Source organism: Athene noctua, chromosome Z (assembly GCF_965140245.1).
Source record: "Athene noctua chromosome Z, bAthNoc1.hap1.1, whole genome shotgun sequence".
NCBI lineage: Eukaryota > Metazoa > Chordata > Aves > Strigiformes > Strigidae > Athene > Athene noctua.
The window spans coordinates 13,156,310-13,228,398 of NC_134077.1; the positions used below are offsets into that span (position 1 = coordinate 13,156,310).

The 72,089-nt window shown below is 41.6% G+C and overlaps 2 protein-coding genes across 5 annotated transcripts in view; one reads left to right on the forward strand and one right to left on the reverse strand.

The window, feature by feature from the left end:
- Positions 1–2,734: 2,734 nt before the first annotated feature.
- NPR3 (natriuretic peptide receptor 3) lies at positions 2,735–52,839 on the reverse strand. 4 transcript variants are annotated; one of them, XM_074931863.1, is made up of 9 exons: positions 52,481–52,839; positions 51,930–52,444; positions 47,089–47,211; positions 41,513–41,679; positions 23,137–23,272; positions 19,730–19,824; positions 16,419–16,554; positions 14,800–14,887; positions 4,127–11,895 (listed from the first exon to the last, which is right to left on the reverse strand). In XM_074931863.1, exons 1-9 carry the CDS (start codon positions 52,636–52,638, stop codon positions 11,784–11,786), a joined length of 1,530 nt encoding a protein of 509 aa, XP_074787964.1. In that variant the 5' UTR covers positions 52,639–52,839; the 3' UTR covers positions 4,127–11,783. The 4 variants fall into 4 exon arrangements, with proteins under 4 accessions (XP_074787965.1, XP_074787964.1, XP_074787963.1 ...); XM_074931864.1 differs by lacking the exon at positions 4,127–11,895 and adding an exon at positions 2,735–2,806 and having other exon boundaries at positions 51,930–52,839; XM_074931862.1 differs by having other exon boundaries at positions 14,800–14,884; positions 51,930–52,839.
- Positions 52,840–70,347: 17,508 nt separating this feature from the next.
- The window catches only part of TARS1 (threonyl-tRNA synthetase 1), a 20,759-nt gene continuing 19,017 nt past the window's right edge, over positions 70,348–72,089 (forward strand). Inside the window, exons 1-3 of the mRNA XM_074932112.1 lie at positions 70,348–70,407; positions 70,823–70,903; positions 71,786–71,976. Of these exons, the coding sequence (XP_074788213.1) occupies positions 70,387–70,407; positions 70,823–70,903; positions 71,786–71,976 (293 nt within the window). The 5' untranslated portion in view covers positions 70,348–70,386. The remainder of the gene's footprint in view (positions 70,408–70,822; positions 70,904–71,785; positions 71,977–72,089) is intronic.

Genomic DNA, 72,089 nt, shown 5'->3' on the forward strand with positions numbered 1-72,089 from the left:
ACTGTCTCAAGCTGTGTGCAGGCTGCTTTCAGTTCTGGCGTTGTACTGCAGCTTGTCACTAAAGGCATCCTGGCATGTACATAAAAGGGATTTGGAGGTGGAAATGACCACCAGTTAAATCACCTCATACTCCCTCCAGTCAGTGCAGGATTGTTCCTGCAGCACACTCCCAAGGGCTTGGGGTTTTAATGCTTTGAGCAACAGAAATTCCACCTCCACCCCTTTGGGAGGGGTGCCTGAGAGCTAATAGATCACACTCTTATGCAATTTTTCCTGATACATAGCCTACATTTTCCTTTGTTTGATGCCTTTACTCTGTTATTCCTATTTATAACTAGTGCTGGGTGAATCCCAGGTGGTTCTGAGGTTTATTTCTGTTTAAGAAGGCATGCAAAAAGGCAGAAACTAGTCCGCATTCTTTAAACGTTTTGGTGCTTTCCTGACAGGCTCCATTATTTCTTCCCTAAAACTGCCCAGGACCCAGTAGAAAGCCTCATTTCTCTCTATCCTAGGAGGGTAGGAGGTTGGATACTGGCCAGTCCTCTGCTCTGGTAAATCTCTTCTGAGAGCAGAGACTAAAGCCCTGATCAACTCAATCTATAATACGCCTCTTTCTAGTCATTCCCTAGTCATTTTCTAGTCATTCTGGCATCCCTTTCCTTGTTGTGAAGAAGTCTTGCATGAAAGGGTTCAGTCAGGGCTTCCTCTGGACCCTCCATCCTGCACATGGAGACAAGTACTGCAGAGGGGTCACACCATACTCTCACGCTTTAAGATTGCCCAAACAATAGTTCAACATAATCGTTACTGGCAATCCTTTTCAGCAGGGGCATATTATACATGTGTGCAAGTTCAATGTCAGGCAGTGTTGTCAGGACTTTCCCACTATCTGAAATTCTTCATCATGAGAACAGCTTTCTCCTTCTTCAGATGTCAAAGACGTTAGTCCAGTGCTTGAATCAGGCATCTAATTTGGCCAGGACACATAAATCACACTCAGAGGGCCTGTTCCTACTGCTGTCTTTTTAATAAATACTGGTTACCAGGGCTGTAACAAGCCTCAGATAATTTCTTCTGTTCGGTTTGAAGAGGGATTTAAATCCAAAAGCCATGTTGCTGTCAGAATGTCCCCTGTGCTGTAGTGTATATAGTCTGTCTTCTCACTCTTTCCCTTTGAAAGCTAAGTAACAATAAAAAAAATTGTTCTGCTGCAGCAAGAGAAATAAGAAGTGAGAAATGCCTGTTGTAGTCTGGTAGTGTAGGCATTTAGATTACGGGAAAATTATTTTTAAATGTCTTTACTTGAGGCATTTTTTTATATAACAGTAAATTAATTCAGCAAGACACTGGTTCACAAACAGCATTCATGTTTAGATTATTCTCTTAAAAGGCAGAAAAACTGCAGTTCTACCCCTGATCCAAATTCAGGGCATTGTTTTTGCCTCAGTCACGCCACTACTAGTCTAACACTAGGCAAGACGTAGGAGGAAGAGGCACAAGCACAGCCTCTCCTGTGTGTTTCATATAGTTTAAGCTTGCTATTAGCCTGCTAGATCCTAAAAGGGAGACAGAAGGAGAAATAACCAGTTGCGAAGCTTGTTGGCTCATAGAGACAGCACCATAGTAGTTGGTCTTTGGTGGTTATTCACATAGTGAATACTAGGAATACAGCAGGCTGGGGAAACTGTCTGCTTTGGTACTGGAAAAATATAGGTGAGAGAACAATAGGGTCATAGACATGAGCTTCCTAGGTCCCCCGTCCTGGACAAAAATAAATCCATGGTTACAATTTTTGCCATCACCTAATTTCTAAGCTATACATACATGTATCTAAAATTTGAAAGCAAGGGTTTATTGTATTAATTGAATGGCAGTGTCAAGAAGTAACAGACATTGATAATAAACCACTGCACTGCCAGAACAAATAGCTGGATAATTTCTTATAGAAAGGGAAATGGGATTTTTTTTTTTTTTTCCAAGGCAGAGAACTGAACACCATCGAACCAACCCCAAGATGACTCAGGAAAATTTACTAAGAGTAGCAAATGTACACAGGGAGACCCTTTCTGGCATTACAGACTGTAAATTATGGTTATTCCTAGGAGGCAACAAAAGAGGATCTGTCAGTTGTACAATTACTTATTGGCAGTGTTCTTTCAACATAAGAAAACATTGGCTGAGGTTCAAGACCAGGATTTGGCTCAAATGCCATCATAATTTTTCAGAAATGAGATGAATGTCCCTCAAGAATTAGTTTCCTAAGAAAGTCACAAAAATTAGTCCAGCTAGGTTACAGGATATTGAATGATACCCAAAAGTGGCTACCACTGAAGATCAATTGCTGTAAGTAATTTCACCAAATGAAATTTCTACCCATCAGACTGGCTGATACTCTGACAAAAAGATACCAAACACATTTGAACTGTTTCATAAATATGGATGTATGTACACCTGTGCACAATTCATCACATGTATCTCAAGCACTCATTTTGAAGGATAAGCTATTAAAAGTGGAAAAAAAAAAATCTAGTGACAGCTGAGGGAAGTCCTGCCACTGTGAAGGTAATAACATGTTGGATATTGACTAACAGCCTGAGGGTCATACACAGAACATAAATTCAATCAATAACTTCTCACACCATATTCCCAAGTCTGAGTGAAAACTTTATTTTATTGAAGCTGATGAGATTTCTTCCATTGCTGTCAAATGAAGGCAAGATGTCAAAAGCTTCTCCTGCTGTCTTTCTTGATGATGCATCCCTACAATACAGCAGCGGTAACGCATGTATCATTTCTGATCTCAGTTCTAGAAAAGTTAGAATATTAGTAAGTATTAGTAAACTAATCTTTAGTTTATCCTGAATAGAATCTTAATTGCTAGAAGAGACTGGAGATGAGTCATGTAAAATGTGCACTTTTCAGAAGATCACGAAACAGTTATGAGGAACACAAAACACTACTTGCCCAATTTCTTCTACAATGCTTTATATAGAAACACTGGAAAACTGCTAGGCAGTTCAAGGTAATTCCTGTTTGCAATGGGATGAAGACATAAGAGCATGACCATCAAGCAAAATCAAGAGAAATATTAAGTTCTATCTGTACAACATTCACATAATCAGAAGTGTATCTCTGAGGATGCAAATTTAAAATAATTCTAACATATATTGGGAATATCTTCTACAATTTTGGAAAATTAATCTCTTTGTAACTTTAACCAGCTGTTCGAACTAGTAATATTAATTTCCTTGTTGGCAATATTGAGTTAATTAGATTTAGTGACATATTTAGTGATTTACCAGTGAAAGGCATTGCAGCTAGGAAAGTATTTCAATCTTCTCCAAACTGAATGGGCCTCTCCAAGCCTTTATTTTTACTCTTTGCTTTTTTTCCTTCCTGGGCTGCAGAAAGATTTTAGGTCCACAGTTAACCCAGAGGATGTTTTCATCTCTCTATCAAGTCTCCAGTGAATCCTTGGTAATTGTAGTTTTGGTATGAGTGTGATCAGATACTTCTTCCTCACACTCATTTCCAAGTTATTTTAGATTATAAAGGCCTGGCATACTCTCAAGCACAAATCTTACATTTGGCAACATTGCTACAGCAGACACACGCACACAGAAAGCAGAAGGCTAGACAAAATAGGGTAATTTGAAGACTGTATTTAATAGCCCGGGAAAGAAACAGAATTAAATTCCCCCAATTTGATAAGATCGCTGCAAACAAGTAAACTTGTAGCTTAGCAAAATGTGTAAGTTTTGCCTCTCTGCAGGCTATAAAAATTAATGTTTACTAGTTAAAGTTTCAGTGTATTTAAAAATTTCGTTCCTATTTAATTGCATTTCTGGGGGACTGAGAATAAATAGAAAAATACCCAAAGTTTGTTTATACTGATTAAAAACTTTTCCAGACCTTAAAATACCAGGGAGAATTTTCTTCCCAAAGAAGGTTACATTGATTCCTGATTTAATCAGCTGCTAATCATCATTAAAATCAGGGATTTATATGGTGTCTCAGGCCCAGAATAACCCTCCTGTTATTAACTCCCTAACATCTGGTAGTACCCTCTATATGAAACAGACTAAGAATGTAGTAAACAGGTGACAAAAGACACCACAGAAACAGGTGGTAACATATTCCTATGTCTTTAATGGAAACATTTTGTTACAATTTAGGTTATGTGATATTCTTGCATTTTTAAAATGTGTGAAAGAAAATGCACAGAATAAAAAGTTGAAGGACACCAATGAATGTAGATACCTTAAATGACCAAGTTGTAAAAGAAATAAAATACATTACACAAATAAACAAAGGTTATATCCACAGTCATGAATACACACTCTCCTCTACACAAAAACAACAATAAATAAAATCACATTATATGCAGATAGTTCTACTTACATCAGTACAATATACTGTGCAGCTTTCAATTTGTTTTCTACTAGACTGGTACTAGGTTTCTTTGTTGTCCGGTATTTTTACATTAATAATGAACAGTATCATCAAAAAAAGGGGACAAAGTCAACATCCACAGTGTCTATCCTGAGTCCTCTTATTTTTCTGATAATTACAATTCATGCACAAGAAACAGCAAATTCTACCCATTGCCTTAATCCTGCCACTCTACCCAAGTCTTCTTAGCACTTTTAGACCTGCACAGTAAACACAACGTTGTTGCTAGGTAAATACCTAAACTAAGTGCATGGTACACCCTGAGCAGGTCCTACACACCACTTAAATCTTGTTTAAATTTTAGGTAAGAGGGTATGTGAGATTTAAAAAGTGAATAAGCTTTCTGCCCAGTCTTTCAGAAAGGAGATTATGAACAATAAAAAGAGTGTACTGTGCAGAAAAAGCTTGATCCCATCCTCCATACAGTCAATAGTATCATCATGGGAGTATAATCAATCCCTGAGCATTTCCTCTCTTCTCTCTCTCTAACTCAACTACACAGGTACTTTCCCGATATTATCAACAGGTATCTTCACCCCTTGCATCCTATACTGCAGAAGTCATCACAACATCTGCCACAAAGCTACATCAGGGAGATACTAAGTGTGGGAGGAAACATTTATCATCTCACATGGCACCAAGATAAACGACCACTGATTAGTAACTGTGATATTGGCTTTTCAGCGGGGCCTTGTTCCTCTCTGCATATGCAGTTCACAGAGAAGGAGAAGTTCAGATCATCACCAACTATGAACTAACACAGTTGTGCTCATTAGGTCTGCTGATGGTTTAGTATAACATTAGCAAAACTGTTCACGGTTTAGTGGGGAGAATTCTGTGTTCCCTGTGCATACCAGCTGAGACTAGAAAGAAACCATTAAAACAAGGTATTTTTTTTTAAATACCCTTTTTGGTACATTTTCTTTGCTTGCTCGAGTGTCCTCTAAAAACATTCACATGACAAACACCAAGCAACAGTTCACACAGAGTGGATTTTAACCTTTCAAAGACGTAATACCTAATGAATCCACGTAAGATTTCTGAAGTACTATAGCTAACAGACAAACTTTAACAGTGTCAGGTTACTTAGAATATTTTGCCTTTGATGCAGAATATTAACTTAGTGGTTAGTGAGAGATTTTGAATGAATTCTAAGCATCTCCTTTTGAAAGCTAGTTTTCTATGCTGTAAATTTGGTGTATGTCAGTTAGGAGTCATTCTGAAAGGTAAATTCGGGAAGAAGTTAATAGCATAATAAAACGGTCTATGCAATGATACACTGGACATAATTAAACACTAGCCCAAGAAAGCCTCAAAGTCATGGAAGCATTATCTTCTTGATCGAAACCAGTAGTAACCTCAGAAAAAAACCAACATTAACCTTTATCCTTTCTTTCTCTAAGGGTGAGATATAAAGGGAGACCTGCATTTATGTCAAACTCAAGGCTTCACTGGGGCAAACCACAGTGCTTAGGCTTCCTGTCATTCTCTAGAAGAGAAAAGACACTATCAAAGTCTGCTGCACAGCTTGCTGACCCCTGTAGACAGCCAGGTCTGAGGTCTCTCACAAACAGCTATTTGTTTTAATTTCAACAGTCATTTTCCATCAGTCTCAGAGCTCTGATGTTAAAAGGTATATGAGAATGGAAAAAATACAGGCCTCGAGCAATCTGAATTCATTTCTGCCTCTAAGCAGGGATATGCATAGTGCAAACACTTCCATTCTTCCACTTGAAAGGTTTCACATACACACAAATCTTTTTGTGCTTTCAACAGCAAGAAAGAAAGGGGGGAAGGAGAGGAGACACACACAACTCATCTGAAGGTGAAATTTTTTCCAGCATGTCCTTAAAAATATATTCCAAAAGTAACTTTGTATTTCTTTGTTTCTAAAAAGGGCTAAAACTGTCTCTTACAAAACATGCACTTCGCTGAAATTTGTCCCTTTATCACTCACTGTTGGGAGACAAGTTACTAGGGCCTGTTGCTGACCAAGAGAAAAGGTAATGTACCATTACAAACTCCTATTTCTGTTCCCATATGCCCTGCTTTGGGGATGGTGGTCACTAGATTTAATTTAATTTTACAGCAACAACAATCAGGGTAAAATAAAGATTGACATCACCTGACATCATCTCACCATGCTTGGACTAGCGCATTTCCTGTGAGCCTAGTGGCACCCAGTAACCGGTTAAGCTTTAATGGGACTGCTTCTATAACCCCAATTTATGTTGTCAGCCCTGGGTGTTTTTAAAAGGAAAGTATGCCAGCTGCAAAATTCACATTAACCTTCAGAGAGTTTTTGGTCAATCTGATTTTTCAACTTTGCTTGGTCAAAAGACAGGCAACATCAAGACAAGTCTGGGTCTAGAACTCTGATAACAGCTGGTGTGGCCATAGACCAACACAAGGTGTGCTGGCAGCTCAGCAGCATGGTGGCAATGAACAATGGCTGAAATTATGTAAAAGCCACCTCTCAGTGGAGCGGGAGCATTTCTGACTAAATGATGGAAAATGGCTGTCTCTTTTCAAAGTACTTCTGAAGCTAGAGAAAAGAGCATGAAAAAAAATGGGGAATTCAAGTGTTCACAGAGTAGACTGGGAGAAAATGAGGAAAAACAACCTCAACTGCTTTATTTAAAGAAACAGAACAGCTACATGGCTACTCTAAAGTACAGAGGAGGGTACTGAAGGATGTGGAACTGTCTTGAGCTCCGGAAAAGGTGGACTGAATTGCCAAAGAAATTTATGACCAGGACTATTAGCTTCCTGTCTTTGATGTCTATTCTTGGCTTTCCAGGAGCATTATGGCATTCATGAGGTGAAAATCGTGCTGGAGCCAAGGTCAGTTAAGGCTGATGCAGCCTGTTCTACTGCAAAGCTGAGAAAAATTCACTCTGAACTGCTTCAAGATGCTGAGTTTGAAGCCTGAAAACACTTCATTGAGGGCCTGAGTTTACTGCCACTGAATCAATGAGAGGTTTTTTGCGTCAGCTTAACGACAGTGCGATTGCACCTCCAAGCCAAAAAATAAATCCGAGATCAACCTCAACCAACAATAAAACGCTGTCAGGGAGCGCCTTCTTATTTTGTCCGGCACAAATATTTTCAAAGCATTAGGTACACCTTGATAATTCTCCATTAAAAAAACAAAAAAACCCCTTTCAATAATGAAATATAGCACTTCTTAAAAAACAACTGAAAATAGACACATAAAATTTATTTTTGGAAGTGAATTAATATAACTCTTTAATAAACTGAATTCTGGCCACAATCTTGCAAGGTGCACAGCACTCTCAATCAAAAGTTTTAGCAATGACTGAATATTCTCAGAATTTAGCTGGGTTTGGTCTTCAGTGAAGCACATCACAGAAGGAACTGGTAATTGACTGGTGATGGTGCTACTCACAGACAACTCAGAACACACAAACTGTCCAGAAAAAAAACCTTCAGAACTACCAGTGGCCCAGGACAAAGCATCTAGGCATCTACCTCTGAAGTTGTGGTTCTTAGCATACTAAATCACAGGTATTATTGAAAGTTTTGCTTCATCTTCATCAACATGCAGTGGACATCTATGCATTGAAGATAAGACGGTAGAAGTCAGGTAATTTGTCCATAGTATCGTCAAGGAGAGGACTCTGAGGTGAATCAGCTGTTAAACTGACCAATATTTGGTAATTTTAAAAAAATGTTAAATTTGCAGAATTTGTCAAACTCTGACAAACAAAAAGTGTGATTAGTTCAATTTCAATTTAACAGGCACAACTATAAAATTTAGAAATAAACACTGGCCTATGGGGCCAACCTTTCTCTGATCAAAGCACATGGCAAGATTTCCTTTGGTTCAGCCAGGGCCAGGATCATACCCTTAGGTCCCAAGTGAGCAAAGCACTTAGAAGCTGAAGCTGAGCATATTTTAAGTGTGTTCCAAAGTGCTGAGCTGAGTCAAGGTCCAACTTGTGCTGCTCTGTAATACAGATGTATGTTTGTAATACAGGCAATTTGTTGAAGCCAAAAATGTAGGTTTTGAAAATCTTTTGAGAATCAATTTTTATTATTTTGATTAGACATTCCCTTACAGAGTTTGAAGCCTAAACATTGTGGCATTGAGCTAATGCAGATGAACCAGAAAGGAAAAGTGCATTAGCTGGTAAAGAATCTCTCTGCTGAATAATCTAAACTCAGGCAATTTTTGATCTATGGTCCATAGAAGACCTGGGAGCTATTAGCAAGAGGCCTGTGAAAGGCAGCTAAGAAAAGCAAGTTTTTTTGTGCTATACAGGAATCTACTTATGTGAAATGTCTTAAATGATCTCCATACTTCCATGGGAAAAATGCACATGTAGGTGTGCAACAGTTTAGAAAGATTAAAACCCATGTGCAAGAAAGATTCATCTTTCTTGGGAGGTCCTGGTATGAAGTTGTGGCTAGGCATCCATCAGCATCCCACCAACAGACATCTCATAAAAAAACTTCCTAAGGTCATGATTATAAAGCCTACATAAAACTGGGAATCAGAATTATTGTATTTTTAATTAAAAAGTAATCTTTCATTATACTGTTGCATTTTTTAAAAAATATGTTTAGCTATATTAAGATGGGGTAATAAAAAAGCTGTCATAACAATTTATTGTCCCAGCTAGATCTCCTAGCTCAGATCTTCTGGTCTGACCTTGCATAGCACAGGAAAAATACACTACTGTCTTGGTCCCTAACTAATGACTGCTTGAGTAGTAGTTCACACTGCAAGGCCAAGTCATAACAAATATAATTTTGGAAAAAGTTTATGCTTCAATCATACTCTCTTTTCTCTACATATTTAAAGGTTTTCTTTTCCTTTTTCTGTGGCAAATTAGTCAAATGGATAGAAGAAAGTGAAAACACTGAAATCAGGCATATTTTCAAAACAAGTAGATCAAAACTCCCTTGGAAAGTATCAAAAAACCCCAAACTGTAAGTATGCCTAAAGGCTAGACAAACTCAAATGCCTGAAAAAAATTCCAAAAACTAATCAGGAAGTCTTTTTTTCTCCCCAGCTCTGTAACAGTACAAATGCTACTCTAACCTACATTCTTCTCTGGTGTCCATGAGACAAGGAAGCTACTTCAAAAAACTGTCCACTGACCACAGTGTTACTTTGGCTAAGGCACCTTTGCAGAAATCATACAGGTTCAGAATGGGAAATGGGATGATGAAAATCTACTGTCTGAACAAGAGCTGTTACAGTCAGTCCTAAAGACACCAAATCTACCTGGTCTACATCTACCACCTGTACTGGAGCTGCCCTGACAGCCAGGCAGCCCCGCCCTCTGGCTGCCTGGGACACTGGACAGTGTTTTACAAGGGCAGGTGATGAACCCCTGCATATCCAAAGAGACAAGTAAAACATAAGGAAAAAAAATCCAATTAAATACTCCATGGGGTACTTCCCCATTAATAAATAAAAGGCAGCAGAAAGAAGACAGAGCCAGCTTTCACTCTTCATTCACTTCCAGCTACCCCAAAATGGTTTCTCTGAACTGGTACTCTGGCTTCTCAGGACCTAGAATTTTTGTAGAACATGTGCTTCAATGTCAGTTTTGAGATTAACTTTCAAGTCTGACTATGACTGCTGAGGACAAAGTTCTGCTTATGAAATGAGAATAGGATAAACTAAAAGATTTCAAGCACTAGAACCACAGTCATAGCTGAATTTTCTCTCAGAAAACACTTTCATGGGTCTTCTTCACCACAGTTATAATATGTACTATTCATTTCCATTTGTTGACTAGTAAGTGCAAGCTCTCCTTTGTCTAGTATAAAATAACCTGTCAGTAGATAATTCATCACAGATTCAGTTTTGCTCCTGGTAAAGTAAATGGCCAAAGTCCCAGGGATACTGATGGCAATGGGATTAAAGTCAGCCCTAGAATAGTGTTTTACAGCCCCAATTCCTGAAGGTAGTTCCTTGCGTGTTTAATTGTACACACATGGTTAGTCTCACTGACTAATGTAGGACTATTTAACATGTGAAAAGTTAATTATTTTCACGATTAGGGCCATCATCACATAGACAATTCAATAACTGCATTTATATTGTTTAAACAACTATTTGAATGTTGCATGTGTCTGGAGAAAAAGTGGGGGAAAACGTCTGCTAGTATCCACAAATTCACTTCTCCTCCCCTAAATACTGGTTCTAAAACATATCTACAGCTGTTGACTTTCCCTGCCTGTTACTCCTATCATAAAAAATATGTCTTCAAAACATCCTCTCCCTTTTAATCCTACCAAAGCAAAAATAGATACTTTAATAGAAAAATACAAGATAAAAATATCCTAAAAATAAAATGGTAGCATGGAATGTCATTTTTACACAAAAAAGATCCCCTTTTGAATTGCCTCAGCTATACAAACACTTTCATATTTACAATTCTGGATGTAGTCCTGTGCTCACTGAAGTTAATGGGATTTTGCCATTGACTTCACTGGGAACAGGAGCAGGCTCTACACGGACTGTATTTGCCTCTCTGACAAGTCACGGCAGTGGAGAGAAAAGAGCATGAGAAAACACATGTAAGACTGAGGAATTAAGTCAGTCCTCTCCAGAGGCCTGATTGTCTTCTCCCTCACTATTTCACACCTGTGAAACTCCTCATCCTTCACTGGAGTTTTTCCTAACTCCCAGCACCTAAGAGGGAGAATCAGTGCTTTTGTTTGTGATACTACACAAACAAGGAATGAATGGTTTGTGTGTGTTTCCACCTGCCTGACTTCTCAGTGGAGTTAATTACACCCCAGTGGAGTTAATTACACCCGAGTGCCAGTTCCCTCCCAGAATTAAACTCATTATGGCCAATCTTGTATCCCCTTTAAACAATGGCAATGATTCAGTGATGCAGGATCATACCCCAGATGAACTTTTTTCCCTTTTGACAGCAACCAGCACCTGTGCCTGTGAAACCATATTTGATACCCATGGGTGAGATGCAATTAAGGAAGGAGGCGACAAGAGTTATAAAAAGAAGGGATCAGAATGAGGCAATCCCCATCAACTAAACCCAGATCTGCTGTCCTTAATATATGCTCTAAGAAATACTGTCTTTACATATTAAGTGCATCCTATAACATCAAACTGCATCATTTTCTTTTTTCATGAGATGAAAGGCCATGTGGCATAATGTGATTAGTAAATCATTCCTGAGCTTTTGAAAGAAATTAAGACAAAATTACTGCTTAAAAGAGTGAGTTCTTCAAGAGCCTCTTCTTTTTACACTGATGTCTTTGGTTGTGTCCTTTTTCCTAATTCTTTTTTTTCCTAGGAAGAACGGGATTCTTTTTCTTCTTCTTTATGCGGCAGAAAAATGAGATCTAATGGAGTCTTCACGTAACTGCCGATGTTTCCCCATGTTACACTCCTCCTGTCGAGTTCGCCTCTCAATAGTTATTCTGTATTTCTTTCTGCATGAAAGGAGAGGAACAGAGTGAGAAATCCTTCTCCAGCTACAGGATAACAGGACTTCCCTTATAAAGAATGCCTGTAGGGGACAGCTGGGTGCCAGTTGAAAAATGAAATGTGGCAGAATGTGAAACCCTGGTCAAAGATTAAAGAAGTTTGCCTCAAAACATTTTACCCAGGCCCAAGAATGCCTGTTAATTTCTACACAGCAGTCTCAAAGCACCAAGACACAGACGTTTCCTTCTTTGGAAATTTCTGATCTAAGTGATTAGGAAGTTTTTGTGAAGTGTCATGTGAACTATGTCACATCACTGCTTTATATTGATCAAAGCCAAATTTCTTTGCAGTATATGGGGGGCGGGGGGGCACTTTCTGCAGAGTTCAAACAACAGATCGGACTCTTTATTCAGTTGTGTTTCTCACTGAAACTATATATTAACTAACTAATCCTCCCATCTCCCTCTGAGAAAGCTACTATGTTTGTAATGTCAGAGGAGATAGTATGATGAATTAAGAAGAGGGATGCAGAGGACAGATAAGAAAAATACAGTTGCTCATGCATTAGACAGTTTTTCCTGTGTGTCTTCCTCTAGGGCCTTTTGAAGAATTCTGTTATGTTACTTTATACGTCAAACAAGACCTCTGACTGCCTTTCAGTTGCCCCTTTAGTACCAAATCTCTCCCCCAAAATCATAAGAAGATTCACAAGTATATTTTATGCATTTATGCTTCTACTCAGTTTCAGGACCAATTTTTTCAGAAGGGCATTAGTCCAAACCCCATGTGCATACAGTACCGCTTGTGCAGATGCATGTCAAAAAGCTTTTATGCCAAGGAAAGCTCTACTCCACTTGCATGTGTAGCAGGAGTCAGAGCTAGATGTGTAGCAGTGGAAGAATGATTTTCAAAACACCAACGTTTTAATGTGGGTAACATGGCTCAACAGAAAGTGGGAACCTACAGGTCCTGAAAAGATTCCCTAGACATTTGTGTCTGTCTCTACAACAACTTGAAAAACTTATGTTCTTTACTTCATTTATGTATTTTCAAGTCAGATCCTTTCACAGGTAAGAGCAGGCACAGTAGTAGCTCATGCACAAGGACAATTTCACATTTTAGAAGTGTAGCTCTTTAAGTTTAAATCCTTTCAAAGCTACATAGCAGAACTACTACCCAGATCTTTTAACAGTTTGCATGCACACTAAAAACTGTGTTTGCATGTTTATTTCTGGTAATTAGAGATCCAAATGAGATGTAATCAGAAGGTATATGTACAGTTTGAAAGGTACAGAAGCTGCAGGTACAAATTACTTCTAGGCTCACAATTGCTAGACCTACATTTTCTGAAAATCTGACCCTGTTGTTTCATATGTTTATTCTAATGGTGGAATTAGAAGGTTGTCCCTGCTCCTGCTCTGAGTGAGTGCAATCAGATCTCCAGAGTGGAATTCACCCATGTGTCTTCAGATGTCTCCAACGTCCAGATTCATCTGACAGAGTACCTGCGGCTTCCTTCTGTCAGTGCAGAGAAATGGGCATTTCTAAGAGGGATTCCTCTGATCTGGTTTAGCTTTTACAGGAGGATGACATGAACTGTACCAAAAAATGTTCATTTCTCCCACCTGATCATAAATACAAAGACAAGGTGTTGAGCTCAGGTGTGTACATCTACTTTTACAGACACTCACCTTTGCTCACACAGATTTCCAATCCAAATCTTTGTGCTAGATGACTAAGGGGTTAAGTCCTGTTCCTACAATGATGCTTTGCATAGTTTTCTACCAGCTCAGGATACATCTTTTGCCTCACTTCTTGCCCTCACATAACAATTCCCTTCCAATATTAGCCAAAAAATTTGACTAAAAAACACACCTAAAAATTGTCATCTCAGACTGAGAACGTATAAAAGATGCAAGAACCTCTGATTACATATAACATAAAAACAGACTTGTATTTTTTGCTTTTAAAGACAGTCTTTAATTGGCCCCAGCTAACTTATCTTGTCTCAACCCCAAATAACATATATAAGCACCAAACACAAGCTAGAACAAAATCACTCCACAGAATTTCAGTTGTAAACACCTGATCCTGGTTCTGCAATCTTCTGAAACCCTGTTAAGTGTGCTGGTGAGTTGAAGCAGTTTTTGCTTGTTTCATTTTATTAATATTTTTTTATAAGCAGATATTTTTTTCTGGGTAGAATTTTTTTACTCTTATATGCAGAGGTTAGTTCCATTCTCCTATCTGCCTTTTATCCTCTTATGCTATGGAAGAGAAATTATAGTATATATAAGATGCGGAACGTCTAACTAATTTATTCTGTCAGCATAGGATCAGCTCTCAGGACTTTAGATTTGCTGACTAGCAGTGTAAGAATTATTATACTTAAACAGGAATAAACCACTGATCACCCTGCACTGACCTCAGCTTATTAAGTTAAATGCACAACTTTGAAATTCAAATGTTCTCTTATATCAAAACAGAAATCTCTTTCTAGTTTCCAGTACAATTCCACTCACCACTCAAAAACTAAGCATGGTACCAGGCAAGTGGTATAAAACTCTTGCACAATCACAGCCTGCACAGTTGTGCTGTTGTGCTGGCAAGCAGTACTAAAAAAAGGCTTTCAAGGCCAGGGCACTTCACTAAAGCAACTGTGAATGACTGGAACTCACAGGAATTATTTCCATGAGTAAAGTTACTCAGAGATGTAAGTGGTTTCAGGATAAGGCCCTGAGTCAGTAAAATGATTTGGATATACACAAAAGGACAGTCAAAGTGTGTTCACTGTCTGTGGTGAGAATGTTACCACAGATTATTACTGCAGCTCCCTGTCTCCCATCAAGGATGTCCTGTCAGAAACTGAGAGGTTTGGATGATGAGTAGTTTCAAGGAATTGGACTAACCTGAAAAAGTAGAAAGCCATTAGCAATCCTGCTCCAAGCAAGGCACCCACAACTATTCCTGTAACTGCTGATTCTCCTAGACCACCTGCTTGAAAAGGGGAAGAATAAACAATCAGGGTTCATACTGAGAATTACTTGCATTCACATATTGGAAAATACACACAGCTAGGAAAAGAGTGACCAACATCAGATAATAACTAAAGCCTTTCAGAGCTCAGGACTCCATGGGAACATCTTCCTTAGTTCCAGTTTCTCCATGTTTATTTTTTGTCCTTGCTTTCCCTGGGGCTAAACCAGCCCCCAAGATAGGTCAAGACACATTCTAGAGATGTGACGGACAGGGATTTTTTTTAAGAAACTGTTCTGGACAGCTTGGTCTGAAACATAACACAGACTGGGATTACAGTGATGCACATAATAGGAATCAGCACTGAATATGCCCTGAGTCGTCATAACAGAAACAAACTCATTTCACCTGGTTTAGTATCACAGTCCTCTATCACCCAGGTTTATTAAAACAACTGTATGATTATCCAACAGCTTCTCAGTTCCTGTTTTTTTCTGAACCTATGCTACTTCAAGGTAAAGCCCTTGCTCCAAAATCTCGAGGCAAACAAGGGACACTGGCTGAAGGGGAGCCCAGTTAGGGACTGTCACTCTGCAAACTGCAAGGGCAGCTAAAGATCAATGGTATTTTCATGCGGATGCACCCTGCTCCCTTTTCCATGCCTACCTGAGTTTGTGGAAAGGAACAGAGAAATATTAAGGAAATTAAACTGATTCCTCCTCTTCATTTATCCTTCATCCTTTGAGGAGATTTTGTCTGTACATCATGTGTGGAAAAAAGAAGGTGCATAGCTACACCAGGCTGAGCATGGAGGGTATGGCCTGGAAACAGTCTCTACAGTATGTGTGTACACAAAGGTTTTTCAGGGATCAAAGAATTTTCAGGCTGCAGGTACCTTTTCACTGCAGGACTAGCAATTTTTTTCCTAGGAAAAGCTAAGACTACGCTTTGCCACTGAGACATCAATATTTTTCTACCCTTACCTCCTTGCAATGTCCTGCTCACCACAACATGGTCTGCAAAGTGTGTATACTGGAGAACAAGGACATCTTCTCTATGAATGGTAGTCCCAACCTTCTGTATTCACAGGTTTTGCCCCACTCAACTGACTTTCCTTATTCTCAGCCTACTGGAGCCCTTGCAGTGCCTTCCCACAGCACTGAAAATCATTCTGCACTAGGAAAACACTGTCCCATCAGCACTGGCCTCCCCAGCTGCTAATTATCCATGACTATTCTCTGTTTGGGGTTTCAGTTATATCCTTCTTTCTGGCTAAAAGAGATTTTACCTTTTAGCTCCTGGACAGTCCTAAAGCCTCCAGGGCCCTGGGTGTGCATCATGACCACTGTCACGTCTAAGTTCACGGAAGTGATTCAGACCACGTACTACTCACCACTGCCAGACCTTAACTTCCCAGTCAGCAGAGAGACAAGTCATGATGTCTCATCTGGACAGCTGTCCTAAGCAATTTAATACGGCCCATTATGTTGCATCACCACATGGATTCCTCCCTCTGACAGCCAGGGCAAGAGCATTAAGTCACAAAACTTACATGATTTACACGGTGTATTGTTTGTGTGCTCTGAGACTCGGCTTTCATCCAGTCGCAGCCTGCCATGATTCCAAGGATATTTAACATTTGATCGAATTTCAAAACGTCCTTGCTTTCCGTAGTAGTCTCCGATCACCTATGCAAAAAAGAAACAAAAGAAAAGATTTTCCTATCAATTTAGGGAAATAAAACAAGCAGGACAGCAGCATCACTCACGTGGACTCCTGTGCAGGATGGTAAACCACAGAGAATAGGGCTGAAGGGGTCTGTGTGAGGTTATGTAGTGCATGCTCTGCTCCAGGGCAGGATCAACTGAATAAAAAAAGGCTTCCTGGCAGATGTTTATCTAACCTGTTCTCAAAAGCCTCCAAAGATGTCGGCTTGACAGTTCCTTTAGGCAATTATTCTGGAATTTGGCTATCCTTGCTATCAGTGGTTTTCCCTAACATGTAACCTAAATCTCCCTTGCTGCAATTACCCACACTACTTATCGAATTGCCAGTGGACATAAAGTATCTTCCCTTCTGAAACATCACTTTACATATTCACAGGCTCTTATCCAGTCTGCCCTCAGGCTTCTCTTCAATATAAATCCAGTTCACACAAGTATTTTTAACCCTCTGAACATTTCTCCTGCTCTCCCTGGGCTTTCTTCAGTTGCTCCATAGTGGGTTGAGTGCTCAGAACTGTCACCCGGCTACATGAAACCACCATTTCAAGTACCTTGTGTGCTGAGGCTCCTGACTACACACTCCAGGCAGGAATCTTATATTTTGCAAAGGTCTGGAGATACTTGATCATGGTCAGCTAAAATCTTCAGATCTTCTGAAGAACTACAACAGAGCCTGTCATTCTTCACTTTGTATTTCTGCAGTCATTGATATTTACACAGAAAGGGCCTTTCATGCTTATTATCCCGGTAGCATGGACTATTATTTCAGACCAATTCATCCAGATACTTTAGAATTCCAGTTCAGCCCTCAACAGTAAATCCAGGCTTTATTCAAGATAACATACATTGGATCTGCCACAAAACTGCAGGACTAAATTGTGCTAACAGTAGTAGGTCACTCAACTGAATATAGTTCCCAAAAAATCTATGTACAGTAATAAAGGCCAAATATCATGACACTGAAGTAGTCAGAAGCAATTGTAAAAGTACATCAAAACATGTATTTGTCTTACCATAAGTAAAACACATATATTAATACACTGGGTTTAGAATTCACACCACTAGTAGCCTGTGCAAATATTTCACCTAAATTTCATTTTGAAGGGAATGAGTTAAAAGATAACATTTCCCTTGGTTAGCTACACAAAGGTAGATTTCACACTAAATAAAGGAACTAATTTCTCTCCCAGTTTTGCGACTGGGAGATAAATCCTTAGAAGACTTTCTTTAACATTCAAAAATGAAGGCAAATTCAGTACCTTTCAAACTGGAAAAAGTAGAGGGGAAAAATCTCAGAGACCATTTGCATGCAGCAAACAATTAACTAAGAGATTGTTCAATTTATCAAACAGGAGTGGGAGAGTAGAGTCCTCTATGAGCAGGGCCTATTAAATATGACAGCATGCAGACAGACTTAAGAAGAACAAACAGGTATAGACTGCACCCAACCACATTCAGATCAGAAGTAGGATATAGAATTTTTAATAAGCAAGAGGGGTTAAACAGTGGAACAAACGTCAAGGGAGTAAGCAAGGCAGTCCCTGTTCTTTGGTGTCTCCAAACAAAAAACAAATGCCTGTTACAGTGTGAGCTTTAGTCACATGTAAACTACAGGGCTCCATACAAGGGTAGGAAACCTGCCTGCCTGTAATACAGCAGAGGTCAAACTAGGTAATCTGGTGTTTTCTTCTAGCTTTAAACTGTGTGAATGGACCTGGGAAAACACGTCTGCCCAAACAACCATTCATCTGGCTCAGTTCAGCTGAGAAACATTCTTGTAGAGATGTACAAAAAAATGGCAAAATGAATAAAACAAGGCATCAGAGTGTTTTTAGAGTGAGGCACGAGGGTAGAAATGAATGTAGCAGACACAAATATCACATGTAAAATATGTTCATTGCATGTGTATTTATATACATCATAAACAAAGCAGAGAGAAATTAGAATGAGCAATATGTTAAAAGGAGAAATGTAACATCAAAGAAAAAAAAGAGAGTTTAAATTGCAAGTGAAAGAGCAATGGAAAGAAGGGTAGGAGAGAGGGGATTAAATTGATAAACAAGATAAAAAGCTAATTGAACAAACAGAAGAGATACAAGCTGTTCAAACCAAAGTTATACCAACCAATCTGTACTCCTAGCTTCAATTAATGATGATCACTCCTACCCCTGGGAGTATCTGCAGTTTATTACTGTAGTTTTTCAGTCACTTTCACACCCCAAACCACACTAGACATCCTCATGCTTTTAAAAATGCTTCTTGAGTTTGTCTCTGTAGAGCACTGACAAGAACAAGAAAACTTCACTAGATTCAAATCCACACATAGAAATGTCCAGCTCAGATTTACTGCTGTTTTATGTTTGAGCTTGATGAAATAGGTGAGGCCAGCAAAGCTTAGGTTGATGTTGACATTGCAACTAACAGAAGCTTCATGCTGCAGCTGGAGTTAGGGCAATATAAGTATTAATAAACTCAACCCAGTCATGCTATTCTCTATGTGCAGCTGGTGCTATTTCTCCTAGACTGTTTCACAGTCTGGCTGCTTCCACTGCTGCTGTGTCCAGTAGAATAACCCATTTGGTGTATATGGAGCGGTCTGATTAAAATGTCTCTTAAACATTGAATGAAAGGCAGTCGGGTTTTACTGCCTGATAAACAAGGTGAGGCAAGGTCTGCACTCCTGTCTGTCGTTGACCACAAGTTAAGAAAATACCTGTACTCACTGTGTTTATATTATACATCAGGGTAATTTGTGCATCCCTGTTGCTTTAAGATTAATCTTTCTTCTTACCAATGAATAAAAGGCCTTGCTCATTTTAAACAGATATTTCTCATATTCAGAATTTGTCAATAGTTAGCTGGCTTGTAAGATTTCACTCTTTTAAATTTTTAAAGATTCTAGCATCATGTGAAGAAACATGTATTGTTGAAAAAAAGAAGTTAAGAAAGTTTGAAAAAAAACCTTTGGATAACTACTTCAAGATAATTATTTTACAGACAGGATTTGGTCTCCAGGTTGATAAGATTAAGCAATACTATTTTAATGTGTATATTAAATAAACAGATGTCTGCCAAGTAAACAGATGATATCATGTTACATTACACTAGCTAATTCATCAATGGGTGTTTGTTTCCTTACCTCCTGTGTGCCTGTCTCTGGGTCCGTCATTCCAATCACAGAGAAATCCCCATATCTATCTCCATTGGCATCAATGGACACCTGCCCTGCAATGCCTAAAGAATGGCATGTGAGGAATTAGAAAATTAATTAGTTAAAATACTGACCCTTTCCAAGGAAAACAAGAAAACAGTGGACAGGTTTTTACAGACTGATATGACAGGAAATCTCATCAGTCTCCCAGCATTTTTGTTGGCATTCCAAGAGAAATTGTAATTTCATCTCGGTGTCTGCATTCCTGAATTCTTAACATTTCTCCTTTTTAAATATCAAATGTGTGAGACTGTTTGGGGAATATGTGAGAAAAAATCTAACCCAAAAGCCAGCATGCAAGAGCAAAACACAAATATATGTAATGTGAATTATTTATGGAGAGCCTAACCCTGAAATATCTAATGATGCCTCAATGAGGAGAGTCCAGCTCATGTGCTGCAGAGGACATAGGGGCACAGCCTCACGCCCCACAGAGTGACAGGGTTGGTGTACCTATACAGCCAGTCCAGTGTTGTTTCCATCTGATGGGATACTGAAGGAGACACAGACAACGGGCACCGTGTGTACCACATATGCATTAAGCCCTGCATTCATTTACATAGGATTAACTGTGTAATATGGTCCTGTTAGTTTTTTATTTTTAGATCCTCAGTTTACTTCCTTCCTTTACAAGTTCTAGCGAACTTTAGGGAAATGGGAATCACAAAACTCATAGGATAACTCAAGTTTGAAGGGGCTTCAGGAGGTCTTGAGTCCAACCTCCCACTCAGAGCAGGGTCGTCAGGAGGTCAGAATAGGAGGATGCTCATGGCTTTATCTAGTCTTCAAAATGTCCAAGGATGGAAACTGCACAAACTCTCTGGGGCAACTTGTTCCAACTGTCATGGTGAATAAACAACTCCTTGCACTCAGTCCGAACATCTTCTTTCAATGTATCCCTTGTGTACAAAGAGTATGACTCCAACTTCTTGAAGAATAAGTCAAACAGGTTCTTGAAATACATCAAACAATACTAATTAACTATGATGAATACATTGCTGATATGCTTTAGCACCTCAGATATTCTCCAATGTGATCCTCCACTGCCTGACATCAAACATAGACATTTACACCAGTGCAAGTCAAACAGGCACCATTATACATCCATGTTACACCAACTACATGACTAGACCAGGCACAAAGCAGTAGAGAATCAGGTTCTCAGTGACTGTAAATCAGGAGATATTCAGATATTCAGCCAGAGTACAAAATCCCCTTAATATACCTAGTGATAGTCAACGCACAACAGATTAACACACCTCCATTTGTCTGGCCTCTTTTCCTAGTTAGTGATGTCAGGAATGCTTAAATTTACTGTGATTTTCAAAACTTGTATTGGTCACCAAAACATTATTTTCAAGCATCTGTTTCATTAAAACAATACACTAATCAAACAATTTTCGATTTGATTACTGAAGGAAAACAGAATGGGTGTAACAAACACTTGGCCATGAAAGCACTGGAAGAGGCCGTTATGATGAGCTGCAATGTCCTTGCCTACACAACAATTTGGATTCTGGATCTGACAGGAGGTGTTAATTGGAACAGATACCTTCCTGGCCTTAGAAAGCCAAAACTATGTTTTTGGAAGTAGGTACTAAAATTTGCTGAAACTCAGAATTCCTATGGGATTTTTTTTTAATGGGAAAGACTAATTTTTATTTTTTCTATCTGAATCAAAATAAAGACTTCAAAATGTCAACATTTCCTGCAATATTCTTCCTTAAGAAACATGTAGAAAATTTTGAAACAACCTTAATGGAGAACTGCATTTGGATCAAAGTGGAAGGATTTCATCCAGACTCTCTTTTGATCTATTATGTTAGATATCTACATACAGAAAATTTTGCTACTTTTTCAGAGGAAACACCAATGAATAGAAAATACTCTCCATAAACTGTGCCCTGCAGTCATACCAGGGTATCTCTAACAAACCAAGCAGTAATAAATCCTTTGATCATCTCAGCCTCATCTTTTCCTAAGCACATGATGTTGCCTGTGCAGCTGTGGCTGGGAGACTGTGAACACTGCAGGAAACAGCATCCACATCCTGCTGGAGTTCTATTGGGTCACCTATTCAGAGCAGGCTGTAAAATGAAGTGCCCAGGCAACTAGATATCTAGATGTCAGCAGTTAAATTAATGTCATTAATGAAAATGGAGTTCTCACCATTGAGGCTCACAAAACCTTAAGTGAATGATAAAGTTGCAGTCCTGCTGTAGAGCTTGGTGGGTGTATGCATGGACTGCAGTTCTGCATCAACTTCAGAGGGGCTTACAGGCAGAATAAAGTCCTTTCCTAAAAGGACTGCCTTGCAAGACATCAAGTTAAAGGTCTCTTTTAAAATCAGTTTCATCCTTGTAAACTATGTCCAACAAACTACCGTCACAGGGAGGAGATGGCATATGATTTACCTGTGTTCGGGCCACAATCTGAAAACATAGAAGAGTTCTGGAGCTACTCTCCTTCTTGCCTTCCTCCACTATGTCCAGTGTGTTCTTAGAGCAGAGAACCTGGCCACTGACATTTTTCTTACACATTCAGATTAATCATGTGCTTCTTATCTAGGGAAAATGTTTCCTTCTCTGAGGCATTTTCAAAGGAAATCTTGCCAATCCTACACCAAAAGACTGGAGTATTGTAAGAGATGGATGGGAATACTCTAAAAGATTAATACTCTAAGAGATTAATCCAACAGTCCTTGGTTTCCTTACTACAATCCCAACCAGGCAAAAGCATTCACATTGCTCTGAATCCAAAGGGTGACATACAAGTGCCAGTTCCACTGCTGAATTGCAGCCTACAGGTTTAGGCACAGAAAGGCACAGTGCTGTTCAGCTGCTGCCTCTGAAATAACATGCACAGCTCCTGAAAGGAGTCTGGGGAGAAATCCTTCTAGGGCCCAAAGGAGCCCTGTCAAGAAACAAAAAAACCTGGCACCTGCTTCCTTCTATCCATTCCCAGACTTTTAAGATAAAAAAATCAAATGGAAAAAATGAGGCAATCTAAGAGCTACTAGATGCACATGAGTAAAGTGAGCAGCTGTAATCTTTTCAAAAACATAGAAGGAGCCTGAGAAAATTATTGGTTTGCTTTACAAGATCAGTGAGGGTCATTAAATCGTTAGGAGTTTTTTGAGCTGAGTAAGATCTCAAGGGTTGGTGCAAAGAAAAGTCACCGGTGAGATATGTGGGCCAGCCTTAGAGACATATATGATGTCATATGGTTATTTTCCTCTCATTTAAGAGTGGGATAGGCATGGGTCCTTACTCTGCACACAACAAAGACCTGAATTTTTTTGACTCTGGAAGCTGGAATAAGATCTTAACTCTTACCTTCATATGTTCTGTTCCGTGTTTGCTGAACAATTTTTTCCCCATCTTTCTTACTGAAACCAAACTTCAGGACTTCCTGTAAAGCTAGAGCATAAAGAAGAATAGCATCATGGAATCCTTCCACAAACATGTTCACCTAAAAAAAAAAACAAAACAAAGAAAAACCAAATGGCAATTGACACATGAAAAACTTTTCTTCCCTGTGGAACTGACTAACTAGAGAGAAACTCCAAATTAACCAAAATGACCAATTTGGAGGGTTATTTTCTCAATGGCTGGAACACAGGGGGATGTGTTTCAAAAAAACTCAGGGGAAATATGGCAACTTTTGACCCATTTTTAAAAACAGTTAACCATCATCTGCTATTCTGAACATTCAAATTACACTTTAATGTTGTGTCTGAATAGCTCTGCAGATAGGGGAGAAATCTGCACATCACAGTTCCTATGCCCAGATACACAAATTCTGCAGCTGACCACGTGAGGTTCTGTAAGGTGCTGAGAACCCTCCTCATGCCACAGCACCGAGTATGTCCTCCTTCCCCTGCACAGAGGACTTAGCACTTTGCAGGATTAGGAAGTATGTTCTGCCATGATTTTTTTTGGAGAGCACAAGTGGTGGATTTGCTTGTTTAATGATTACCACTTTCATTTCTGGCCCTTGTTCAGCTGAACATCTTCCCATTAGCAAATGAGCAATGGAGGAAACTACTTACCCTCTATAATAATGTGTTCTCTGGAACTGCCAGGAGAACAGCTTCCTGTCCTTTACAGTTTTTTCAGTAAGTGACATGAAATGAATGAAATGTGGCTTTCTAACCCTAATTTAAAAGGAGACTGCTGCCACCAGCTCTGCCTCCCATGAGCCTATGTAGGCAACCTACAGTTTTTGGTCTACATCATTGTGAGTAACAACAGTTAAAAGCAGAGTAATGCAGAAACATTACAGGTTTGTTCACAGGAGCCTTGCTGTGTTTCAGTGATGAAACAGTAATTATTTTAGGAGCTGAGCTCAGATGGAGACGCATCGGCAGAAGCAGACACACATGTCTTGGGCCACGTATTTCTCTTCTGTAAGCAGCAACTCACATCTCAGTAGTGCAATACACCCTGGCTTGATGCACAATAATTCAGAATTAATTCTCTCTTCAGCTGCAAGGAAGATGTTCCCATTCACTCACAGCTTCATTACAGTGGAAAAGCTCCTGACATACTAGTAAAGGTGTAAGCAATGATTATACCACATTATGAGGTCTCTCATTGCCATTTCCAGTGAACAACGCACCTCTACAAATATCCTCTTGGATAGAAACAACATTTACCCTGTCTTCCACTTCAGTGCATCTAAACAGTTTTAAATGTTGGTAAATAAAGTGCTATTTTAACTCTCAGAGTTTTAGCTGGACATTAAAAGATAAAAACATGTAACCGGTTAAATAAATAACTGCTCCATAGATAAAAAGTGCTACATAGCTGATTGGCTAAGCTGAACTAACCAAGCCCCTAGTAATGTAATTACATGCAAGATATCCTTCACTCTTAAACCAGCTGCCAACAGTTAGGAGAATTTCAGAATTATTTACTGATAATACAGAAGTTTATATTGCTCGGACATTTCAAATTGGACCTTTAGGTAACTCCAACCTATTTTTCATTAAGAAAATGCACCACCAGTTTAGGGAAGAACCCACAGTGCTACAGAAGGCGCAGAACAGGTCAGCTCAGTCTGACAGTCAAAGACTAAAAGGCAGCTGCAGTTTTGACCTAAGGAGAAAGCATTAAAGAAGAGGTGAAAGTCAGGCTTTCAGTGGAATAACAACAGCTGATGGACAGAGTGCACACTAGGACAGGCTTTGCCAGCTGGGGGTTTAATTTTTTGGAACTGAAAAAAAAGCAAACCAAGAAACCACAAAGCTTGACAACTGCTTTACGTGCCAGCATTAGAGTCCAAGTGGCCTGTGGATGATCAAACATGGCCTTTCTTGATGTCACACTCATTCTCTTTACCTCCCTGCTGGCTGATTTACAGCTTGTGGCTGGCATCCGTTTCAAGGAAAGCTATTTGTCACTTCCTTTGTCCATGGCAAAGACCTCTCTGTAACACAGTAACCTTCAAAATCCACTCTGTCAGCTGATTGACTCAATCTGAAATCTACCTATGCCACCAGCCTGAAAACCCTCCTGTAGACACTGCAGATTTGCCTGATAAGCCCTGTCAAAATTCACTTGGCAGTCTGGGAGGTTACTGCCACAGCCCCTTGCCTTGACTCTTGGCCAAAACCCCTGACATTACATGTGAAAAATCACATTAGAAAATCATCAGATGTACAAACCCCAGCATTTTATCTTACATTGTCAAGAAAGTTGAAACTGATGGTAATTTATGCCATTTCAAATCTTCTTCTAAAAGAGCAACATTTACTGTTTGCAGGCGAGATCACACCTACACTCCCCAGCCAAACCTTATGTTGGGCACACTGGCTACTTTTCATCACATTATTTCAGGAACATGTTCCAGCACTAGTTCTTGAAAGGGGATACAGAATGCCATGAAGGGCATAGGGTTTTCCCACATACCATCTTGCTTGCCCATTTAGAATTTGCCATGATCCTATACAGAGAATAGGTTGCACAACGTATATGACTGCTCTAACTTAAAGAGAAAACATCAGAGATGGGAGGAATAAGGAATATTACAACGCGAAGTAATGGCTGCAGATAATTTCGAAGGGATTGCTCCTTTTTTGTTCCATTTTCCACCTGCCCAGAGCTCACCCAGGTTTATTTTGCAGTCCTGTTGCCAGTGACTGTCTACAGTGGATTCTCTGAGTAAAAAGAGTGCAAAATCCATTCCATCTGATACCACTCCTGACTTATTTGAACAGTGTCCCAAGCATATAGTCCCAGGACTTCCTTTCTGGACATCATTAACTCTGTTAATAATATCTCATATACCCTCATGGGTATAAAGGATTTTCTTTCTTCTTCTTTTTCTATTATTTTAACATAGATTATGGTTTACATTCAGGCCTATCAAATGACGACACAGTTACCTATCAGAAATGATGAAACAGACTGATACCAAATTTTCCTCATCAATTCTTTGGCCTGTAATTTGAGAATACCTGACAGTAAGAATAAATAATGCTTACAAAAAAATTCCATCCTTCCTTTGCTGCAGGAAAAGAGTTAAAAAGGTTTGGAATAAGTAAATCTAGGGATAAGTGTAAATATGAAGATGTCTTTACAGGTTGTTTGAAAGTCTCCATGGTAATTAATAATGTGTGGTTCAACATTAGACAGCCCTCAGGACAAAACTAAATAGATTACTAAAGCTATTAAAGATCCACAAATCTTGTAGGTAACTAACAGTTCTTTTAGTTGAGCTCTTAATAAAAAGCAGAAGTTTTTGATTATTGTATTTTCCATTTGGATTTATGCTGGTTTTTTTTTTAATTACAGGTGCAAGTTGAGCTCCAAATGCTGTGATTATAATTTGCATGTCAGATCTACTAAATTGTTGTTATCCCTGATCCATATTGGACAGCAGAGCCACCCCACAACATGTGTCATCAGCAATATGAGCAGCAGTAGAGAAGCTGCCAGGTTTACTGAACATCTTCGGAGACTGTAATTCAAATATGTGGAACCCCCCCCGATAACAAATCTGTATTACTTCCATATCCCATTCAAGGTACCATATAACTAAAAAGTAGGTAAGCTAACTGCATAGCTGGATGAGTTAATCCTACATTTGTGTCTTTTAATTTCCTACCTTTCTACTCTTATTGACCATCTTCCATGGTGGGTTTTTTCTTCTGGTGGAAATCACATGAATAAATTTTACACAGTTCAAAGTTATAGTTCCCCAAGCAGCTATAGTGTGACCACACTATTCATATATAGCAAGGTGTTAACAGCATACACAGCAATACGAAATACTACTGACATGGAAGACAGCCAAGCTACAGCTATGCAGGACCCATAATTTTCCACATCCTGCCCACTGACTGTTAAGTAAGCTTATTGTCTTCCACCTGGAACCACCCAGCTCTGAATCACAGCAATTCCAGAAATTCATACCACTTCAGTGCTAGGTGAGGAGGGTCATCACCACTTTTTCTCTACTGCAAAAGCAAACAGCTAATACTCCCCCAAATCAGTCTCTGAATCTACCTCCCAGTACATTCACAGTGAGTTTCAAGTTGTTAAACTAGAGCCCCAGCCAAAATCAGTGAGGACCCTAGCGGCCTGTGTAGGGTATACCCAGACTTTTTGCAAAAATCTTACCAGTTTCATACTTGACATGATGCTCAGGTGAGCAAATGCCCATTGAAAGTCCACCCTCTTTCAGATTAGTCTACAGGGATGAAACCTGAAGCAAACAAGTATAGAAGTTTGATCCTATAAACACATGAAGCTCATCTAACCTCAGGACTATGAATACTGTAAATGAACCCTTATGAATTTTAGCAATACCATGTTATGTTGTAAAACTATGGCATGACACAGTAAAAACACAGCAATGAAGTTCAAATACAGCAATTATATTCCAAATATATATATATGATGTGAAGTACTTCAAACCAATCTGATGTCTGCTTCACGACTATGGACTTCTCCAGTACAGCAACACATTTTATAGTTTAGGTAGGTGTTTTTCCTACTATCTCAGGCTGTTTCAATGTGTCTCAAAAATAGTCTTTTTCTAAACAGCTGTAATTTAACTGTCAGTACTCTTTTTAATCTTTCTTCATCAAGAAAAACTATAATTACAGTTCTTCCCTTATGAGCTTTTCCAAGAAATCCTGACATTGCTAACTTTTTTACATGCACTTCTTGACATGTATATTTGGTTGTCTTCTGCTGATTGACTCACTCCCCAGCAATACACTCTTCACTGACCTTTGGAGCAGGGACTATTCTCTTTGATACCATTTGCTGATGTTACATGCTCCCATTCAGGACATTGTCACTGCTGATGCCATTGTCACAAGTACTTCTTCATGTTCCTGGGTATGCACAGGGGCCCTCAGCAATTTCTTGCTGAGTTGCTATACCCTGATTCTGAGCTGCATAAATCAGAACAAGGAGCTCATGATCTCCATACAGTACGTGATAGACAGATACAACTGATTAGATTTTAAATTTGTTTTTAAAGATAAAATTGTTACAAACTGATTTTCTGTTAAACTTTCAATTTGCATAAACTCTGTGAGATGCTCTGGATTGAAGCAAGGTGTAGACCGAGAATGTGAAGCTGAGCGAAGAATAGCCTTATACCTGAGCATTACCTTCAAATAGTGCATTTCAAACCACTAATGCTGTATCCAGTTTCAGCTTTGCAGTAATTTATTAGTCCTACTGCCATAACACTACCACATATCATCCTGTGTGTTACCATTATAACAGGATTATCACAGCTCTCATTAACTCACCATCCAGCTTCTCAGATCCTCATGTGATTTCTTAATGCCCCTATGCAGCAGAAACGCACAGTTTCTAAATCTCACCTATGGATAACAGGTACTCCCCTGCACTGGGGATTTCAAGGACTCCCAAATATAACAAATGCAAAGTCACAGCACTGACCCACAGCCAGCTGGCATAAACAGTCTTGGGGTACCTACAGACACAGATACATGACCTGTCCTATTTCCACAGAGATTACATCACTGTGAAACCAGCCCACCAACCAACTGGAAAGGAGGAAAAGCTGTAAATAGTTAATCAAAGCTGTATGTTTAGATGCCTGATACTAAAAATACAGCCTGTTCGCTTGGGGAACCAGACTGCTTCCCTACCAGAGTTGGACATTAGTGGTTCAAAGAAACAGGAAGGGAGAGAGAAAAATAATAGAAACACATGCCTTCTCCAGAGAAGGCCATTTCCTCAATATTTAATTCACAACTCAAAAAGAACATATGGTGTGATGCCAAATTCTGGGCAACACAGCTGTAGCCAAGGACAGCCTCTCACTGTATTCACTGATATCAACTCTCCATAAATACATAAATACGTAAGCTGGCACGCACTCAAGAATACTTGAGGCCAGAGCTCAGGACTTGGTTTTCTAAATGACAGATAACTGTCCCAATTCTCATTTGTTATTTGGGGCTGGAACCCACATGTGTCCCTAGAAAAAGAGCATAAGCATTCCTCAGTGTAAGGAGATAATCTTGTGAATAATTAAAATATATTTATTCAAACACTGTTGCATCAATTTAATCTTTCACAGGATGACAGTGTGTATGTGGAAACCCACATGAGACTTTTCTTATAGGGAAGCATGTTGCCTTTATTATGTGAATTCTGCAAACTGAGGCTTATACTCTGCTTTAAAATTATGGATTAAAAATTCAGCTATGCAAGAGAGAATCCTGACATCACTTAACATTCACAGGAATTTAACTTTAAGGAGGCTTTTCCCAACAAGGCTGACTGCTTGTGCCCATCTCTTTGCTCATGTTTATTGGTACAGCAGTAACACTGAGCACAGACTAGATGGAGACGTATGCCTCTGCCTAAGAAAACTGCACACCAGGCACTGCGGCCGCAGCGTGCGGACTTCGCAATTGAAGTGTAAGTTGACAGAGAAGGTGTAGGTAGAAAAATCAGGGTGATGACTAAATCTGGAGAGCAAGCAGCAGTCACAGACCATCAGCTGCTCACCTCCATCATGAAACAGCCTGCAAGCACTATTTGAGAGACAAGATGTAAAGAAAGATCCCTTGCTGTTACTGCACTTTGTTTGATTTGGACAGAAAGTTGCTCTGCTGCAGCTAAGCCCTTTCCCTTCAGGGTGAGACTACCTTTGCCTGCCTGCACTGTTCAGCCATGCATCTGACCAGCTGGCACATCAGCTGATGGGCACCCGAGGCATGTCAAACCACTGCTACCCTTGCTCTGCCTAGACAAGAGGATGCTCACTCCAGAAGGACTGAAATACCGCCAGTGACAAACTCCCATCCATTTTAAAGCCAGCTGTAGACCAGAAGCCAGCCCTCTGTTCCATAAAAAGGTCTGCTGAAATAAAAGAAATTAACAAAAAGAAAATAAAAGTAAATTAACAACCAATATCCAAGATTTACTTCAAAAAGGCTGCCAATTTCAGGGAGTTAAGGGATTTTGTCAGTAAAGGTTATTTTCTTCCTAAGGAAAGAAAACTAACCACAAACCGCCTCTTCTCTCTTCTATCTCATCATCATTCTTCATGCTCTCTTCCTTGTTTTTTTTAACACCCTATTCTTGAAAGACTGGTAGATTTACTCACTGTCATCTGGCTGGGGCAGCCACAAGTTGTTCTTTTGTCTCAAGGGCGAATTGAAACAGAAACCTATTCAGTCCCAGGGTGCAGCAGAGCTGTGCTGTGAAGTGCCAGCTAAAATGCGACAGGGCACAGCGACAACTAAGATGCAAGAGAGCATGGAGGAACCCTTCCACCCCACTGCCTGTGAGAGCTGCTCATTCTTTGTTTGTTTATTGCTTGCAACACTCTCCTATGGTTATCCAGAAAACAGCTTTAAAACCCTAGTGCCTGTTGCCAACAGGCCACGAAGAAAACTTTCAACATACAGCCAAAACTCATTCCTTTCAATAAACACAAACACGAGAATCGCCACTTCAGCAGATTTAGAGCCTTACCCACAGTCAGCTCACATCAAGGGGCTCTTACTGTTGCTGATTTGCATGAACTTTGGACCAAACCCACAGCCTGACATCACTGGGTCTCAGACGCCCCCCAGACCTTCAATGGCACAGCCAAAGCAGGAGGGGGATGAGCTGAAAACTGCTCTGCTCCAGGAATGGGGAGCACTTCTGGGACCGGGTTTTCTCCCCACAAACCTGTGTGGGATTTATTCCTGACTCTATCCAACATGCTCACTGATGCCTTCTGCAAGTTAGTACCAGCCACCTCCCTTCTGGGGTTTTGGTTCCTGTATTACCTTTTAATATTCGTCTCAAAGGAGTGCAATCAATGTAGCTAAGGAGCAGCACTGTTTTGTACCAGAAATGAACTACCTACAGAATAATAATTTAGAAGAAATTTTCCTTTATTTGTTTACTTTACACACATACTATTCACCTACATAATTTAGCTCTAAAAAGCTCCAGGCCACCTATCAAGGACAAGGACAGACTCAAAGAGTGCACTAATGTGCTCCTGAGGTTAAGGTGAAATTCACCTCCACACGTTCATAATACACTCTAACTCCAGATAAATGACCTGTGCAAAGGATCTCTAGCACTCAGCACTGTATTATCATTGCTTACTTAAGATACTGAACAGATCCTAACTATAAAAGGTATTGCTGTCATTTAAAGTTAACCATTATACATTTTTAGGATTTCTAACAATGTGGTCATTCATGTGATAAGTTACAAAACTATGTTCAGAAATCATACTTCTAGTCACAGTGGTGAAACACAAGAGAGAGTAAAGAAGTTACTCTTTGCAGCTGAACACACACAGAAATGAAAACATGCTTGTTTTAAATAGATTTTTCTAAGTACCCCGTTGGTAGTCTGATCATAACCTGTTACACAGTTGTAATGAATACTTACATTTTAAGTGAGCACTATGCAGCCGTTGGGGCATTTTAATTGCAGATAAACAACTCGTAATAAAAAAAAAATCCCAGTCCTTTCATCAGACATTAAGTTTTAAATGTCAGTGAGCAAGTTTGTTTTCCAAGCAAGAACGTATTTCAGTTTTCGGGATGACAGAGTCACTCGTCTGAAAAAATCAGTTCCACTTGCTAAAATAAGCTAACTGGTTTAAATAAATGCAGAGCTAGGAAAAACAGGAAGGATATTTTTTGTTAAATGTTTATCCTTGTACAATATGCAATTGTTTTCTAACATTATCACTAAACCACAAAAATCACAGAAATATTTGTTTCTATACCAAAAATCCTCAAGATTACATCAGATCTCATGCAAAACTCAAGAGAAAACTCACATGTTCAAACCAAATTTACCTGTGCTACACAAGCTGGTGAATAAAAAGAATGAGGGTGGGCTGATGAAATCTTTGATGGGGTAAAAAGCCACCTGATGATAGGACCATCATATTTCAGCTTTGCAGCAGGCTAGCAAAGGCTACCCAGAGGATCTATTGCTTTAAATGCAGTCTTAAGGGCTGGATAAACATGGATGATTTAGGCACAGCCAAAAGTAGTGCTTCATTCAAAAGTATGCTCAGAGCTGGGATTAGTCATCTAAGCTCCTTATACAGTACCAGGCAAAAATCAGACACACAAAACCAGGATTCATAAGCAACAGCACCCCTCCTCACCCTTGCCAGTAGAGGACGTAGAGAACGAGGGATGGATGTGACCCAGTAACTCTCACACAGGCAGGTAAGGAACTCCCCACTACATGCAGATGCAGTCAAGTCTTTACAGCGAGAGCCAGTCCTTTCAAATCCCCTACCCCTTTCATCTAAAAGCCCCAGGGCTATGACTGCTGTACTAGCATGAGACAAATTCAGGATCAAATCCCTGCTTTCACGGAATCTGAGCTCCACCCTTCCCCTGCCCTGTCTGCAGGGCATCCTGGGGTGCACACACCTCAGAGCTGAAACCCAGGTGCTGGGGGAGAGGGATGACCTGCCAACACCTGGGGTACCTCTGGGCTATATCATTTGCCAGAAGAGCCCACCTGAGGCTGAGGTTGCCATGACAAATGATCCTTCTGGGGTAAATGGGCATACGAACCTGAAAACCTTAATGGCATGGAACTAACTTGAAAACCTTAATGGCATGGAACTAATGCCAACCCTGACGCTGCTATTAATCTTGCTTCCATTCCAAATAATTTAAAAATGAATAACTTTGTTATTTTCTTTCAGATACTGGATATCTGATGAAAGATGTTCAGCTGGCTTATTAATCATACCTTCACTGGCATACCTGTGAGGATCCCACTAGGACAGGAAAGGAGAGGTACAGCATCTATCTCTGACGATATTTATATGTGCCTGTCAGCAGGCAGTAATGCTCCAGCTACACACATGGAATGTATCCTCCCACTCTCCAGCAGCAGCACGGTAGTTAACAACTCAAAATTTGAGGGTTTTACAGCCCCTACAAAAGGCTAAACCCTCACCCTAGCTTCTTGATTCCTTATTGACTGTCTGATCCCTGAGATCCTGCTTGATTTTTCTTTCTAAGGTATTTTGAGTCTGCAGTCTGGCGGGCTAACTGGAAGCAATGTACAAATGTGTGTCCCATCAAATGTAAATGTCCTCCTGCCTACTGAATGCCTCCTTGTTCCCAGCCGCCAATTGAAGGGTACCCAGAGCTCCTCACCTACCCTCCTCCCATTGTCCCACGCCCCTTTCTCATGCCCCTCTTACCCATTTGCTCTGGGACATACACAGTCCTTGTCTTTTCAATCTGCCTTGATAAATTAGTTCTTAGAGTGGACTAAACCTTCTGATTTTAGACTCAGGCTTCTTTTCCTAATGAAAAAATACCTACTAAAGAGAGAAGGAAAGTCAGGAGTATCCTCCTGTGGGTTCCTATGGCTCCTTGTGTGCACAAGAACACCGTTGCCTTTATTCACTCAGCACATCCTCATTGGCTGACTACATTAACCCCTCTGCATCAGAGGCACTACTAAATATCCACTGGAAAAAAATCAGAGCTGGCAGTGCAGTACACCGATCTTCTCTCACTGCCCAGGTGGAGCATGTCTGAGCCCTGCTGCCTGCCTTTGCTCTGCCTATGCTCATACACCTGGGTGATCTGACTCACCCGCCGGGTCAGTGTGCCCTCCTGTTAAAAGGTTTGTCCCTCTGGAGGGTGAGTTAGAACTACATTCAGGTTGTTGAATGTCCCAGCACTCAGCCATAAGAAATGCATGTGCCGACACAGCAAGAGATCACAGGCTTGAGGTGTTACTGATTGCCACCTACACTTTCTTTCAGGAAGACTTGTCATCTGAATGTCATAAAGTTAACACCTTGCACTGTTGTCATTCAGGATTGCTTTCACCATATCAATAGCTCAAATGAGCACAGGAAGCTTCTCTGAACCACCTCAGTGTAGGAACTGCCCCTGTGGAGGCAACACCTCTTCTGCTTTGGAGCATTTCTGGCCTTGAAGAACTGTCCTTCCTTTATGCCTCTAAAGAAAATAAAAAGTGTCTCCTACCCCCCAACACCTGCCACCCTCCTAATCAAACTCTCTGACTGAACTGCTTGGCTCAGCCAGATTTCAAACAATTGATATAGTGTATGTCACATTTGCTAGTAGCCACGGTTAATAAGCTATAGCTACCATCTGGGAACAATTGCAAGGTCAAGCAAGAGAACAAGCTTTGATCTCCAAACCCTAGAAAATAGGCAGAAAGTCCTGGACCATAAAGACAATGTCTAGGATTGTCCTGAGGATGAGTTATTTGACAACTTGGCAAAGTGACTATTCCCTTACTTAACTTGACAATGAAACTAACTTTCGAGTGTCCTGAAAGTGAACTACCTTCATCATAATACTAAAGCACACACCCACAGGTCTAAAAGACCCCTGCCCAGGTTAAGACCCTTCCCCTGAGCATGCACAGTATTAGAAGCATTAGGTATGCCATATTATAATTCTATGTTAATCACTAACCAATCAGTACCTAACAAGTGTGTTATGGAAAAGTACTAACCTCTCATTTTTGTGTATAAAAGGAGCATGAAAACCTGCTTTTGGTGTGCTTGATTTGTGGAAAAGTCCATTGAGCACCCAAGCCTGAATAAATACAGTATCTCTCCTGAGCGAGGCATGATCAGTTTACTGCATGTCAAGCATGAATTCACTTTTCAGGTAACACAATGAACTATTAACCCAGTCTGTGTTACTGCAGCATGAGGCTACCAGCACAGGTGAGCCTTGGCAGCACCTGCAGTGCTGAGGCTGGAGCATCCCATCCACCATCTGGCAGGCACACTACTCCCATGAGAAAACAGCTTCCATCTGCCTGCCCAGGACCCTGTTGCTAGCTGCAACAGCATCCTGACATGAGACAGGCTCACCCAAACCTCCTGCTTCATGCCTTGTTGAGCTAAGGGTATTTTCCAGTTAAAAAGGAAAGTTTCAACTGAGTGTTATTTTCATAAGCTACTCAGGGAACAAGGCTTGTAGGAGAACGTATTAGCTGCCAGAAATTTATTTAGAAAAGGCCTTTCATTTTTTAAGTGTCATTTTGTGCAAAATGACATACGTAATCTTTCCTTGCCTTCATGCAAACATCTCAGAGCCAAAACTGAAGACCACTTAATGCCAGTATAAAAAATCCTACAAATTTACATAATAACAAGACCTCAACGGGACAAATTAGCTTTTGGATCATTAGCAACGCAATCGCAATGCAACGCAATCGCAAACGAAGAGACATTAAAAACTAAAAGAGGTCATGAACTTTGTTGGAAGACATATTTTTCATGCTTTATTAGTGGAAAATAAGGTGTATTTCTAGCAAGCACTTCAAAGGGAGAGTGCCTTGCCCATAAATGTCTGAGTGTCTGTTTAGTAAAGTGGAATGTGAATATCTGTGAAACCCAAGTAAAAACATGGGGCTATGGAAAATATACAACATATACATGAAGATCAACTCTAAACTTTTACATTCCCAAAGAGTTCAGATGTTACTATTTTCAGATAATACTTACAGTTTTATACTATCTCTTCCATAGTTTAAGACAGCTTCAAAAATATGCTTTGACAGTCTAGAAAAACTAAACAGAAATCCACTGGTGGAGAGAAGAATAATTTCTTTCTTTTACTGTCTTTTATGACATCTGTTAATGGCAAATAACATAATATTACACTGCAGTTTTGCCTGAGACCCCAACATGGAAGACACTAGTCTTTCATATCACTTGAGAAACCATTAACTTCAGCAAAAAGTGTCTGCTGTATTCACCAAATGTAGCAGTCCAGAGTTCAATACTGCTCTTACAGAAATTAAAAAACTCTCATTAATTCCAAGAGGTGAAGGGCTGGTCGTGAAAATCCTAAATATGTTTTACTAATAGAATTCATCTTGTTAGTAAGATGGCATGTGAACCCGTTTTTTCCGGCTGCTGAAAGCAGCTTGTGGTTTGCTTTTATTCTTTCAAACACAATTAGCAAAGCACTCCAGCAGCTGAATAGACCTATTCATTTGAACAAATTATTCCCTGGCAGGGTTTTTTCGAGAAAAAAATCTCCCCAAAACTCTCCTCCATCCTGGTGTAGTCAGAAGAGACACAAAAGCCCGCCTGTCATTAATCTTGCCTGCCTGTGCCTGAAAAAAGACAAGTGGGACATACACTGCTGAATACATTACATTTTCAGCGTCTCTCCCAGTGACATGACTGAACTACTCACTTCTCCCAACCCTTATCTTAGCTGCTGTACAATCCTAATTAAAAGGCTGACGTAAGGAATACACACAGGGAAGAGTCTGGCATGGCTGTTATGGATGAGACGATAAACTTTAAGAGCACAGCTACCTCCCACGTAGCTTTTATAGTTAACTGTTGGAGCTCGAACAGTTGCTTTTATATGAACCACTTCTCATTTCAGAGGGCTGAAAATGTTAAAATAAAACAGACTTGCCCTTTCTAATAGGTAGTGGCATCTCACTGATCTAATTGATCTATGTAGTTCATTCTTTCACTGAGATAACTTTACAGGCAAATTGGGCTCCAGTTCCCTTCTCCTGCTGCTCATTTTTGGTGTGAAAAGGGCTGCGGATAGGGTAAAACCCACGCATCCACCTTGTGAACAATGCTGTCATGTAGTTGACACAGCAGAAATATTTGTTTAATTACTTACATTTTCAGCTTTTAAATGAGAAGAAAAAACAAGCCATGGGTGGTCTGTAACCTCAGAAGAGCAAATATCCTGGGCTGTAAAATCGCTGCAGCTCAGAATACTGGGCTGGACATAAAAAAACCATTTATTGAATCCTAGGCCTGAGTCAGGAACAGAAGGTGCATTAAGAGCTTCCCAACTGCAGCCTACCACCAATTCATTAAGTGTTCGGCATTATTTAATAAAAATGGCTTGTGCATATACTTTAACTAAAATGCTATTTATACATAAACCTTTTTAACTAGAGTAACTGTTGGGACTTATTCACACACCAATTCAGAGACAGTTTCAAATTCTTCTTTCAAGTAAATGCATGCAATTCTCAATGCTGTCTGCCTCACCTAGGCTATAGCAGAACTTGTTCTGTATTTTGCAATTAAACCAAGTATCTCAATTGGTTTATAAAGACTAGGACATGTTGTTGTCAAAGTCTTGGTAACACATTAACATTACAGAAGTGAGAAAACTGCTGTTATTTGTGTAATAACATGAAAGTAATTCTACCGTTCGTATGCCTGAACCTCAAATTTCAACAGATTTTTGAAAATTAAGTCCTCTTTTTGGGGCTATCTAATCAGAGAAGTCAGTCTCCTGGTAGGTGTGAAATAAAATGTTCAGGCTTTCTACAGAACTACAGAATGTTTCTTGAAAAAGAAAATCATGGCACTGCTGTATGCTGAAAGGAGAGCTGAGCAGATCTGATGCTTCAGTCCACAGTTCTTTGGGTTACATTAATGTGACAGTAACTGCTTATAGACTCTGAAAGTGGTGACCAAGCAAACTAATAATATTTGCTAATGGACTCAGGCAGCTGTTGCAATAGGACGTTGCAATGAGACACTGTAGACAGGGAGCATGACCATTTTTAGCCCCATCCTATGCAGCTAATACCTACCCAAATACTTCTAAAATGCTTTCTCAGAATATCTCTGCCATTCTTATTTTTGATGGTGTCTAGTTAAAAGGTGCTTAAGAAAGCTTCTTCCTTCACACACGAGATTCCTGGAGGAGTCAGAGAAATTGCATTTTCCATCCTTTCCTGCTCACCCACAAGGCACAGGTTCTTCCATCTACCCTATTTCCACAGCATAACACCCATGCAGAAACAACAGCAATTTCTGACTTCAGAAAGACATACCCAGAACATATTTTTCTCTTTTCTGTGTGATTTCACAGCTGGAGATGAAGATGGCCAACGCTCTTTGACCTGTTACTCCTCCAAGGGCCATATGTGTTCTCCATCTGGCAACTGGACAGCTGCTGCTTTAGGACTTTGCCCTTTCTGTCTACTTTATCTTTCCTTCTGTCATCTGCTTATTTTCCATTTTTATGGTATTCTTTTTTGGTAGATAATAATGCCTTTGGGATTAGTGCTGGCAAGAGGCCAGGACAAAATGGCAGCATTAATGACTTTTATTTGAGTTAGGGTCACTGAGAGACAATTTAGACCATGGACCTGGGGCCCCATTTTCCCATGACACTGAAAAAATCCACACAGAGAAGCAGAAAACTGAATGCTTCAAATCCAAACCTCCCTGAGTTCATCCTCTTGGGACACAGCAGAAAGGGATGAGGATTATATTTCAACACCCATAGACAGGACTTGAGATGGACTGCACCACCTACTATCTTCCCCCAGAGTTTCTGTTTGCAGGAGCAGAATGCAGAGAAAAATCCACCTCTGTGACCTCCCACCCACTCAGCTGAAGGCTCTCTCCCTCTCAAGCTTCCCTTGGATGACATAGCCTTGCTTAGTGCGTGCCCAGGACAAAATTGCCACTTTCTTCCCATGCTGCCAAAAGCACTGTTAATGAGGTGTCCACTACCCACATATCTTTCAGAGAAGAAGGAAGTGGCCCTCGATTTGGCTTTTTACTTTTCTCCGTTTTTTAATGGATTTTTTTTCCTAAACCTGAAGGCTGCCCCAAAATGTTTCTCCTCCGAACATGGCAGCAGGACAATCAGTTAAGGGGACATGAAACATCTCTTTCCCACTGTCTAAAGTGGGGAAATGTAAAATTCATCATAAATGATGAAAAGCAAACTAGATAGACACTTAAAATTCACACACTGTCAATGAAGTAAAGCAGCTAATGTTTTTAGCTATGCTCAACCCGAGACTACCCCTCTTAAAGATGTCTTACTTTCCCCTTGGGTTAGGAGGCTGTGAGAAAGCAGACTGGGGGCGGGTGGGGGGGTGGGTGTCTGCTGAGATCTGTGTAAGTTAAGCATCCATGTAATATCAGAACACTGCATTTGGAATCAAACCTCCTTTCCCCATAGTCATGATCTGTAGCTCCTCCACAGGGAGCCCAGACCCCTACAGCCTCCACCATGAGCTTCCCGTGAGTCAAGGATTGATGTTTCAGATGTCAGGAAGCTGCGGTAGGTGTACATAGATCACAGGTCCTTCCTTTGTCCCAACAAAAGGAGATTAGGAAGGGTGCAGAAAGCCAGGTGGGAAAGGAAGAGCAGGAAGAGGAGGGGAGGCAGCAGTAGCAGCAGGAGGGGCCCACTGTCTGGCCCTAGCAAAAACTGACCTTTTTGGGTGAGGGAGAAGATGAAAAGCTCTGGATGACAGGTAGGAATGGGATACAGGGAGAGGCAGCCCTCAGAGCCAGGCAGAAGGTGGTAAAGGATGAGGCGGTAGGGAGCCAGGCACCACGCAGATGCCCTGGGACAGCCAGGAGCACTGCCAGGACGGATGGCTGACTGCACAAGCAACCATGGAGTGAGGAAAGAGAAAAGAGGACTTCTGTCAGTGGGTATGCAGCTGCGCAAGTAGTCTCCCCAACAAGTACATTAGCCTGCAGAACCTTCCCCCTGCTAGCATGGGGATGTGCTCTCTCATGGGTCCACTTCTACCCGACCATAACAGGGTTTGCATCTATCCAGTGTCTATCAACACTGAACTTCATAGGGTTTGCAGTCGGTCCCCATCCTGAAGAACAGCAAAGCACTCCCTTGCCTGCCCCCAAACCACCCACAGAGAGCATCCTGAGCTCTCAGCAGTTTTAACATTTTTCTCATCTGGGGAAATGTCACACTGCCCAGACTAGAAGAGACACAAAACTGTGGATGCCTGGATCTTTAATATACAAAATCAGATTTCTCACCAACGACAACCATAAGCACACGGCAGATTTTCAAGGTATGTAGCTTGCTAAGTGACACCTGTAAAAGGGCCCTTAGAGGCAAAAGGGAGTAACAGAAAAAACTGTAATCCCATGCCTTCTTCAAAACTCATTTAGCAGGTTCTTCAGAGAGTAGCACCTTGAACTCGGCAGTTGTGGTTTTCTCCACTAACCCAAGGCAAAGAATACCAACAAAAGACTATTTCTGCGTGCCTAGACTGTGAAAGTTTCATAGGAAAAATACAAGCCACTGATGCGATTCAAGTATTCAAGATTTAAGTAAAAGATTTAAATAAAATATATTCAAGTTCTAAGAAGCACACATTTTCTTAAGCCAGCTGAGGTTATACAATGAACTGCAGGAAAGGTCATTTATTAACATTCAAGTGCATCAGTTTGTGCTCAGACTAAAGATGATGCGTCCATCTGTGAGGGACACAATGCTTAAAGCAAAGAGATGTGGTAGATGCCTAAGTAGGAGCTGGCAAGGTTGCGTTGCTTTCTTGAGTTTCAGGCATCAATTTCTAGGTCTCATTTCCTACAGCTAAAGACTGACCAAATTCTCTTCAAGCCTCTTTTCTTTATAAGAGTATTTAAAAAATTTACTCTCCATCACGGGGAAGGCTGACTGTCTGGGAAGTATATGTATCAGCATGTAGAAATCCCTATAGGTATGTGCTATACATTCTTGCTTTCACAGAAGACTTTTCTATGGAAATGCCTAATAAACTAGCTTAGCAGTAGCTCAAAAGCAATTTTCAGAGGCATCTTCCTCCTACATTTGGAGGTTAAAAACTGACATACTTTCCCACATCCATCTCTGGACAGTGGCACTCCCCTAGGCTTAAAACAACTCACAAGGACTATACTGATATTTTAGACAGTTTAAAATAAACAACAGCAACAGCGTAAATATGCTTAGCTGGGAAGTAAGACCACTCTACTCATTCATACCAAGAAAAACTTCATCAGATGCAATACAGAGAGTGTAAATTTCTGAGATCCTATTCTAAAAAAAAAAAAAATCACTGGGAGAAAACAAAAAGAATATAGTTCTTTTCCTGTTAAAAAAAGATAAGCAATTGGTGCAAAAGGGAGAGAGACCTGTCAGTCTGCCTTTCTGCAACCTTCCTGCTGATGAACTAGCGGATGAGCACAGGACAATGGGTCATGGATGGTGGTGAACAGACTTGGTGCACTTAGACCATGTCTATTCTGACTATTTGAATTATACAGACACAACACAAAAAAAGAGATTATATAAGCAACAGTGGAATTTCACAACTGAACGCAGGTGATGCTGTCCTGATAATGTCTCACTGCTACTTTTTCTTGAATTAGGAGCAAGTTCTTGAAGATGTTAAGACCTGGTGCCTGTCATCAAGTACTTACGTAGTCATCCTCATGCAGACCTTGCTTCTGAACAGAACTTTTCACCTCCAGGGAAAACTTCTCAAACTCAGGCTTCACGGTCCTCAGCAGAGTGACGGTCTGGAGGTATGAGTATGCCTTCTTAGCTTCAAGGTCATGTTTGTCTCCTCTTCTCCATGAGCCATTTCCTAAGGGGAAAGCAAGCATATTTCCAATGCCAAATTAGGTACCATTACAGGACTGCCTTCCTTTTCCCACCCAGAAGCCCCCTCTCCTGCACCCTGGGGACATGGCAGAGTACAGGGAAAAACTGAACCTGCTCCAAGATGTACAGTGAACTGGGCAGGGAGGAATGGCTGGTGGGAAGTAAATGTGCAAACAGACGACAACTTTACTCCCACGCTGTGCTTGCTTATTTTTAAAGGGTGGGGTGAAGTCTAAGCACAAGAAGACATCTCAGAACAAAAAAAAAGTGCCAGATCTCAAACACAACAATATTTAAGTTAGAACAAATGAGGAAGGATTTGACCACAACGTTTTTGTTATGCATCACTCCACCAGCGACACTCCTGGACAGTCAGTAAGGCACCAGTAAAGTCAATAGTATGATCATCACCCTGAATGGGAGGCAGTTGGTGAAGTTACTTCTCCCACTGAGGTCAAGGAGAAAACCATGTGTGCAGTGATTGTCAGACCAGCCTACTCTTAGTGGAAAAGAAACACTTAGAAATAACATGGGATCCTGCGCCTATGCTTATTCACGCGTGTTTTGTATCACAGGGGACCAATTTAACTCGGTATGCTGGTTCTGACTGGGTTAGAGCTAATTTTCTTCACAGTAGCTAGTATGGAGCTATGTTTTGGATTTGTGCTGAAAACAGTGTTGATAATACAGAGGTGTAATTATTGCTGAGCAGTGCTTACATGGAGTCAAGGCTTTTTCTGGCTCCTCACACCACCCCACCAGTGAGTAAGCTGGGGAAGCACAAGGGGTTGGGAGGGGACACAGGTGGGACAGCTGACCCCAACTGACCCAAGGGATACTCCAGACCATATGACATCATGCTCAGCATATAAAGCTGGGGGAAGAAGAAGGAAGGGGGGGATGTTTGGAGTGATGGCATTTGTCTTCCCAAGTAACTGTTATGCATGATGGAGCCATGCTTCCTGGATATGGCTGAACACCTCCTGGCTGATGGGAAGGAATGAATGAATGAATTACTTTGCTTTGTTTTCATGTGCAGCTTTTGCTTTATCTATTAAGCTGTCTTTCTCTCTACCAACAAGTTTTCCCACTTTTCCAATTCTCTGCCCCATTCCACTGCGGGGAAGTCAGCGACCAGTTGTGTGGTGCTCAGTTGCTGGCTGGGGTTAAACCATAACACTCAGACCACCAGTAAAGTAATCAGATTTTTTAAAAGCTGAACAAACTGGTTGATAATTAGCAGAGAAGTTCTACTGCCTAACAGGGCCTGACCTTAGTAGGTGCTGAGACCCTGATCCAAAGCCTCAAGAGATTAGTGGAAAGGTTCACAGTGCCCTGGAGCAAATTTTGTGCTATTCTACATAAATTACAAGTAACAGTCCTAGAGGGAACAATGGTAGCCCTAAGCAGTGTGCCTTAAAATGCTTACAAATAATTAAAAACTGGACAATTATTTTATTTTTCAAACAACAGCAACTAACCCCATCATGGCTAAATAAGCCAAGATGAAGACTAATGCTAAACTCCCAAAGGTGACCCAGATGCAAATGGGACCCTGATATGAGAGAGGATGTGGCTGCTTTGCTTGGGTCAAGGACCATGGTGTCATTTGGACCAAGAGAAGTGGTTTGGGAGTGGAGATGCTAATGGAGATGGAGCCCAGGTATCAAACCCATGGTGCTCCTTGCACAGCACTACCTGCTGCACTGCATGTCTGCAAGAGCAAATTCATGGACAGACCACCTCAGTCCCCTCAAATCAGGTGAATACAGAGCCTGTGTTTTGTCCTCCCAGTACCCCCAGCACTGCTGCTGGGATTTTTTTTTTTTGACCATAAATGTAACTGAAGAATTGCTCTGCTTCCTCAGAGAGCACAGGGAAAGTGAACTGCACTTCTCCAGAGCACAAATCTTTCCTCCTGCTGCTTTTGACTCCAGGGCAGCTCCTGTCACTCCCAGCAAAAGGCATGAGGCACAGGAGTACCTGGGCCCTTTTATCTATCTTTTTGTACCCCGGGAAAGCCTTATTTACCACAGCTCAGCAGCAGCTAGGACTGTAATCTTTATAAATATCATGAACATTGCTAATTCTTAATATCTTATCTTTTTCCTTTTTTTTTTTTTGAAGTGATTTCATTCTCTTAGGAAGAAGATCTGGATGCCTTGGTTTAGGAACTTCCTTCCCAGTATGAAGTTTACCCAGTGAAATTACTTACACCAGGACCCTATTCATCAGACCTGACGGAAACAATGGAGAGCAACTAACAGCCCACCATCTGGTTTTGCCCTCAGAGGCAGCACTCTTCCCTTCAGTGCCTGCATCTTGTCCTTGTTACTTCTTTCAAAAAAACAGAAATGCACATCTGGCAATTGTAAGCTAGCATGTCTTGCTAGTTTCCCCACAAGAGGGTACAAGTCCTGCCAGAGCCTCAGAACTGAAAAGCCTCTGCCCGAAAGAGAGGTGCAGCATTCAAGAATTAAGGCAGCGACTACAGAATGGAGGGCTTTGCTATAGCTTTGCATTTACAAATGAGGTTGGCTAAAAAAAGTGAGATTATAGTCCAAAAAAATGGTAGTGTTGGAACAATGTGAGTAAGTTTCTGCCCTGGACACTATACACTTTTATTTTAAAAAATCCTGACACTGGGAGCAGGGAAGGTACACTTGCATAACAGCGTTCCCAGAATAATTTACATATTTAAATTCCTTCATGGATTATTTTGCAGGAGGTCGTCTTGCCACAGTACTTATGTGCAATTATTGCAGCCTTGACATTTAATACGCCTGCTCTTCCGAAAAATTAGAAATATTCAGAACAGAGGGCAACAACAAACTGCAGTGTGGTCATCTAGACTTAAAGGCAAAGTGCCAATTTGCCAATCACACACACTTTAGTATCTCTAGGCACTGAGAATGAGGAATTTTGGGGGAATTTCTCTATATTTCTCTTTTATGCTTGCTTTCCACAAGTAATGACCATCTGCACACAAGTCAACTTTTGATGCACAGTCATTTCACTCTTCATGCGAAACACATCCATAAAGAAATAGAAAAATTGGTTTAAAATAATTATTACTTAGAAATGTCAGGAAATGCCATATTCTAACTACACTACATCAGAAGACAGAAAATTTTCATAAATCCCTTGGAAAAACTACAAGAAGACTGGACCACCTGTGATGCAAAGGAGGATGGTGCTGAGGCTCCCACATGACTGCAGCGCAAACAGGTGTTGCCCCCATCACCGTGCTGCACAAAGGTACCATGCCAGCATGGAACAGCACTACCCTCTACACACCTGAACAAAGTGTTTGTCTACTGGGGGCTGTATCCCTGGGGAATACCCATCCTACATCCGCGGTGACGCCAGGGTCCCTCCTGGGGAAAGGTACTGAGCCTGGGGATTGCAACACTGCCTCCTGCAACCGCCCCTACCTCCTAGCAAATACCACCCTGGAAAGGAAAACCACTCCAAAATGCAGCAGCCCACCTCCTGCAGCTGCTGCTCTCACATGAGCATCCCCTGCTCAAGGGGAACTTTGGGTACCATCTGTCCCAGCCAGCTTCAGTGCTTCTCAGATAGTTACCCAGCGCTCATTTCAGCCAAGGCAAGGAAACCATCAGTTGTAGAGGATGAGATTCATCTGAGCCACTGCGGACACCCAAGGATAAGGTGAATTGCTGTCCAGGGGTGCCAACTTCTCTCCTGTGACTCCTAAGGGAGCCCAGCTCACACACAGGCTTGTACCTATGGCCAGATGGATCACTTCTAACGTATTTCTATGCTGTGAGATGAAATGCAGCAGTAGTGCAGTGGTAACAAGCCACCGCCGCAGCCAGAGGGGCTATTCAATCAGTGGTTTCTAGTAAAGTCAAGGCTGCAAAGCTCCCAGGGTCTACAAAGAGCCAAAACTTCAGGGTTTTGAGACTGCTTATATGGGTAGACCTTCAGGTTTTTGCTCTGGTCCTGATTAAGGCTGCAATGCCAAATGGTTTTGCTTATGCCACAAGGGATCCAGTCACTCCAAATTCAACTCAACAAAAAGAAAACCTTGATTCATTGCCTTTGATCTTGTTCTGCAACTTTATCTTTTAGTTATTTAAGTTATTTCCTGGCAAAATTTCGCACTTCTTCAGCTAACCTAGACAATACATGTAGCAGTATATGTACTCCTGTACACATCTGTATCTCTGAATTTAAACAGCTACACACGTTCATTATAGAGCTTTTCCACAAACAGCACTGTTTACTATGAAATAATCTCAGAGGTGGTAGACGGATAACAAAGTTTATACAAAAGAATTAAACTTACAAATAACTGATTTATAAAACAAAATACATCATACTTTTGTTAATTCAGTTGTTCCTGTTGATCAGCTTTTTGAGGCTTGAAAGAAAGAAAAAAAACGAGTTTTCCTTCTCTCAACTCCACTTGGTTTTCAATCTGAAATGGATTTGTTATTGCAGTGGATTAGTTAAGGCAGCCTGCAGGGGGGAAATTATTTTCTCTGCACCTGCAAAAGAGGCTGCTCCTTTCAAAAGCCATGTTGACACTTCAACAAAACCTAGTCCCCAGGCATGAACTTGCCTTAGCTCCAAGCCATCTGATTGTTCCAGTATTACATTGAGTTTAACTGAGATAGCTGTAGCAGCTGAGTGCAAGTTTAGTCCTTACCATGAACTGCCATAATATCAAATGTAACTGAATGTAAGTATATTTCAAAAAGCAAATGTATTTAGTTTACATTTTAAAGTCATGCTTTAATTTGACAAATCTGATCCTTTTTACTCAGGGGTGGAATTAGCCACTTTAATCCACCCTGCTCTAGTAAATTTGGACTGTCCACGTCCCACTCAGTGCTTTCCCTTCAACACAACACTGCTGAATAGTTTTTGCAGGTGCAGTTTCTGATCAAAAGCTGAAACAAATTAAACTTGTGGATCCAGCAGCACAGAGATGATTTCTGGAGACCCAGGACCTGCAGCTGCCCTATGGTGCTGGCCATTGCTAGTGCCTCCTTCCAGCCAGGTATACCCCTGCCCTGAGATTTGGCAGTCATGAGGCTGGAGATGGTGCAAGCCACCTACAGCTGAGCACACACTGCAGCATGGGGCACCCACACCAGGCTGACGTAACCAATGTCTCCATCTGGTTCTGCTTTCCCCTACAAGTAACTAAATAATGCCTGTAGTGTATCTGGGATCTTGTGAGCTATGAGATCTGTTTTATTTCCTGCGATATCATAGCCCAGGTGGAAGCTAACTGCAACAACAGGGAGACACAGTGGTGTATTCTGGGACCGAGTGCTGCATATTTTGAGGCTAACAAACCTAAAAATACTACCAGGCTTACAGAAGACTTTGCAACATACTTGGGCAGGAAAAACATTACCAAATGATGAGCTGTTGAAGAGTTCAATATTGAAAAAAGCGTAGTCCCCGTTGGTCATTCCTTGCCGATGAGCAGCCAACATGATGTTCCTGATTGTGTCACCGCTGGCACACATGATTACAACTGGTGGAAGAAAACGAGAAACACAGATAAGCAGTTCAAGAACTTCAGGGAACAGACTGTTAAGCATGAACGCTGCCAGACACAGTGACCCCAGCTGTCCTCCCAGTGTTGCCACAAACATGACAATGCAGATGGCAAACAAAGCTGATTTCCCAAACAGCTGACAGAAGACAGGTACCCAACACAGAGAGGATTCCTCCTTCCTTGGCTCCTCTGAAAATAATTAAACAGAGCTGGTGTGTGATCTAAGATTTTTACCCCTGCAACATGTGATAAGTTCTGCCTTCAAATTTCTTCGGCTGCATATATTCGTAGAGTCAATCGCAATCACAAGCCTCCGTTGTTACTTCTAAATGGATAGGAAACAATTGGAGGATGAAGAATTCAGGTGATACAATGACACTATCATTTTCATTTCCACTCCATTGAAGAATTTGATATAGATTCATCTTGCCTACCCCTCATCTATCTAAAATTTAGGTATCTGGTCTAGAATTTGTTGCCTCTCCAAAGTTAATGGAGAGCAGCATCTCTGCAGTTGTCTAAGGACAGTGGTATGAATCTGCCCAGAACATGACCTTCTCTCCAGAGACTATAAAATAAGCTTAGGCAGTGACCTTTGATGACATGCTTAATACTCAGAAATGGGACAAGCAAGTGCCTCTTTCTGAGGGTGAAGATTAAAAGTAGTTGCAAGATTAAATGCCACAGAGCCTCATTTATCATATACCACGAGCTAAGCAGGGGCTCTGCTGCTACAACGGGACCTACAAACCTGCCGGTGTGCTCCATGTGGGCACCATGATCCACACTCTGACAACTGTGGTTGAGAAGTCTCTTCCCCAACCTGCTGGGCAGGGGGGACTACTCCACTTGCTGCCCCTCTCCTCTGCAAAGGGAAAGCAGAAACACGGGCGAGACCTTCAGCAATGGGGAGACAGCTCCCACACTGAGCACGTTACACTACAAACTTTCATACAGGTTCACAAGACTATGGGTATGGATCTACTGACATCAGAGCGAGCAGCAAAGTATTGCACCAGTGCGTGCTTTGGAGCTATATCCCGCAGCAAAAGTCATAAGAGATCCTGTCGGGACAATGATTTGAAGCCAACTGCACACACGTTTCCAAGAACACCGTCACGCATGGCAGGGCTCAAAAGCTACAACAATGTATGCAAATATTTTCACCACAACAATAAAACTGAATCAAAAACACATTCAGCTTTTCTGGGTAGAAGTGTTTGCTATTATAAGAAATGAAAAGGCCAACCAGGCCAAATCTTTTTACACACAATGAATCTTTTCCCATCACTTTTCTGGTTGGATGCCACCACAGGCATAAAGCTCCAGATGCGCTGCTGGGGTGAGTCACATTCGGTACATCCCCACACTTCAGGAGAGTTATACCATGCATAGCTCTGTCCTACTGATTATGGCAGAGTAATATAATAATTTCCAGAGCAACAGAGCAAGACTATTTCACTACCATTGTGAAGTATATTAGCATGAAGGAAAAGAAGAAGAAAGAAAAATTTCTCACAGTAAAATTTGAATCAAATCTTTTCCAGATGCACATCAGGAACAAGTTTGTCTCACTATTCCTAATTTCAGGATAGGTGAGAGATTTCCTTTTGAAACATTTCCTTGCTGTCCTCCCAATTCTCCCTTGACTTCACCCTTATAATTCACATCTACCATGAAATCGTAATCTGTAGACGGAATCAAAGAGACTCCCACAACACCAGTAAAAGACCTTGAGCAAAAGAAAAAAAAAAAAAGAGTGGGGGAAAAAAACCTACTTTAAAATACATTAAATCATCTTTTGTAAGCCTCTAAAGGAACATAAGGGAAGTAATAGTAACTATTTGGATGTGGTTTTTAACCCAGCAGGAGAATAAAGACTACATATTTAAGATTCTGAAGCAAATAAACTATGGACATGTCTCTGCAATCTTCCAAAAATGTAAATTATGTGTATTTAATCTGCATCTGTACCTTACTATTGTGTACATACAAATATGTACGTGCAAACACATACAAAATGTTCTCCCTTCAGTATAATACATGCAGACCACAGTAATTCTAACACCAATATTCTGAATTTATTGACTAGGATTATTGACTCATCCTGCAAATACTTAAAGAGTTTAATTCCAGTTAAAGGAGTAAGCTTTCCCTTTACTACATGCATCCCTTGGACTACGTGCCTATGCAGAACACATTTAAGCACAGTCCTGGGTTTGCGATCCTTACGGTAAACATATCATACGCACAGCATCACGTCTGCAGCATGGCTAACCAAACCTTCAAGGGAGCCTGAATTACTAACAAAATTCATTAAAGACTTTTATCATTGTATTTTTCATCACGATTTTGTTGTGGCTCTAAGGCTTGAGTCTTCTGAAGCAGCTCCAGGGACTGAACAGGCAGCCACTGGCAAACACAGGTGCATGGTTGAGCGTGCCCCTGCTGCCCAAACTCCCAAGAGCTCAGTGCACAGCCCCAGACAGCAGCAACCTAAGCCATGGGGCCAGCCTCTGCCGCCGGTCCCCACCAGCCAGCTGGTAAGGCAGCTTCTTTCTCATCCCTGGGAGAGTGTCAAGCCCACTCCCAGTCAGGCAGCTCAAGGAAGCCCAACCACTCAGGTGGGACCACCACCAGCAGCAATCTCTGGAAACAGAGAAGGTGCAGGGTCAGAGCCCAGGACAGTGTCATGGTAGGTGTGACACAAGAACCCTTAAAAACTGCTGAGAAAACCAATCAACCAAAAATGTTTCCAGAAGGTGCTCTGGACAGTGCCCCATCACCTGCAAACCCTGTTGCCCTGCTGGGGAGACCTCCAAGGAGACTCCAGGAGAAACAAAGACCTCATCTGGTCAGCTAAGGCACATGGTGCATTCTTCACTTGATATATGACTTCTATATACTGTGACAACCTGAAAGATGCCGTGAGCACAAGGACCACCCCACAGGCCCAAGGGAACATGCCAAGTGAGTCCCGCAGTCAGTCTTTACAGTCCGAAAGACACAAGTGAAGACAGAAGGGCCCCACTGGCTGCATTCTGCAGTAGTGGCATGAGCCAGAGGACAAGGGAAGAGGGGAGATGGAGGGAGGGACACCATGGGGCATAAGGGAGGGGAAAGAAGTAACACAGAGGGCTGCTTTTGTTCAGTCATTTGCAAGTTACAGAATGATGCAAGACCAAAGGTCTCAGCTCAGCAAAGCACTTAAGCCCAATCTGAAGGCAAGCCTCTCTTCCCCGACTGTTTGTGCAGGCTGAAGAGTGGGACTGTCTTTAGCCATCAGTCACGTTCCCACAGCACAGCCACAGCTCCCTGTGGCTAAGGGTGAACACTTGCCTTTTCCTGCTGTAAGCATGCTGTTATGCTCTTAGCATCAGGGAATCCAAACACACACACACACACAAGTTACACTGATTAAAAAAGAAAAGCATCTTTCCTCACATAACATTTTCCTCTAATAGTTACCCACTTCTTTCTCTCCATTCAGTATATTTCCCTGAATGGTACTTACTAGGAAAGCTCTATTTCAAGCACCTGCTTCAGTGAATAGAAAATTAAAAAAGCATATGCTATTGGACCTCGGTTATCTCACACACGCTCCTGCGCACGTTAAAGATTTTAACATCAACATCAGCGGTGCAAGGCTGCTCCGTGCGCAGCCTATGGCACCATAACACCAGCTGTGCCGGTCACACACGGCATGATCTTCATCAGTCCAGATTTGATGCTATTTAACATTCGGCAGTGAGGGATGAAAAACTTGTACAAAGCACTTTGCACATCTACGCCTCTTCCGGAAAACTGCTAAGGGCTTTCTTTAACGTGATCCTGCCGTCCATTCCTGGAATACACCTTTTCCTTTTTTTGCAATAACTTACTGGGGAAGCCTATGGCGGTAAGAGCCTCTAACAGAAAATGTTCTTTTTGGTAAGCCCACGTATCCACACATTGCTCAGCGAGATCTCACTTAAAAACACATCTAACGACAAATCTGCATGTCCCAAAGCACTTTGAGCATTTTACTACTTCATGATGCAGAGCCAGTCCATCCGGCCCAGGGGTGACTTTCCAAGATGTTTTACAAGCCATTTATCTCTGCGGTATTTTTCTAACAGTTGGCGGCAACATTACTGCACACACTCACGGGTTTCGCATCCACACATCCCCCGAAACGTCCGCTTCCCTGAATGCATTTGTTATTTATGAGGTACTCAATGGGACTTCCAACGGCAGGAGCGGGGGAAAAGGATCCCCGTGGCAAGACGCAGCAGGGTGAGAGAAAACACCGTCGCACAGACTCTGAACTTGCAGAGAATCACTGCAAAAATCTCCGAGAACAAGCAACGGATTTGCTGCTCCGCAGATGCGGGCGATTTGGGGTAACCCCGACGGCCGGCAGAAAGCTCATTTCTTGCCGTGCCACAAAAGCGCGGTCCCCGAAGGCAAGCCGCCCCGCCCGCCAAGGGAGGCAAAGCCCTAACGCGCCTCCGTGGTCGCCGGTTTCGCCCGGGGCAGCCGGTCCCCGGCCGGCGGGGGATGCCCGGCCGGGGGATGCCGGCACAGCCCCGCAGCGCGTCTCCCCCACGGGCGGACACGGGAGAGGACCCTCCCGCCCCGGCGGTCCCAGCGCCCCGTCCCTCAGCCCGGCCGCCACCCAGCGCCGTCGAGGCGCCCCGCCGGGCGCCACTCACCCCTCTCGCCGGTCTGGAGGGCGCGGACGACGTCGTCGAGGTCGAGGTGTCGGCTGCTCTCGTCGAAGCTGTGCACGGCCATGTGGAAGGCCTCCTCCTGGAAGACCACATGGACGCCCTCCATGGCGAAGTAGCAGCTGCGCTCGGCGTTGCTGTCGCTGTAGAGCAGCGTGGCCCGGCTCCACTGATGGTGGCGGAAGAGGGCCAGCAGCATCTCGCCCATCTTGGCGTAGGCGGGGGCGACGCGGGTGAGGTGCGAGTACTCGCCGCCCTTGGCGCCGAAGCCGGCGGCCAGCGCCCCCGCCGACAGCATCGGGACGTCCCAGTGCGCGGCCAGCCGCGCCACCGGCGCCGCCGCGTACTCGCAGACGGGCCCCAGCAGCAGGTCGGGGCGGCGGCGGTGCAGGGCCACCATGTCCACCAGGCTGAAGAGGGCGCGGTTGCCGCACGCCGAGTCCTCGTAGGTGAGCTGGAAGGCGTAGCCGGGCGGCAGGCCGGCGCCGCTCTCCCGCAGGCTCCGCACCGCGTACTCGATGGCCGGCCGCACCCGCCCCAGCGAGAAGAGGTACGCGTCGTCCTGCGGCAGCAGCACCAGCACCCGGATCAGCTTCTCCTCCTCCGCCGCCGCCTCCGCGCCCGCGGAGCCGCCGCCCAGCGCCGCCCGCGCCGCCAGCACGCAGCAGAGGCTGCCGAGCAGCCAGGGCGGCATCGCGCCCGCCCCCCCGCCCCGAAACGCCCGAGCTCCGGCGAACTTTTCACCCCCCTTGCCCGCCCGCCTCGAAATTGTTCGGTCGTGCTTTATTTCTCAGGTGTTTGGCGAATTCACAACCTGCCCCCCCGCCTGCGGGTTACAGACGGAGCATCGCGGCTCTGCTTTTCTCGTTTTCTTATAGATAGATTATGATGATGATGATGATTAGCCTTTTACCCCCCCGCCCGCCCCCCCCGCCGCCGGATCCCCCCGCGGGGCTGCCGGGCTGCGCCCTCCCCGCTTAAGTAGCGCGGGAGCAGCGGCGGCTTCTCCGCACGCCCGCCGCGGCGCGGCCGGGTTTGTGCGCAGGGAGGAGCCGGCCCGGGCGCTCCCGCCCGCCCCGCCCGCCCCCTCCGGCGGCCCCCCTTTATCCCCCCGCGCCCGCACACCTCTCCCGCCGGCCGGGGCAGCGGGCGTGGGGAGCGCCGAAACCGCGGGGCGCGGGGTGTCCTTACCGCGCCGGTAACCCTCACGTACCTCCCGGCCACGCTTCGTGTAGCCACCTCCCTAAAAGCAGGGTCGGGGAGTAAGGGACCCCATTGTACTTGTAATTTTTAAAAATATTTGGGGGGGGGGGGTTGCTTCAGATCCGTTAAACTGCGATTTACTGCGTAAGGGAAGCATTTCAGGTCGTCGTCCCCGCCGTGGCCGTGTTCCCCCCCCCCGCCCCGAGGGCTCAGGGGTCGGTGCTCGGCGGGGCTGGGGGATGTGGGGAAGGGGGCGGTTGCAGCATCAGCACAGGGGGATGCAGGCAGCACCCTGAGAGCACAGCGGCAGGGTGCGAGAGGGCTGACCGGCTCCCGGCTCCTCACCCAGAAAGGTGCCCGTGGTCTGGGACGGCATAACCCTCTGGGGCAGCCGGCACGGGATCACCGGCCCCTGCCTGTATCGCTGGGGTCTCAGAAAGACCATGACAGGAGGGCTCAGATGCAGTTTTCGTCTCCCACCCAGTGTGTCTCAGAGACAGTTTCATGCCCCAAGCACCACTGAAGGCAAGTCCTGTTCTGAGATTATTTTCTTGGGAAAAAAAAAAAAAAAACTTTTTGAATTATCTTGACAACACTGTGTAGTCCGAGCATGTTAAATGCATCCCTCTTCAGTTTTATTTACTGGCCGTAATGCTTCAGTGCTTAAGGTTTTGTTAGGGTCCGTTTAAAATGGACACTCCTGATCTAGAATAATGTGCAAGAATGTGCAAAATGTTTTGTCAAAGAGGCTTTGGAATACCTGATGGTTTTTGACAGCAAAATCCTAAAGGATGGCTCTCCCTGGAGTTTTCTGTGCCCTGTAACAGCACGCATCCTCAAACCCAGAGCTGGGCTGAGCAGTTCCATGTTTTACGGTTACTCGAAGAGTGCCAGATTTGCATTCAAAAGGTGAGTGAACTGCTCCTGGCTTTACAGAAGAAGTTTGTTTAGTTCAGCACAGAGGTCGTTGTCAGGGCAGTATGTGTAAACTTACTTTTGTTGCTGCCTTCACTGTGCAGTCTATGAATGGGAAACCTGTGCTCCTGGGGTGACCATCTGCTCACCTTTAGGATGCCTGGATTAAAAAGAAAAGAAAGCTGGAAGTGCTTGTGCAGTGACAAGCAAGCAGGGGAATGAAAACAGCAGATAACATGATCTACAGAAATAATCATCCAAAAAATCTTTTTTCTCAGGACCATTTGTCTAACAGGGCTCGGTAAAATAAAGAAGCTCAGAAATTCAAAGGTAGCGTCTCTGAGAAATGTGCCTCTCACGTAGTTTTATTTGATCACTGAATTGAACTTCAGAGTGTTCTTGAAGATTACATAAACATCCACCCTGGTGAAGCTGGTTTTGTATGTTCCTGTACTGTAAGTTATGCCAGGCATTTTTTGTTGTAAATGACTCCGTATAACATAGTGGAGATTAAGCAGGATGTTACAATATACAACACACCAGCCATCTTCACCACAAAGCTTGCAAAAACATTTTCTTAAGACACATTTTGAAATGCTGACCTTTGTAGTCACTGCTTTATGGTGACCCTACAGATGTGTTTACAACACCGAAATCTGGATGGATCTCTCTTGATTCCCTCCTTCCCCACCAGAGTATCTTTTTCATTTTATGCGTGAGCTCCATACTATCCTCGCTGTTTTATTTGAGCGTAAGCTGTGTAAACACAATGGAAGAGATAGCAAGCCCATAAATTACAGGGCTGCCATCCCTTCACACTAGCTGCTCCTTGTGAGGTAAAATACTGCTGGGAATGAATAAGACTGGGAAAAGCAGGGCCAAAATGAAGGAGGGGAAGAAACAAAAGGCATCTAGCTAGTACTGTGTAGCGGTAGTAGCATCAAAGACTAATTTTGATGTTTTCAGAAAAAGATTTGGCCTGCAGTATGTGGTCCTTACTCACCTGAGCAACTGCATTCAGCCTTATGGGAGTCACAGTGTCTCCATGGGCCCAAACTGTCATGAACATTTCCGTTGTTCCCTTTCACCCTAAGCAGTTTTATAAAGAAGAATCCCAGCCTGGGATTGATTTATTTTTTTGAGTCAGGAAGTTATGCATGAGAATTTACCTGTTAATCCCAATTCAAAACGCCACGTAACCCACCTCTTCATCAGTTTTCTTACAGCATTTTCCCTAGCTATAAATTGAGCATTTCTCCCCGGACACTTTCAGCTACGTACATGATTTTTCATAAGAACAAATCCTGCAGTCTTGAATCAGTAGCAGGCAGAATGCCCTCAGACTGCAGCAAGAGCAGAGATTACAGGCTGGCCCTTAAAGTCTGAAGTCATTTCAGACACAGGCTGTTTTCCCCCCAGAAATAACTCGTGCACAAATCAAGGTTCACTTGAGTCGCTCCAGTACCATTAGCAACAGTCTTGAACTGCCTTCTGCAGATTAAGAAAATTCTTCACACACAGGTTCGCTGAAAACATAGTCCCCCCTAGAGGTTGAAAAGATGAAATATTTTAACATCATTTGTACTGCAAATACATCCTGCCATTCAGAATTCTAAATTCTTTCCTTGTTTTTCAAGAAATCTATTTTCTTTTTATTTCAATAAATCCACTTGGAACACACCTAAGGGATTTCTTACTGCGACAGAGTGTATCTGGGTGTGTCTTTTTGTGTTTTTTGGTCTTACCTTCATATACTTACATTGTGTAAAAATTCCAGCACAGCTTTTAGGTGAAAATATTGCAGCATGAAACCTGAAGGTGAGCCAATTTGATGCTAAAAAAGTAAGTGAAAAAGGGACATATTTACTTGTTTTTCTTTTAACTGAAACCAACTCCTGTGTAGATACGTATACAAGAACTACAGGATGACAAAACTACACACGCGAAATGTGAGCATACATAGATACATACAGTAATAACCCTTTGCAGACCTTGGTACTCTTGCTATCTTAACAGCTTCAACTTCACAGCACAAAGTAAGGTAAAGGTGGGAAGGTAGATTTTATTTTACATATGGAGAGAACAGAACCTGGGAAGTCTAACTATGATGTCCCAGACATCTAGGGTGATTTCAGGATCATCCCTCCACAACTCTGCTTATCTTCACTACCACTGCTAACACTCCTCAACAGTCACACAGTGCTACAGCCACCATCCTTTCCCACCAATACTGAACGGTGAGCTGAGATGCAGTCCCACAAGAGATGTGCTGTTCCGTTACGTAAAAGATGGTAGGATGAAAAAGTCTGACACCTGCCGCCCCCAGTTAGTCACAGATTCTGCTCATGCTTCCAGAGGGTATTTCAGAAGCACATACTCTTCTAAAGCATACAAATTATAGAGCTAAAACCTAACCTGATAACCCAATGTAATCCAATCAGTACTTGCTGTATTTCCTCACATCTACAGGGTAATATTGAATATGAGGTAACAGAGTGGAAGACAACAAATTGGGAAATCTTTGCAGAGGTAAAACATTCAAGGCAAAATACAGGAGAGCTTCCATGGTTTACAGAAAATTCCTGTTCTCAGAATTGTCTTGGGAGGTCCCAGACTGGCATAAGAATAATTACGACAGATACGCATGTTAGGGATGTACCCTGATTTATCAGAATTACATTACTGACAACTGGTATGAGTTGCAGCAACTTCAGGAGGGCCCAAATTAATACCTTGGGAATGATACAGTATAAATCACAGTCAGCAAGTGTGTCTTGTAACAGTCTTATAGTCCTAGCAAAGGAACCGGATCCATACATTCATTTCCATCTGAAGACTTTGGAGACTCACTGAAGCACTGCCCTTCACTGCATGCAGGAATAACATTAATGACCTTAAACTAGAGATACCTCATTAGCTGTTCCATGATACACTTTCAGTCACCCTGTTCCTTCTCCCCTTCCATTTCAGGTCAATCTGTCTGGCATTATAACGGGGATAAATCAGCTCTGACATATTTTATGTAAGAAAAAGCTGAAGGCAGGCAATAGATTTACTTGTGAAGTTGTGAGGCTAACCCTATTTTACAGTAGCAGCCCACCAAGGCAGCACGTCTAAATTATATTCTATGTTTCCTTTCCAATTAATGCTCTAGTCTTCGTGATCAATAAACTGGCCACCTTAGTAATGAATGTGTCTAAATATATAATATATTACCAAAGAAATAGAGGCCTCATTCAGATTAATGTTAACTTTAAAATACAGGAAATAGTTTTTCATTTCTATGACGCCACTAAAATTGCCACAAATTGTATATTGCATTTTTCAGTTTCTAGTAACTCATCACCCATCTCAGGAAGGTTATCCTCTGATAACTGCAGGAAGAAACACTGCAAGTTCTATGAGGGACAGGCAAAATCATCTTTTGAAGTGTTTTGAAGTAAGAACAGTGTGCACAAGATTATACCCCTTTCTAGAAGTTAATTTCTCTTCAGGAGTCTTACCACTTCCAAATCAAAGTAGTTGCTTTAGGGATTATTACAAAACACGTTTTTCTTTCCCTCCCTGTGACTATTATTAATGAAAAACTAATTGCCTGTATTTCTGCAGTCAAGGCATGTCTGCAGCTGCAGCAGTAACTTTGCCACACCTATGCTTTTCATTTCCAAAATGAAAGAAAGCTAAAAAAGACATGACTACTGAAAATAGTTTTCAACAAACACAGCAATAAGATACTTTAGCTGCAATGTTGTTGTTAGCTCTACATACTCTAGCCTGCTTGATATTGCCCTTTACATAATGGCATTACATACAGCCATTATATATAAACTGACACTAGTTTTGGTTGCTTATCTTTTTAGTTGAACATTAACAGTTTGGGGTTGAGTTTTCAGAATGTGCGTCTGCCATGGCATTTTTTTGTTGCTGTTCTTATTCTAACTTCAGCTGATAAAGCTTGGCCACTCCTCAAGAGATTAACAAAATATTCATTGCCTTACATCTATAAAAAACACTGGCAACTTCTTTTTGACTTCAACCCTTCAATTTGGGTCAGGGGAGAGGGAGCTTCTGTGTGAGAGACAGGCACATGAAAATGTGTTTTACTTCTAATCAGGTGTGAATTCTAAGGTTAGAAAGACTGATGTTCCTACAAGCAGTCCTACAAGCACCAAAAGGTTAACAGCATAAATCCAAGATTTCATCTCCCTTACGTGCACAGCATACCCTTGCAACTTGCTTATCACACTGTACCTGCACTGTCCATGCCCAGCAACAGAGCTTTATCCCCACCCCAACCCTGTACTCAGCCGGTGACCGAACAGCACATACACAGCACCACAGGGGGGTACACACTTGCTTTTGGGCCAGGACTTCGAGGGACCTCCATACTGCCAGATGAGGGTACCAGAAATAATGCTGGGAAGCCTCATTTTGTTTTCTTTGTATAGTCCAGGGGAAAGCTGTACGGATTCTTTCGTCTCCTCCTGAGACATCGCAGCACTGGCAGTTCTCCAGGGACAGCTGGGCACAGCCATTCCTATCTGCATCCTACCGCAGATTTCCCAAAGGTCTTCACATGCTTCACAGAAACAAAAAAACACCCTAGGTAGCAGGCACGGACCCATACGTTTTATATTCAGTTGGGACAACATTCAGTTTGGAACAATTTTTTTAAATAGTTCTGAATAATCAGAAGAATGGTTCAGAATAATCTGAAGAATGTATGCTATATTTGCATGGTATTTTAATTATAAACCTGTGCTACGGAGAATTCAGTCATTATATATACACGTGTATCTACTGAACTCAATCTCAATCCAGCATCCGTAAACTGCAGCCTGTGAAATTATACTGACAGCAAGCAGCAGGACAAGTTAAAGGTCTAATAGTTCAAAGGCCAATCAGAAATCATGGACTCATTTGTTAACATGGCCTTATTAGGAAAAACCAGCTGAGCATCAATTGCTAGCATCGGCTTTGAAGGTAATTAGCTGCCAATAAAAGCCAAGAACAGCCATTCAAATGCAAGTCACTCGATTCTCACCATAAAATTCGGCGACAGGGGTTAGGGGAGGTGGGGGCTGGTGCAGGGGGTGGGGGTGTGTGGAACCAGTTCTAAACATAGAGCCAGACAATGTGGACAAACACTCAAGAAGCAGTGCAACACTTGCGAGCTTCATGAAAAACAAAAGAGAAAATTTGAAATGACTGATCAGGCTGAACATAACCCAGGTCACAAGTGGAAATAAGAGGGTGAGGCCTCATGGGCCGTGGAGTATAGCATTACTCATAAATCCACACAGGAAAAAATGCACTGATTGCACAGCATCGTTATTGATGTGGTGCAGGTGTCATTTCTGTACCACACACAACCAACCACCAGTGCTCTTGTGGGTTTCTTGTAATACAATGCTCTACTGTGAAAGTTGTTTAGTGGTGGTGTTGAACACAGTTAAGAGAGGCTGTTAAAATAGGTATCTTAATTCTGAGCCAGTCTCAGGTGTTGATAAATCCAGTTTAAGTTTTGTTTGTATTTATATTGGAATTACTTGTAAAACCGTAAATGTAATCCCGGTATAAACTCAACCACTAACAAAACTGGGGATTTTGATCTGCTTTGTCTAATGTGGTACTGCCATTGGAAAGCTATGCCTGATCAAGTGATTTGTCATCGACTGAACTTCAAGAACAAAATAAAAGAATTCCCCAAAAGGACAAAAGAGTGGAGTTCCATCTTTTTGCAGCAAGATTAAAATTACAGAAAAAAACTGGAAAATGTGGATTTTTCCCTCTAAAGTCTTTGTGAAAGAAGCTCCTTGTTTATGGGTCCACAGACCAGATCTATGCCTGAAACTTTGAGAGCAATGAATTACAAGGAATTACTGTATTATACTTTGGATGAGATCTTGTTCCTACTGCTAGGTGAAAAGTATGCCTGTTACATCTTTTGCTCTAAAAAATCCCTAAACAACAGCAAAATGCAATGCACAGCAGGATTTACATTGTCATTCTTTAAAACAAGAGACCAATATCCTGAACAACTGGAAGCATGTGTCTCCAGTGAACAAACTGCATTTTCTCAGAAATGAGAGGCCAGTTCACCAGACCCCACTGACTTTTGAGCTCTGCAGAGCTACTCCTCAGAGCTGTTGGATTTTCATAGAGTGAAAGTTATGTTTCCTTTCTCTTCCATAAATAGTAAAGATTAAACTTTTTTTTCATGGCTGTTCCAGGAGGAATAATACCCCTTGTCTGCTGCCTGCCACCGCAGGCAACACACAACATGGGCAAAATGCAGCTTTATAGACAGCAAATGTTATTTACATCAGCTGTTAGTCTTTTACAGCACGTGCATGGTTCCAATGAAGCCTGTGGAAGAACATGCTGACCATAAATTGACAGCAAAACCATCCAGAAAACTTTTATTTCTAACAAAAAAGATGGTTTTGTGTTTTCAATTTAAACAAAGTATTCCCACACTTCCTCTTTTTTTCCAAGTACTTTCAGAGACGAGACAAATATTAAGAAAGCAATTATTGCACTTTTTAAAAAAGTGTAACCTTCTAAAGTACCCTTGATTCTTATTGGTCCTCCCTAAAATTCACCTTCTTCTTCTGCCTAGGCTACACTGGAAATGATTCACTTTCTTTAGGCAACCAATTTCTATATTTATAGATAATATCTGGGTATAGAACAGCCTGCTTATGCTAACTGAACTGAATTAGAAGGACAAATCATCTTGGTTTGGATCAAAGTGATGCTGTAATAATTACTTAAACTTGTGGAGATTTTCACTTTTGTTTTCATTTCCATGTCTTAGAACACCACCTAAAAAAATTTCCCCTGGGATTTTACTAACGTAAATACGTTGGACTCTTCCCTGGGCTCAGTTCAGCCTTGGATGGTCACCCCTGAAGTGCACAGGACAATGGCCACCTTGTTCCTCATGTGCATTTTTTCCAACAAAGAACCATATAATAGTTTGAGATAAGTAGCCAGTGCTGAAATACAAATGTCTGCTGTGCTTTTCCAAAACCACAGCAATTCTGTTCAGAGGACTTAGAAGGCTTCGCAGAACAAGGATAATTTCTGCTCGAGATTTAGTAACTCTGCAGTAGGTGCTCATATCACTTGTAAAAGAAATGTTAGCAGTATTGTCATGGTGTCCCTCAAAAACAGAATTTGGATTAGACAGCCCAGATTCACTGTTAACTAAAGCATTGGACTGCTGTTATGTGTAATCTCAAAACACAAATTCTTCTAATGTGCTACTTTAACATGTATTCCCATATAAATGGTAAAAAAGTCTCACAACATAAAGAAACCAGACATCTATGCTTTGGCTGGATATTCAGCACTACAGGCAGTATTAGTTTACACAGTAATATCAGTCCAGGAACTGATTGTTAAGAACATTCTGAGGGAAAATGTGGATTATTTTCGAAGCCAGATCAGTTCATTGTGTTGGCATAGCAGAGCAAGACATCTGAAAAGACAGCATTAAGCTGTCAGAGACGAGAGGCAGGAACTCCTTAGAGCTGGCATTAGCACTGAAATCTCTGTATGTCTTTTCTCTTCCATACTACTTATTAAATTATGAGGAAGGCATGGAATAAACCACTTTTAATACTATTGACAGATCTTGTTCCAGTGAGTTGACTATTAAAATATTTTTAAAATTTAATTAAATAAAAATACGTGCTTCAAAATGAGTTCTGTCATTTCCAGTTTATTAAAGCACTAATGCGATAAAAAATGGATGTATGGACTTGGTGGAATACACATTTGTCATTTGTCATCACATCACTGGAATGGGAACAAATCAGATTACCAAGAGGGAAAGACAAAGGCTCCAGGAACAGATGGGTGAATGGAGGAAGACATGGCAGAGTAATTAAAACAGCCCAGGGTGAAGAGTGGGATAGCATTAGTCAATAAAGTGTTATATGCCAAAGCAAGTCAAAAGAGGAGATCTTACACTTAATGAGGAAGTGGCCATGTCATGTTATTTGACTGAGATAGGTATTTGACTGAGATAGGTAAGAGGTCAACAAACAAAATGGACAGAGGTTCACAGGTTCTAGTTCCTTCTAGAAGACAGGAACTTGGCAGTGCAGATCAGATTGCTGCTTCAAGCTGCCAGAAGCAGAGGAAGAGGAAATTGAGGTGTCCTCTGCAAAGACAAAGAGGCCTTTGGGTAGTGCGGCTTCTATTCGCACACTGACAACAGAGACTTCTAGGAAGTGACGTCTTCTTTATGTTCAGTTTAGCATGTATTTCCTAATAGCCTACTTGTTCTTTCTGTTATCTGTGTATTTTTTTTTTTTTCTGACAGCATGAATAAATGCTTTTAGGAAATACACACACACAGAGAAAAAAACTACTGCTTGAAAATGTTAAACTCATTCTCCTGTATGTGTACTTGTAGACTAAGGTCAAAAGGACAGAAACATTCCTTATATTTGTAAAAAAAAAAAAAAAATCTCTTCCATGTCTTTTGCTGCCAAAGCAGACAGAAAGAGCAAACACATGCAATTGTGGAAGTGTTAGCAGGAATTAGACTTCTTTCTGAAGAAGTAAGCAGTTTTACACTTCTCTAAAATTTTCTCAGCAGTTTTCACGTAAGAAAACAAGGACAGAAAAGATCAGGTTTTATTTCTTTTTCTCTTCAGCTTAAATTGTTACACCTTTCTTTCTTAATAGCAGACAGATTTTTTTAAGAAGATGAGTTTGGCCATATTTGTTCTCTCAAAGGCAGTCAGGAGCCGGTCCAATGTCAGATAGAGCAGAGGAAGACCTGGTGTAATTTGTAGCCAAAGCGTGACTGTTCTGGTTTTTTGTGTACAGCTGTTCTTGCTGAAATCAACTGGACTGTCATGAATTAAAAAAAAAAAAAAAAAGGAAAAAAAATGGCTTGAGGTCACATCCATTCCAGCAGTCGCTGGTCTGAAAAAAGGGGCTTTGTGAACTGGTCTCCAGCCCCTAGCTGACTGGCTGGCTGGAGGGGTCCTGCTACTAGAGTTTACTGCCCTTCCAGATATGCCAGGACAACTGCATGTGTAATTGGTACTTACCCTCATTCTGTCAGTATGATCTGAGTGTAAAAGGTGTTTCTGCTAAACTAGGTCATTTGACAGAACCAGGCTAGGGAGTGGCTCCATGTGAAGAAATGCCAAAAGACTGGAGGGGGTAATAATTTTTGATATAGTGGAGAAAACAGCTCCAGGTGAGCTGCAGTAACAAATTTCTTACCCACGGCAGCTGCACCCAAGATGGTATATTGGGCTCAGGTGATCTAGAAAATAAACATACATGTAGACAATATATTTTTTTACTATCTTTTCTTCTTCTCTTGTGGTTTACCCTTGGGGTCAACATTAAACAGTACTCTTGTTTAAAGGGGTGATTGACCCTATGATGTTTGTGAATGGAAAGCTTTATGTACAGAGCCTAGCAGCACAGGCTGTGTAAGTATGTGCTGTGTACAATGAACAGTGCAGTGCCCCCCAGGTATAGGAGAATCATGTGAAGACCAAGCCAGAATCACGACAAACTAATGGGGAGATATCAGAGAGACATGAGAGCAATAAGAAGTGCAGCTAGCCATGATAATAATCACTTTATTGAAAAAAAAAAAGGTCTGTATTAGTATAGGCTGCATTAGTTTATTGAACGCTTGTGTGATTAGATCAAATTAGATAAATGTTTAAAAAGGATATGCTTAGAGAGCAGCTATCAGTCAGCCTGTGTTAAATCAGGATATTTCAAGCTGATTCTATCCTGTGTTCTGTTCTTGTCCAGAATTATTTGTATGAAGGAGGAAAAAGTACGTTAAAAATCTGTGAACATGTGAAGATGAAAGAGGGCTGATGAATACTTTACAATTTTGATGATAGTAACAAACTGGAGAGTTAGTTTAAGTCAAACAATCAACTTAATGTCCTTTGCCCTTCAGGAAAGTGTACAGAAAAGCAAAATACAACACAGAATAGCACTGCAGAAAAGATTCTGCTCATCCTGAAGAGCCACAAACAGAAGGCAAATGAGCAATACGATGCTGGTATATTAGCAGAAGTACTGTCTGTCAGTTCTGAGCAACAGTCCTCTCTGCTCTGCAGGAGTACTATGTTTGCTTTGAGCATTATTTTTTTGACAGAAACACAGACAAACTGGAGAGTTTAGAAGGAAGGAACCAGAGTCTGGAAGCGCGTCCCCCTGAGACAGGTTCAAAAGTTAAGTTTGCTTAGTCTAGAAAAGAGGAGACTGAAAAGAGATGTTGTGGTCCCTTCATATGGAGCAGATGTTTTAAAGATAGTGATCAGCTGTTTTTTCTGTTCCATGCTACTGATAAGACACCCCAAAGACATCCCATCCCATTTTTCCCGGTAAACTGTGAATACACAAAACTTTGTATCTCCCTTTGGAATATCTTTTTCCTCTGATCAGCATCTAACAATGCAGTCCCTCAGGAATCCATCTTCTGGCAGCTACTGCTAACTCAGGAGAGTTTTCTGTCCTTTATCCCTGTAGTTATAAAATCTTGAAATGATTTACCAGATTAGTATTATTTTTAGTAGGATTCCAAATATTTCCAAGTGAAAAGGATGCAAAAAACCTTCATATAACTTGTCATAAGCGATTTGACACAATTCACAGTTAAGACGTTCTTGTTTTCATCAGCTTTCATGTGTTTCTTTATTTGAAGCAATGCTATTGGGTTGTGTCCATGAAACATCATTAAAAGGGGATGTTAATGAGAAGAGCACCAGAACATTTGAGTATTGCTAAAAAGAGAAAACAAGAACACACTTTTCAAATAAAATTTTTACTGGGAATGTGTGACATTAAGTCATAACTGTGATGAAAACTATGGTCAAAGGTAACAAAACCCTAGAATGCAACATCTGCTTTCCTGTGTTTTCTGACATTTCCCCTCAAAATTGTCTGATGGAGCACTTGCAGGAGGAGATAATGCAAGAATTTTTTGTCCTTTTGTATTTGGAGACCATTTCCAGTGCTATGGAGTATGATGGAGATAGCTTGGAGTAAGAAATTAGATTTGGAAAATCGATGGTTATGGACTGTACCAAAGGAATGACTCAGAAATGCAATTCTTGCTTCTAATCATTTTATGTAGGAAATTCCTCCATGTGCCACATCATGCCATGGTGTGGAGGACTCTGCTCACAAAGATGGAGGAACAGTTTGGTGTCTGTAATGTGCAAATCACTACTTTTTCTGCTAAGAGAATCAGGAAGGATTTCTTTTAGTGCTAATTATTTTTTAAATATAGTAAATGATGAAATTTAACATTTCATTGTATAGGTATTATGTAAATATAACCAGAGTCTGCTGTTACAGGCACAGAAAAGACTGTTATCAGGGAAAAAAAATCAGTGATATCTATAGGGAAAAAATGCTCTTCAGAAACTGGAATTCCATTATTACAAAAATATCTCAAATAAACCACATTCTTAGACTTTAAATTCTGAAATGTGCACTAAAATGAACCATAATAGTTTTTTGTTAGGGGAAAAAAGTTACCACAAAAGCCTTTTGGATTCTGGAAAATTCCATATACGGGCAAAAAAGTTTTATGTAGTAGAATAGCTTGGTGATGTTCAGTTATATTAAAGCTGCTCATAAGGACAGTTAAGGACATGTGATTTTAATTTTTTCAGTTTATCACCCCTTCTCCTTGGTGTATGAAATTGTTAACATTTTATTTGTATTTTTAAATTACTGCAGCTTCACTGTTTTACCTTAACCAAAGAATAGAAGGTAGAAGGTCTGAATCCCCATCTCACAGCTCAGTCACAAGACTAAGAGTTGAGACCAGAGTGGGAGTCACCGATCCGCACAGCTGCAAACAGCAAATCTTTTTCTGAGACCAGTATCCAAAAAAGATTTTAAATTAAAACCAAACAATGGTTTTATGTTTTTAAGTGCAAATCTTACTGAAAAAATAGGAGCAATCTAGTGCAACACTGTGAAAGGGGGACAGTTTATCCTAAAGGCACTGGTTTGGAAAATATCTTAATCCCAGATATGGCACTTGGGTTAATAATGTGCCCCCCAAAATGGTATATATGAGCTCTATGAAAAGAACACAGGAAAGATCCAAGTTCAATTGAATGATATGCACACCTACCACTTTTCATGATGTGAGATAAAATATTGTTGACTCAGCTATAAGTATGCTAAACTTTTTCAGCAAAGAGAAGTAGGGGTAAATCTGAGATGCAGGGGAAATATGAGACATAGTTATCATTGGTATGTTTGTTACAAAGAAGCAGAAAGACCAATCTAGTTTTATTAGACAAAAAAGGGAGAAAAAAAATCACCCAGCATCTCACTTCTTTAGAAGGCCAAAGGATTCATAGTATGAGTCCAATGCTCATCTCATGTCAAGGAGTGAACACTGGTTTCAAGTTTTACCTAGAATACCTGGGATACCAGCATCTGTAACTATGAGCATTTGAACTGGATGTCTCCTAGATTTGACCAAATACAACCTTACTGTGTTTTACTCAAAAAACCTGCCTGTTAGTAGAGAACAAACTGAACCTGATTAATCTGAATGCATTATTCCCACAGGCAGGTACAAAGAAATGGTGGCAAGAGGGGCACTTGGAGAGGACCTGCACCCTGGGACATAGGTGGGACAAGGCTGTCACTGTGCATTGTGCTTCCAGTCTACAAAAGGCCAGTAGGATTTCTGCTGTGAGTAAAGATTTTCTCATAGCAAACATGCATCTGTTCTGGAAGAAGCAGAAGCATGCCTCGTAGATATGGGAAGAGCTCTTGGCACCATGAAGACTACTGGACTACATACTGTAGTGGCTGTACATGAAGCCATTATGGATACAGAAACAAGCCAAAACTCGTCTCCTTCTTTACATGAAATATCAGTCATTTTTCTTACCCTCCTAAAAAGATAACTATTTTAATAATAAGGCCACAAAAGTAGAAAAAGTATCAAAAGCCAAGGCTCAGATTCAGTTTTCCTGCCATTTTCCAATTTGAATCAGTACTTCAGTTATTTTCACAGGTATTCTAATTTAATGTCAACTTTTTTTTTTTTTTTTTTTAAATTTAACTTCACACATTACATTTCTGAATATACATTTCTAAGCTTGCTTTACTGGAGTGCTAATAAGTCTACTGCTTTGTTGTATCAGTCCAGGTGAAATTAATACAGCAGAAAACTACACAAAGAAATTTTAATTCTCAAAGCTGAGATTCCTATATTTGTATGATTTTGTAATGAGAGCTGATAGCTCTTCACTTAATGTGGTCTTATGGAAATCTACTAGGCCTTGAATTCAAATGATATATTTTGAACCCTGGATGTAAATGTGTGGCTTTCATACAATTTGATTTTCAAATTAGTTGGGAGTTTGCAAAGTTAGTAAATACTCTACAGTGAATAGAGTTGATTTAATGTACACCAAATATAAACAAACCCAGACATTTTACAGAAAGGTCAGTGCTGTATCACAAGTTAGATGGGTTTTCCTAGAGCAGCTGGTACAAGTAAATGGTGTAGATGTGTTACAGGTTGTGAAATATTTTTCTTAAAATATCATCTCTTTCTCCTTCCTCAGTTCTTTTTATTTTCATTTACCTTTTGTTTATCACTCTTTTTTACTCTCTTCTTCTTTTAAAAATTCTGAATAGCTTTTTCTTAGATTTTATTTTCTTAAATTTTGATTTTTTAAAATTTTTATTTCCATTTTTATTTCATTTTTATTTTATTTTAATTTTTAGTTTTCCTAAGTGAAATATAAGCCAAACGACACTGCAATTCCACTTGAACTTTCTGACCACGTTTTTTCCAACAAACTTCAAATGAAGCAGAAACATCCATTAATTCACTTGGTGATAATCATTAAAGCACAGTGAAATTAATTTACACTAGTTTAGAGTCCGGTTGAGTTCAGTCACACATCTTTAATTACGCTGCATAAGAGTGAAGCCAGTTAAACAGTAATTTAGTTTTGTATTTTACGCCGTAAATCCTGTTATCTATAAACCAAGAGGTGTGAGCAGGGTATCTGCCCATTACTTTCTCCTCACCACAGCGTGTTTCGCTGCTGCCATCTTCTGGCAAAAGGGACAATTCTCCTATAGTTTTGGTTGCTTTTGAAATAATCTTTTCTCTTCAACGGTAGCAGTACAGGGGTTTGTTCATTTTGGCGTTAAATAATTTATCTGTAAGTTTTGCGATGTGTTGCCTCTTAGCAAGTTGTAATTCGTCCACACAAAAAGATTTTAGAAGATATTGTAAATCTAAAATTTAGTATTTATTTTAGAAGATATTGCAAATCTACAATTTAGTACTTAAGAACAAATATCCTTTCTATTACTGAACATTGTATTGCTACACAACATCATACATATATTATTAAATCTAGCTGTTCAAGAAATGTTTTTGCCAATATTTATGCTGCTCATATTTTACTTTCAGACAGCAAATAAATTACTCAGGTCTAGGCTTGATTCTGTCTTTGAGTTCATATTTACTACACCTTCCCATTTTAATATTTAAAAAAATATAAAAATATTTGCATCATTTTTTAAGCTCGTACATTTGTGGTCAAATAATGTGATCATGTTCTCCCAACCATCCTTCACCCCCACATAACCAGTATTTGAAAGCAATACAAAATTGCCTATGTTTCCTTAACTTTCCTTCCTTATTCTTTCCTTCCTTTCCTTCCTTATTTTTTGTTATAGCACTTAAGCCTGTGGAGTCTGAGGTGCTCTGATGTCATTTGAGTACATTTCAGCTGACTGAAACACTCTAAAATCCCATATCATTGCTGCAGATGAAAAGGAAGTGGCTATTACAGGAAGAAGTGCTGGGTGCTCTGCAGGCAGCAGAGGTCCAAGCCAAGCCAAGCCATAGTTCTGACCCCTGTTTTAGACGCTTCAAAGTAAGGATACTATGCCAAGATTTCCTGAAAACATGAGATTTTGTAATAAGCACCCTTCTTAAACTAATCTACAGCGACTTCATCTTGAGAGTCCATGGCCACCATGAGAATGTGCTGAGAGAAAGTAACCTTCCTAAAAGAAAACATAATTTATTATTATCTAAAAAGAACAGCAAGGAGAGAAGGGGAGGAAGGTTAAAAATCAAAAAGGCATGCCTGAATATCAGCTCTTAATAGCCTCCAACCCCTGGCACTAAACCTCCTCTCAGGACAGGGCTAAGCAAAGCAGCCGGACTCCCTGAGGTCCAGATGATACATCTTAATTAATAAAATGACCAAAAGACTGTTGTGAAAGAATGCCAGGAATTGTTAAAGGAACTGGTGAAGCTGACAGAATGAACCAAAAGAAGCAACACTGCCATTAAAACACGGAAAAACCAAGGTAAGTGCAAGGGATGACACCACGGAACTATCATGCAGGGAAACGCCAGGATAAGCACACAGAAACAAAAGCTGCTAATTGGACAAGGGAGATAAATACTTGAACTGTGGGTGAGCTTTCCTCAGCAACGTAGTAAAAATAGGCCCTTGAGTAGGAAAAAGCTCCCTACCAAGAAAAGCCCTTTCCTCAATGAGTACAGTTAAAATGAAGGATAGAGGCATGTTGTTAACCCATGAGGACAAAGTGATACGAAACCAACCAGTGGTCATTGCATTAAAACATGTATTTGTGTAGTCTGAAGTGAGTACATATGTCATTTGCCTGTGTGTGGCGTGCTAGCTTTGTGGAATTACTGCCTACCTCATTCCACACCAGGTAGAAGAGCCCTCACTTTTGGGACAACACTGGTCTGACAGAATCTCCTTGGAATCTCTTCCAGTTTTTTTTTCTCCTCAGAAATCAGACATTGGTCAATCTGATTTTATTTTATTCTACTTCAGACTCCTTTGTAAACAGTGCTCCCATGAGCTGATCCTTGACTGAATCTCTGCCTCAGGGGAATGGTAGCTAGGTCTCCCTTAAGTGCCCCCCCGTCCTTCAGCCCCTCGTGGGGCCCTACGGCCCCGCTGGCGAGGGAAGGCGCGTTGTTTCTCCCCGCAAGAGCGAAGGGAGCAGAGGTGCGGGACACGGTCCCCGCGGCCCCGGGTCTCGCCCTCACAGGTGCTTCCATGGACTCCGCCATCTTGAGCTTCTGGAGCCCCTCACAGGCCGCCGCCCCGGCCACACACCCCAGGGCGGCGCGGCGCGGTCCCCCGGCCCCATTGGCTCGGCTGCGGCCCGGCCCGGTCGGGTCCCGGTTGCATCAGCTGCGGCGGCCGAGCGGCGCCTGCGCGGAGCCGTTCCCGCCCCTTCCCCGCTGCGCCGGGCGGCTCCGCGTGCGGCAATGGCGGGCGCTGACAGCCAGGTGGGCCCGGCACCGCGGCGGCGGGCCGCGCTGGAGCACCGGCTCCCTCCTCAGCGCGGCTCCCCCTCACCGCGGGCCGGGGGGTGTCCTGAGGCGGGGCGTCCCCTTCTTCCCGGCTCAGGCCTGGCCGGGGAGCAGCCCTCTCTGGAGGACGGGTGCTGGCGGCAGGAGGGAGCTGGGCCTCTTCCCCCTCACCCTTATAGGCGGGTCGCTGGGGGTTTCCCCAGCTCCGGGGCGAGCAGGGTTGACAGGCGGTGGGATTTACCTGAAGGTGAAAGAGCAGTGAGCTGGGCTGGGCTTTCCCGCGACGAAGAGATCCGGTCTCTTCCCTGGTCTGTGGGGCTGAGGGGGGGTTAAAGCGGCGTAGGTGTGAGGGGCTGCTGGAAAATGAGGAAATGGTGCTCGCCCTCCTCAGGTAAATGCTGGGGAAGAAAAAAAGGCAGACTGCGGAAAGAAGAAAATGAAGGAAGGAGCCGGCGATGCAGGGAGGACGGAGGTGAGCGGCACTTGGAACATGGGGCTTTGAAAGATGCGGTCTCCTTGTCGCTGTCTTATGTTACTGCTGGCATTAACTGCAGCAGTCCAGCCCTCTGAACTATTTTATCTGGCATTACAGTTATTCCTTTTCCCACTCTTTTTTTCCCAGAGTTTGCCATGAAGTGACTTTGTTGCTTTTTACGCCAGTTGTATTGGTGTCATGGGAGAGCAGCTCAGATTTTCATAGTTGCTGCTTGGTGATGATTTTCATTGTGCCTCTGTTCGCACCAGGAGGTTGGGAGTAGATCTCTGGGATGAGGGAAGCCTGCGTAAGGTGCTGTCTTTTCCACCTTCGTGGTGGGTAAACACAGGTCCCTCTGACTGCACAGAGAGGGCCAGCTGCTAGCCTAATCCTGAGTCAACTGCATAGCTGAATAACCCTGGGTTTGCCCAAGCTGATAGTCCTGACGTCATTACATGATGTGTAGGCTGGAGTCAGTTTCTGTCCAGGTGGCTCAGAAAAGACATTTTCCCTCGTTTTTTTGACCTAAGAAGAAAAATCTATTTTTATGCTGAACTTTAACAGTCTTTTCAGATTGATTTTTGTCCTTGTGTAGCTGATTAAACAGATGCTTAATAACATGTGTAGTTTATTAAACAGGTGTACAGTTGTGCATTTCAAAGTAATAATTTTCGTTAAGCTGACATTACCATATAATTAATACTATAAAGTTAATCTGCAATAATGAGAATTATTTGTTAGATATAGCACATACATGGATATGGCCACATAGATGCTTGTAGAAAGTATATCCATTCTGTTTGCATTCTTGACATAATGTGTTATTATATTACTCTAATACTACTGATTTATTCTCTTGTCCTTAATTGTTATATATAGTTGAATCCCTGGCCTGCATTTATCAATGAGCGTTTAGAGATGTACAATAAACTTAAAGCTGAGCACGATGCACTCCTTGCAGAAAGAGCTGCAAACGACAGTAAACCTATTAAAGTTACATTACCTGATGGCAAGCAGGTTGATGCTGAATCTTGGAAGACTACTCCCTATCAAATCGCTTGTGGAATTAGGTATGATTCTATTCTGTGATACACAGTCATTTTCAGACAGCTCTGTGTTTGCAGCTTGTGGCTGTGAGGGTATGGGTAAATGTATAATTTCTGTCTTAGTCATTTATCTCAAC

What these genes read in the sequence shown, in the direction of transcription:
- NPR3 (XM_074931861.1), bottom strand. Translation starts at nt 52,638, where the DNA reads ATGCCGCCCTGGCTGCTCGGCAGCCTCTGCTGCGTGCTGGCGGCGCGG. An exon ending in CCTCCAGACCGGCGAGAGGG is followed by an intron (nt 47,212 to 51,929) that starts GTGAGTGGCGCC and finishes TTCTTCCACCAG; the next exon opens with TTGTAATCATGTGTGCCAGC. An exon ending in ATGGCTTTCTACTTTTTCAG is followed by an intron (nt 11,896 to 14,799) that starts GTTAGTCCAATT and finishes CCTTTCATGCAG; the next exon opens with AAAGAAATACAGAATAACTA.